Source organism: Hibiscus syriacus, unplaced genomic scaffold (assembly GCF_006381635.1).
Source record: "Hibiscus syriacus cultivar Baekdansim isolate YM2019G1 unplaced genomic scaffold, ASM638163v2 tig00111952_pilon, whole genome shotgun sequence".
NCBI classification, from domain to species: Eukaryota; Viridiplantae; Streptophyta; class Magnoliopsida; order Malvales; family Malvaceae; genus Hibiscus; species Hibiscus syriacus.
In genome coordinates, this window is record NW_024063220.1 from 826,064 (window position 1) to 898,152 (window position 72,089).

The following is a 72,089-nucleotide window of genomic DNA, read 5'->3' on the forward strand; positions in this document are numbered from 1 at the left end:
CGTAGGAAGTATCGATACCTATGACACATATATCGATACATGACAATATAACAAGTTAAAAATTGATAACATCGGTTTCAATATGACAAAACCAATAAATAACTATTGGTTTTTGAAAAAACACACGAAACTTCTCGAAAGTATCGATACCATACATAAAAGTATTGATACTTATGTAAGGGTAATGGTATCAATTAAATATAAATAACATAACATGTTCATCTTTTTAACAAAACCGGTTTTCATAATTGCGCCTATAAAGTATCAATACACGTATGAAAATATTGATTCTTAAAACTTCGAAACTGATTACTTTATACAATGTAAGCTGTAAAAATATACCGATTTAAGGACAAAATACATTTACATAAAGTATCGATACTTTTTGTCCAATATGCTTCCCAAACCAGATGCACGCAGGAAGTATCGATAGCTATGACACATGTATCGATGCATGACAATATAACATGTTAAAATTTGATAAAACCGATTTCAATATGATAAAAATGGTAAATAACTATCAGTTTTGAAAAAATGAAACGTCTTGAAAGTATCGATATCATACATAAATGTATTGATACTTATGTAAGAGTATTCAATATAAATAACATATCCGATTACAAAGAAAACCCTAATCCAAAGAAATAGATAGAAGACGACAGTAGTTTTAGAGATCGAGGGAAGTTAGTTGTTGTGAAAACATAATAGCGCATATTTGGAAGCGTAGTTGTTTGTTTGTTGATGCAATCGAATCGAAAGGTATGTTGTCGAAACCTTAATTTTTTAGTATTACACTATTATGAAATAGGGGTTAGGTTTTTGAGTTTGGTGTTTTTTAATTAAATAAGCATTTCTTCGCGAAAATGATGACCTTAAAATGAACCTATTATAGGTTGAAAGTTCAATCTTTGTTCGTGAAGATGATGACCTTGAAATAGAGCCTGAGAATATGAACATTGAAGAAATCGAAAGCAGCCACTGTGTGGATATATGTACTTCCAGTAAGTATCAATGTATTCGTGTAATTGTTCTGAAAATGGTAATTGAATTAAAGTATTTAAGAACTTTTAATTGATTACAAATTTTAAATCTTTACAGTATGACTGAATGCCAAAGGATGCAGGAAGCTGATAATAATGTTGAATGCATAGCCAATAAAACCTAGAGGCCAGGGTCCAAATGGTAAGCCATGAATTGGTAAGACAAGCTTTCTTTGAGGGTTTGGGGACTCAACCCCTCCGAGGTAAGGACTGCATGATTGAACATTAAATACAATAGTTGTATTCAATTCTTTAATTGTTTTTCATTGTATGTAAGGATATCCCATATGATATTCGTTCACGTTTCGAAACCAACTAGTTAGATGCATGAAGTACCCTATATCCTCTAGGTGTAGGACAAGATAACTGACACTTAAAGATTTACCAAGAGCGGTAGCTTCTGCTCTGCATGAAGATCGAACCTAGATGTCATTATGCCTATACTACTGGTGAGAACCTGCTGAATTATAGGATTTGCACACAATTGGGAGAATTTTATTAGAAACCCTAACTACTCCACTAAAATGCTCGCGGTTCTGTGCATATCTCTTCATTCAACAGGTTCTCTTGAGCATTATAGGCATAATGACGATGTTGATTCTAGGTTCGGTCTTCATGCAGAGTAGAAGCTACCACTCTTGGTAAATCTTTAAGTGCCAAATTTCTTATCCTTTACCTTGAGGATATAGGGTACGACATGCATCTAACTAATTGGTTTCGAAACGTGAACGGATATCATTATAACTATCCTTATATACAATGAAGAACAATTCTTCAAAAACTGAATACAACTATTATATGTAATGGTCAATCATGCACTCCTTATGTGGGAGGGGTTCAGTCCTTAAACCCTCAAAGGAAGCTTGTCTTACCAATTCCTAGCTTACCATTTTGACCCTGTAAGGGGGTTTTATTGGCTATGCAGTCAACATGATTAACCTGGATAATCCCAACTACAAAACTGATTCCAGCCACGATTTACGGGAGACTCTATTCTACAGACTGTTTGGCAAAGTTCAAGTACACGATACAAGGGAACATATGGAAAGGTCCAAGTATCGATACTCCAAGTACCGGTTAAAAGTAAGCAATTAATGCATTGACACCCCATTGAAGATTTCCTTTGCTTTACATCTTCAAGGGCATTGTAGATGTATTTATGTGTAAATCCAACATTCTGATAACCCATATATAAAGAGCTTTGTAGAAGTAATAATTAAATTTACAAGGTACAAGGTAAAATTATACATGTACAATGATAATAGCGTAAACCTTTATATATGTATCAATATTTTATTATATCAGTCTCGATACTTTAATTCCACATGAAGGCTCAAACAATCTTCACGCAAAATATATCGATATATATATATATATATATATATATATATATATTCCATAATTATAATTCTGAAACCTATTACTTTAAAGTAATAGGTTAATTGACAATGAAAACGGTTAAAGTTAATCGGTATCATGAAAATATAAGTAAACAATGTACAGGGTAATATGTTGATAAATCTTGATAACAAATCAAGTAATTAACCGAGTTATGTTATCGTCGGTTCTAAGGCTCCATCAGCTTTAACTTTGGTTAATTCCACTTAAAGGCTCAAACAATCTGCATGTAAAATGTATCAACACATATATATATATATATTCCATACTTATAATTTTGAAACCTATTACTTTAAAGTAATAGATTAATTTCGAATGAAAACAGTTAAAGTCAATCGGTATCATTATAATAAGCATAAACAATGTAATTAACCATATATGTTATCGTCAAATTCCTAAGGCTCCATCAGCTTAAATTTTGTTAGCATTTAGGCGTTACCTAATATGTTGATCATACTAATAACAAATTAAGTAATTAACCTATTTTTTATCATCGGATTTAAAAGGCCCTATCAGCTTTAATAATGTGATACCTATTACGTTATATAAACGCTACCTAATATGTTATTATGCTTAATAATGTTTACAGTAATTAATCGGTTATGTTATCGTCGGATTTCTAAGGCTCTGTCAGCTTAAACTTTGGCAACATTATAGGCATTACCTAATATGTTGATAATACTAATAACAAATTAAGTAATTAACATATTTTGTTATCGTCGGATTTCCAAAGCCCCATCAGCTTAAAAAGACGCTACCTATTATGTTATATAAGAGCTACCTAATATGTTATTATGCTTAATAATGTTTACAGTAAGAAATCAGTTATGTTATCGTCGGATTTCTAGGGCTCTATTAGCTTAAACTTTGGTAACATTTTAGGCGTTATCTAATATGTTGATAATACTAATAACAAATTAAGTAATTAACCTATTTTGTTATCGTTGGATTTTCAAAGCACCATCAGCTTAAAAAGGCACTACCTATTACGTTATCTAATATGTTATTATGCTTGACAATGTTTTCAGTAATTAATCGATTATGTTATCGTCATATTTCCATAGCCCCATTAGATTTAAAAAGGCACTATCTATTATGTTATATAAGCGCTACATAATATGTTATTGTGCTAGATAATGTTTCCAGTAATTAATCGGTTATGTTATCGTCTATATTTTTTGGTGCATTTTACATAGGACGATAACATAACCAATTATTACCGTTTTTCTTACCAACTCAAATAATATTTCCGGTAAAATCATATAACATTTCCAGTATCGATTTTAACCGATCACTTGTTTAACCAGTCACACCGTTTTTTAGCCGTATTTTACCGCCTCACAGCAGAACCTCCCACTGATAGATGTATCTTAAATTACGGCATAAAGGGACGGATGTACATGATGGTAAGAGGGGTTTTTGTTCTTCTCAAAATTTAAGTATAATAGTAATTTAGGTTCTTATAAAATAAAATAAAATTTTTATTCCTTCTAATTTTTTGATTAAATATTTGATAAATGTGGATAATTTATCTCTCTCAATATTTGATCTTAGCTTTATCTTTACCATATGTAAATCTTACTCGAAATTATTTTGATTTTTAATATATTTAATTGATCTGATATTTTTTTCGTCATATAATTAATATGATAGTTAAACTATTGCTTTCCGTGCCGTTCAAGGTAATTAAAGCACATGTACAAAACTCTCATCGCGTGATTATAAGAGGAGGGTGGGGAGTGTTATGATAAAGTATAAAGTAGAAAGTATAAAGCCTAGAGAGAGTGCATGAATCTACATGACACGGAAGAGAGACTAATGATTATAATAAAAAAAAAAAAAATGGAAACGTTGAATTCGTTTATATTTTCATGTGATTAAACAGAGATGGGTAATGTAACCCATGTGTACATACCTGTTTTTATCCGGGTCTATAAAAATATTATTAATTTATTATATATTATATATTATTATTATTATTAATTTACAATTTTTTGCAGGCTCAATCCTTAAAGCCCAAATCAGCACTACCCTAGAAGTCCAACCGAGGCCCAAAGCAACATCAACTGGCCTAGTTCCAGAACGTGATTCCATAAACCAACCTGAACTGGCCCAATTCGACCCGACCCGACTCACCTAGGGTTTCATCATAACCCTAGGTAGCTTTTGTTGCCGCCGTCGCCTGTTGCATCCACCTCCGACCATCTCTGCCGTCACTTTCACCTACAATGACCAAATCAATCAGAGGACAACATTCCTCAGAAAAAAAAAATAAAAACCCATTAAAATATCCAAACAAATCCAGTCCAAAATCCCGAGGGGATTTAGTAGAGATCAATAGGCATCAATATCAATCAACAAAAGAAGATAAAAAGAAAGGAGAGAAGATATAGGGGGGCCATTCGAAGAAAATAGAAAAAAAAACAAGAGAGGAACAAGTTTGAAAAAAGAAAGAAGAAATCTGAGAAAAATACCATATTCGAACCACAACCAATAGAAAAAAAAAGAGAAAAATAAGAGGAGAGGAAAGAGAGAGCATATCTCGGTCGAACTCCGATGAAGGCTGAGGTCGTCAGATATAAAGAAACTAAAAGGTTTCTTATTAGATCTACGACTTTTGGGCCGTTTTCAGGCCAAACGGGGGCCCGATCCATGCTCAGGGCCAAAAAGCGCTCCTAACCGCACCTTTTTCTCTCCCCTCCGGCGTCGACGAGCGACGGTTGGCGCTGATCAGTGGCGGTCGACACGACGGATACTCCACTGGATTCTGGGTTTCTTTGCTCTCTCTTTCTTTCTCTCTCTCCCTCTCCCTCAAAACTGGGAAACGAAACAAAATGGGAAATATGATCCTATTTTGGCTTAAGGGAAATATATATATAGTATAGGCAAAACGACGTCATTCATAGGGGGCTTCTCTGTGTTTTTGCTTTGGGGGATAATAGCACGTTTAGTCCCCCATGCTTTGTAATGTTTTTGTTTAACCATTAAATGAAAGTTTATTTTGTTTTGTTTTGAGCACTTATGTTTCTGTACTTATATTTTAATCCTGTTATTGTATGTTATGTCATTCTTGAAAATATTTGACATTGATCCCAATGTTTATAAATGTTTCATTTTAGTCACTGATGTTATGTGTTCTGTATTTTCTTTGATATTTAATTTTGGTCATTAAATTGTAAATATTTCATTTTAGTCACTGCTAGGCATTTGGTGTAATTATTGTTTAGTCCTCTATGCTTCTGGTTATTTTATTTTAGTCATAAATATTATTTGTGGCTTTTTTACATTTCTGGTGCTTGTATTATTTAACATTTGCGATTTGGGTTCTGGTTTATTTTGTAATTACTGTTTAGCCCTTTTAGTTTATGTAATACTAATTTAGCCCTTTAACTTTTTATTATTGCTATTTTAGTCCTCCGATTTTCAATTTTTGTTATTTCAGTCCTTTAAATTTCTATTTTTCTATTTTAGTCCCTTAAGTTTTTGTTTTTGCTATTTGAATCTTTTTCATTTCTATTTTTGTGTTTTAGTCCTTCAAGTTTTTGTTAATTATATTTTGGTCCTTTATTTTTTTTATTATTCTATTTTAATCCCTTCTGAATGTATATATATTTAACATGTTGTATATTTTTAGGTATAGCATTAAATAAATGTTGTTATTTTATGTTGTAAATATTTTATTTGTCATTTGCAATCCTATTTGTTTATATTTTATTTCCTTATTTATTAATATTATTCGAATGTTTTTCAAGAACATTGATTTGTAGAATGAGCGTGGAAAGCTTCACATTGGTCAAAGTGATGTAATCCGATACGACATTTTAACAAAATGTGAACTTGAAATAAATCAACTTTATTTTGTTAATTAGTTCATCTCTTATTTTAAATCGAACAACGCGATGAATGTTTCTCTAGATAACAATTTATTTTATTTCATGCAAATGTTTATTGTCAATTTATATTTGATTTGCATTTTTTGCATAGTCGAAGGTAGAATATTCTTTTACGAATGATAAATGGTTGAAATAGCTTTCCCAACGGAGGATTGTAAATTTCAAGATTTCTTATTGAGTTAAAGGATTTTCTTTAAATAGTTAATTCGAAATAAATTAATTGAATCTCAATAAACAGATAATAGTTTAACTTTATATTCGATTCATCATTTCCACCATTTACGATGATATGTAAGCGACACAGTACCAATTTTGGGCGCTGTGGGGGTGCTAATCATTTCCCACGCGTAATCGACTTTCGAACCCGTTTTAATCAAATCTTTGTAAATGCATACCAGCTTTTTGTCTTAAAAATGATTTTTCTTAAAATTGTTTTTAAAAGATGTTTTTAGGTATTCAACTTACCTAACTCAAAGGTCAATGGCGACTCCTTTTCAACTTATTCAAATTAACCCAAAACCGATAATTTTTCAAATAAAAGTCATAACTGTTTTGAAAATAATATTTAATTGTTTTATCAAAAAATGGTCATGATAGCTTGGCGACTCCGCTGAGGACTTTTTCTTAGAGAGTCAGGCTGTAGGTCGCTTACACATTGTCGTTGTGGTGGAAATTATGAGTTCGAGTCTATAGTTAGCTTATGATTCATTTATTGAAATTTTTTAATTTATGTGTGTTTATCTTACTAACATTTTAATTCATTTTTTAACTATTGTTAAAGTTATTGTCAAGTTTTTTTCGTTTCCTTTTTGAGTCAAAGGTTTGTAGGCTCCTCTTCACACACATCATATATATTTGCATAACATGAGCTCTAGACACGAGCTTTAATCCAAATAAGTCAGGGTGAATGCTTTACTCTCGTAAGAATTTATTCTTCGTATGAGTTTTAGCAAATAACCCATGAGATACATACCTTATACCTTCGTAGGGATTTATTCATTGTATGAGTATAAGGCAGTGAATCCCCTCTAATTGAACTCGTTTCGTTTGAAACCTGTAATGGGTGAGGATCGAGGGTTTGGCAGCCTAAGGGGGCAACAACATCAAGGATAATTCGAGTCCCCTTTTCCTGTTAGTATTGAAACCACACATATAGTGAACCATAGAATGGTCACCCTAGGTATAGTCATACCGAACCTCCGTCCGTCAGTAGATATCTAAAATAGGCATACACAAAGGAAGAGTGTTTCTGAACCTTTCCTTTTTTGCTTTAATTTCTGTTGAATAAAAACATGAGAACTAGATACCATGCGGTTAGGATTATTTTCTTGAAAATTAATCATTTTAGGTAGAAAGCATGTCCGAGTAGGATTACTATCTAATAAAAGCATGCTTGGGTAGATATTATAAGAGACTCTAGTGCCGTAGAAAGCATGCGGTTATTATGTTTTATGTTGATAATGTACCCATATACATTTCAACTATATCATCATTTCATGCCAATAATGCACCCATATGCATTAGTATTTGCATTTCTTTTAGAGCAATTCATACTCTAAACTCGTACACAATATCATTTCCATGTATTCAATAAAACATTGTAATTTCTGTAAAACATACATTAGCATTTAAATAATTCATATTAAATAATTCATTTTCATCTAGATTGCATACAATAAATGTACTCACCTGGTTTTCCTCGCTAAGCGTCCAAAAGTAAGGATGACTATTTCGGGACTTTGCCCTTTCCCTTAGTTTTGCTTGTCTCGGGAGTTTGGTTCCGATCTAATCAATTATCCATTAAAACATGTGCGTACTCAAAGTTAGTATATTTCCTAACCATTGTAATTAAATCATATTTAAATTATTATTAACTTTCTATATCATTATCAGTCTATTTTTAACATTTCTGGTTTCGAAGTATCGATACTACTACCCCAGTACCGATACTTCTACACTAGGGTACCGATATCTCTACCTGGTATCGATACCAAAATTAGGTTCGATGTTTCATTGTATCGATACCCTTACCATGGTATCGATAATACTTTATTAAGGTATCGATACCTCCTTACGGTATCAATACCAAAATTAGATTCGATGTTTGCTTGGTATCGATACCCTTACCATGGTATCGATACTGCATCAATGGTGTCGATACTGCATCAATGGTATCGATATTGATTGAATCAGTATCGATACTATCCAACAATTTCATCTCTTTTTAGCCTATAGTATCGATACTGTTCTATCAGTACCTATACCCTTGCCCATAATTTCCAGTTTTCAACTCGATTTTCACCCAAATGGGACCAAATTTCTTGATTTTAACACTCAACAATGCTATTTAACTCTTCTCTACTTATCCATACAAATTATTCTCATCTTAATTCATAAAACATATAACATCTACCAAGAACATTAAGTTCTAAGAATCACACCACTTTTTCTAATGTGTATTTACTGTTATCCAATACTTCTAAACTGTTATTTGCCTCTATGACAAGTCAAATCTACCATAAAACATCCATAAACACTCCTATATTAACATATCATTTAAAAACCCATTTTATAAAATCCCCTATATTTCTTCCATTTCTTAGTTTTAATCTCATTTAATCATTCCTTAAGCTTCTAAACCACTTAAGATTGTAAAAGCAACTCAAAATCCCCTATATCCCTTGTGTCCCCATTTGAGCCTGAATTATGTTTTCTTCTAATTCAACCCTAACCAAGGATCACCCTCCACACTGGAGGAAATCTGCTCGCATGAGTGAAGATCATTAATTTATAGGAGATACTGAAAGGTGAACCAAATTTAAAGTGCGAAGATCAAATCAAAGCAAAGAGAAAAACAAAGAGAAAAGAAGTAAAGAAACAAAACAAAGAAAAAAGTGAAGAAAAGAAGACAAGAAACATATGCAAAGAGTCTCTCGATTCAAATGACGCATCGAGCTTCAAACCATGAGATTGGTCAAGCACAATCACTCCAGAATCACTTTACTCGAAGATCATAGAACATCAAGAGAAAGAAACATACGAGTAGATTCAAATTGAGCAAGACAAGATTGAAGGCATCAGAATGAATTGATCATTGGTTCACTAACCCTTAAACACTTGTTTGGGCCTTTTATTCATTTCTTTCATAACCGTGAACCACATCCTACATTACATGCCTAAAAAGTCACTTCTAATCATACAAGAATTTCTAAACATAAGAGACTATCTTTAGATTTCATCCTGCCCATCAGGATTAATCTTTTATTTACAAAAGGTTTTCTAAAATCCTTAATGCATGATAGAGAAAAATAAGCAAAGGGGTTTAAGACGTAAATTCTGAATAACGTCTTGAAACCAAAGGAGGATTCGAATTGAAAACCTAAAAAGACGGCTAGAATATAAAGACTGTACAACTATTGCTTAAGAGGCGGTCGCACAAATCCCTTGATAAGGCATCACACAACCCGAATATGATCAGGAGTGCTGAGAACCGGAGAACACCCCAATAGTTGAGCATAGAAGCTACTCCATTAAATCAGTGAACATCAATGAAATGAGAATGCCAAACCTTTGACCAAATTCAACAACCTGAGACATTTTTTTATCTTTTCCTTACTTAAACATACCTCAAAGATAGCAATAATCTTGAAACTTGTCAAATAGCTATAATTTATTGAAGGATTAATAGTGCAATTTATTCTTTGATATCCAATGAACTCTTGTTTTATGAGTTGTCAATTATGAAACCTCGAAAGGGGCAATATTTTCAAACTTTTGATTAAAAATTTTTCAAAACTCTTTTAATTGATATTTTAAGACTTTTGAAAATAAAAGAAGAAGAAAAACGTTTTTCAAACAAGACAATCTCTCTGTAGTGGATCTTGGTAGTTGACATATGGCTCTCAGACACAAAGCTCATGATTAGAATTAGTGCTAAAACAATAAATGATGAATAATGGGGCATCTTTGGAGATTCAACATCGAATGTTGAGGTATCTTTAGGTATTCAACATTGAATGTTGAGGTATCTTTAGGTATTCAACATCCTGAAGTGAACGATCAAATCTTCTGAAGGTCTTTCCTCCACCAGCAGGAACAAGCATACTATCAGTATCCTTTGATGTTGTTTCTCTCGAAACAACTTTTGTCTCGCTTGAGACAATTTCTTTCAAAAAAAAATCGTCTCGCTTGAGACATTTTTCCTTTGAGATACAAATTTCAAAGTCGTTTTACTTGAAACAAAGTTAATCTCACTTGAGATTTTCAAAACTGATTCGTCTCACTTGAGACAATTTCCCCTTAAAAACAAATTCTGAAATTGTTTCACTGGAAACAAAATTTATAATATTTGAGTCAGTTTCTCTTGAAATACCCATCTGTGAGATTGTTTCTCTTGAAACAAGTTTTGTCTCTCTTGAGACAGTTTCTTTTGAAAAAAATCTTTGAGTCTGTTTCTTTGGAAACAAAGTTTTGTCTCTCTTGAGACAGTTTCTTGTGGAAAAAAACCTTTGCGTTTGTTTCCCTTGAAACAAAACAAACAAAATCATTGAGTCTGTTTCTCTTGAAACAAAAACATCTTTGAGTCTGTTTCTCTTGAAATAAAACCATCTTTGAGTCATTTCCCTTGAAACGAATTTTATCTCTCTTGAGGCAGCTTCTCTTGAAGCAACATCTTTGAGTCAATTCCTATTGAAACCATTATCCCTAAAGATGGTATGTCATCCTCATCGAGTAGGAACTGTGTCATCCTCTGACCATACCTCATCATCACGTAGGAGCCGTGTCAACCTTAGATAACCTGTCGTTCTCATCACGTAGGAATCCTGTAATCATCCTTAAAGATGGCATGCCGTCCTCATCACATAAGAACTGTGTCATCCATCAACTAGACCTCCTCATCACGTAGGAGCTGTGTCAACCTTAGATAACATGTCATCCTCATCACGTAGGAATCGTGTTATCATCCCTAAAGATGGCATGTTGTCCTCATCACGTAGGAACTGTGTCATCCATCGACCAGACCTCCTCATCACGTGGAAGTCGTGTCAACCTTAGATAACCTGTCGTCCTCATCACGTAGGAACCGTGTTATCATCCCTAAAGATGGCCTACCATCCTCATCACGTAGAAACCGTGTCATCCATCGACCAAATCTCCTAATCACGTAGGAGCCGTGTCACCCTTAGACGACTAGACCTCTTCATTACGTATGAGCCGTGTCGTCCCCACCAACAAACATATCCATTTTCTAAACCAAAAAAATGGGAACCGAACAAAAACTTGTTGTCTTTCTCGTTTTTGCCTTATTCTTGTTAACACGAGAATATGCAAAGAGGGGCAGCTGTAGACACCCGTTCTTGTCTAGGTCTACAAAAAAAATATTATTAATTTATTATATATTATTATTATTATTATTATTATTATTATTACTATTACTATTATTATTATTATTATTATTTTTAATTTACAATTTTTTGCAGGCCCAATCCTTAAAGCCCAAATCAACACTATGCCAGAAGCCCAACCGAGGCTCAAAGCAACATCAACCGGCCTAGTTCCAGAACACGGTTCTGGAAACCAACCCGAACCGGCCCAATCCGACTCACCTAGGGTTTCGTCATAACCTTAGGTAGCTTCTGTCGCGTGCTGCTGCCACTTCCGACCATCTCTACCGCCGCTTTCACCTACAGTGACACCCACAGTGACCAAATCAATCAGATGACAACATTCATAAGAAAATAAAATCAAATACCGATTAAAATATCCAAATAAATCCATTCCAAAACCCCGAGGGGATTTAGTAGAGATCAATAGGCATCAATATCAATCAACAAAAGAAGATAAAAAAAAGGATAGAAGATAGAGGGGGCCATTCGAAGAAAAAAATAGAGAAATGAGTTCGAAAAAAAAAGAGAAAATAAATATGAGAAAAATACCATATTCGAACCACAAGCAAAAGAAAAAAATAACAGGAAATGAGAGAGAGCATACCTTGGTCGAACTCCGATAAAGGCTGAGGTCGCCAGAGATGAAGAAACTAAAAGGTTTCTTCTTAGATCTACAACGTTTGGGTCGTTTTTAGGCCAAACGGGCCCCCAATCCATGCTCAGGGTCAAAAGGTACTCCTAACCGTACTTTTTTCTCTCACCTCCAACATAGGTGAGCGGTGGCCGACACGGTAGAGATTCCACCGGATTCTGGGTTTCTTTGCTCTCTCACTCTCTCTTAAAACTGGGAAACGAAACAAAATGGGAAAGATGATCCCAATTTGGCTTAAGGGATATATATATATAGTTTAGACAAAACGACGTCATTCGTAGAGGGCTTCTCCGTGTTTTTGCTTTGGGGGATAATAGCATGTTTAGTTCCCCAAGCTTTGTAATGTTTTTGTTTAACCATTAAATGAAAGTTTATTTTATTTCGTTTTGAGCACTTATATTTTAGTCCTGTTATTGTATGTTATGTCATTCTTGTAAATATTTGACTTTGATCCCAATGTTTATAAATGTTTCATTTTAGTCACTGATATTATGTGTTCTGTATTTTCTTTGATATTTAATTTTGGTCATGAAATTTGTAAATATTTCATTTTAATCACTGCTAGGCATTTGGTGTAATTATTGTTTAGTCCTATATTCTAGTTATTTTATTTTAGTCCTAAATATTATTTATGGGTTTTTTACATTGTTGGTGCCTGTATTATTTAACATTTGCGATTTGGGTTCTGGTTTATTATGTAATTATTGTTTAGCCCTTTTAGTTTATGTAATACTAGTTAAGCCCTTTAACTTCCTATTATTGCTATTTTAGTCCTCCAATTTTTGGTTTTTTCTATTTCAGTCCTTTAAATTTATATTTTTTCTATTTTAGTCCCTTAAGTTTCTATTTTTGATATTTTAATCTTTTTAATTTCTATTTTTTGGTCCTTCAAGTTTTTATTAATTATATTTTGGTCCCTTAATTTTTTATTATTCTATTTTAATCCCTTCTGAATGTATATATATTTAACATGTTGTATATTTTTAGGTATAGCATTAAATAAATGTTGTAAATATTTTATTTGTCATTTGCAATCATATTTGTTTCTATTTTATTTCCTTATTTATTAATATTATTCGAATCTTTTTCAACAACACTGATTTGTAGAATGAGTGTGGAAAGCTTTACTTGGTCGAAGTGATGTGATCCGATACGGCATTTTAACAAAATGTGAACTTGAAATAAATCAACTTTATTTTGTTAATTAATTCATCTCTTATTTTAAATCGAACAACGCGATGCATTTTTCTCTAGATAACAATTTATTTTATTTCACGCAAATGTTTATTGTCAATTTATATTTGATTCACATTTTTTACATAGTCGAAGGTAGAATATTCTTTTACGAATGAGAAATGGTTGAAATAATTTTCCCGACGAATGATTTCAAATTTCAAGATTTCTTATTGAGTTAAAGGATTTTCTTTAAATAGTTAATTCGAAGCAAATTAATTAAATCTCAATAAACGGAAAATAGTTTAACTTTATATTTAATTCATCATTTCCATCATTTACGATGATATGTAAGCGACACAGTACCAATTTTGGGCTCTGTGGGGGTGCTAATCCTTTCCCACGCATAACCGACTTCCAAACCCGTTTTAATCAAATCTTTGTAAACGCAGACCAACTTTTTGTCTTAAAATGATTTTTCTTAAAATTGTTTTTAAAATACGTTTTTAAGTATACGACCTACCTAACTCAAATGTCGATGGAGACTCCCTTTCAAATTATTTCAAATTAACCCAAAATGACCAATTTTTCAAATAAAAGTCATAACTATTTTTAAAATAATACTTAATTGTTTTATAAAAAATGGTTATGACACCATGCATTGGTTGATGTTTTCTTGTTGTCAAAGATTGGATTTTTATCGTGATGTTTAGGGTTACCCTATGCTCAAGGTCATTGCATACGTAAAAATCTTCTCTCTTACTTCCAAATTATGTCCGAACAGAGATGAAACTAATTATGTTCCTATGTCTGAGAGACCATGTTGTTATGATATAAATCAAACAACTTTCAACGATATTAAATGATATATATATATATATATATATATATAAATATAACATCGTCACTCAAGGGTGGCAACACCCCCCTTTCATTGTTTTTACATTTTTCATCACTAAGTCAAGAAAATTATGATTCGATACGAGATAAATTTCATTTTAATCTTAAAATGATATCAAGTAGTTTAAATATCATTGTTAGTAAAAATTTAGGTTTGTTTCTATTTCTTTTAATCAATATGTGTCTTGTATAAGCCTTATGAAAATAATTAAGTTCAAATCATTAGCATTAACCTAGGAATTAACATAAACAAGTCTACTTAATTGGTTAAACTGTAAAATAAAAAGAATTGAACTAATATTAATTAATTAAGGCAAAAGTATAACTTTTGTTCATGCATTAGACTCAATCTCTCATTTTTCTCCCTATAGTATTTTGAATCAATTTAGTCCTCGAAGCTCCTCAATTATATCATTCTATACCCTACCCTTAAATTAAAACCCTAAATCCTATCTTATAGTTTATAATCTAGAGATCTAAGTTAGGGGTAGGTATAGAATGATGAAATTAAACAATTTTAAGGGTTAAATTGATGCAAAAATACGATAAAAATAAAAATGATAAATTGAGTCTAGCACAGAGACAAAACGAACCCTTAATCCATTATTAATTATTTCAGATAAAAAAAAGTATTACATAAAATATAGGCAAACTAAATAATTTACAAAGAGTCAAACTAAAACAAATGGCAATTTGAAGAGAGTAAACAAATACTTATAAGAGTAAAATATATTTGTGATCATTGACCTTTTAAGATGTTTGCAGTCAAAATCGAAAATTTTCAATTAAAATTACTGTCGTTAAAAAAATTGACTCAATAAAAGAAACATCCATTCTTCGAATATTATTTTGTGAAGAATATACGAACTAAAAACTTGATATGTAGACGTTTTAAATTATTATTTTTATTTTCTTATTATTAAGATGAAGATATATGTAGACTTTTTTTATATTAACAGTTGCAAATAATTAAAATAATTTTGAATGATGTTTGAAGAATATACGTCTAAAGATAATTGTTTTAAAGTTTGTTCTCGTGACACTAAAATATAATTATGTAATATCTTCTATGATTATTCAAAACACTGATGAATTCGTCTCATCGTCTCTTACCTTTCTATTTGTTTATAATTTTCTAAAATCACTTTAAAACTCATGAAATTCAACATAAACCTCAAAACTCATAAAATTCTAAACCACTATAATATACAATATCTACCATCCATCTAACGTGGAATCAAAACATACATCTCGTTTTCTCATTCTTTACCTCCCTGTCGTTGAGTTTTAGAAGATGTTTCATCATCGAGAAATAGAAAAGAATACGAACCAAATGGTTTTTCAAAAAAAAAATTAGAATCATTTCATGATTTCTAAAAGAAAAATGTGTAGTCATAACACTATTAAGTATTTAACGATGAGGTAACAAAAATAAGAGTTAATCAAAAGTTTTATGAGTAAATTGAAAATTTTCAAACGTTTGTAATTAGATAACATGTTGAATGACTAAACCATGGATTATTAATTGTCAATCTAATTTTTTGGATAATTTGTATTTCATAGTCTACTGACAGCATCCACAATCTATATTGTTTCTTGCTAGGCAAGATTATTTGGAAGTCTCATGGATTTAGTTGCTTGATTTTGTCTTTCCATAACAGAGGTGATAATGATAAATCGAAAATCTAAAAAAATAATTATTTAAATTTGAAGTCGTAATTATATATCTAAAAGAATTTTATTTATAAATCATTCGAGTATTATTAATTAAATCTTAGTTTCGTCTCTGCTTGGTGATAAGATTTATTTTAAAGAAATAACCTTGGGAAGTACGATACGATGGGCGGCTCCATGTATTGCTTAAGCGCTATACCAAAGCATGTGGAGTATATAATTTCCTTGCTTGCACTTGCATATGAATCTTTTAAAGTTGCCTTCTTTCTAAAGATTTTCAAGGCAAGAAACTCTTTATTTTAAAGCTGAAAGGCTCAAGGGAATGATTGCCTTTTGTGGAACCAATTGTCTGAATTACAAACCTAAGCCTTTTATCCTTTTGATTATCACATGCAAATTTCATTTGGTTTGGTTTGAAAATTTTTATGGTGTGAATAACTGTTGAGTTTGTAATTAGTTTTTTGTTATCAATTAGTTAGAAGCAGTTTTGAGTTAGTTAGGTGGTTAGATTGGAAGTTTGTATATATATGTGAACAGATTGTAAATTTAAGTTAGTGTGGATATGAAAGTTAATTTTTCCATTTTCTCGTATTATATTTTAACATGGTATCAGGCTAGTCCGATTTTACTGGGCCTTTCTTCCTTCTCGGGCCTGTTCTTGTTTCCTTTCTTTCCTCATTCCTGAAGCAGATCTATTTACGCCATCACCGAATCTATCACGATGCCACCAAAGACGGTTCCGATGATCGAATCCACGCTATTCGATTTCAATCACTCACTGTATCTCCATCCTTCGGATACTCTGGGCACGATTTTGATCTTGCATCAGCTGTCTGGGCAAAACAACTACACCATCTGGAGTCAATCGATGCGAATCACACTTTTCTCCAAAAACAAATTAGGGTTCATCGATGGAGGTTGTTACCGCGATGATTTTCAACCCCCTCTTCAAGCTAAATGGGATAGATTCAACGCCCTTGTGTTGTCATGAATTATCAATTCCGTGAACAAAGAATTGTCTATTGGAATTGTTTTTGCCTTAAGCGCAGCATCAATTTAGGCAGATCTCAAGGAACGTTTGTACAAGGTTGACGGTTCTCGATTGTTTTTTCTTCATCGTGAGATTGCGACGATGGTTTAAGGTGAGCTTTCCATTTCTACGTATTTTTCGCGGTTGAAACTCCTGTGGGACGAGTATGATGCGTTGGTACCTTATTCGAGTTGTACTTGCAAAAATGCTCAATCCAATTTGAGGCATGTTTCTCAACAAAGGTTGTTCCAGTTCTTGATGGGGTTGAATGATTCATACACTGCCATTCGAAGTCAGTTATTGTTGATGCAGCCCTTACCTTCAGTCAACAGTGCCTACTCCATGATAAGTCAAGAAGAATCCCATCACCTTCAGTTGTCTGGTGTTGTCCCTCTCATGGATTCTACAGCATTATACTCTAATGCTTCTAGCAATCGTCGAAGGTTTACTAGAACATGTGATCACTGCAAGGTGAAGGGCCACAAGAAGGAGAATTGCTATCACCTCATTGGTTTTCCACCTGATTTCAAGTTCAACAAAAAAAAAAAAGAGCTCCCAAGCTGCCATGGTAGCTCACTCTGATTGTTAGGTGGTTCCTCCAACTCCACCACTCTTCATGTCTAAACAGTATCAATAACTTTTGAGGCTTCTAAATCAGGCTTCAACTCAAACTTCTAGTCCAGATTCCTCTATGAATTTGGCAGGTACGTTCTTCTCTATTGTTCACAATTCAATTGAATGGATTCTGGATTCTGGAGCAACTGACCATAATCTGTCAGACCTTAAATGCATGATTAATCTTGTGCCCTGTACATCTACACCTAGATATGTTCAGTTTCCTAATGGCAAATCATTTGTTGTCACACACATAGGTTCTGTTAAGTTTCCAAATGGTCTCCAGTTGTCTAATGTGCTTCATGTGCCTCATTTTACTCATAATCTTATTTTTGTCTCAAAATTAGCTCATGAGTTAAATTGTGTTGTTTTGTTCTATCCCGATCTTTGCATATTATAGGATCTTTACAATGGCATGATGAGGGTGAATGGTAAAGAGTTTAGAGGTCTTTACATGCTCAGGTTTCCCTTAAATTCTATTTTTTCTATTTCTGCCTTAAAACACTCTGCATGTAAGCCTTTTGTTAGTACTGCCACTTTTCTCAACACTTGTAAATCTGTTTATGCAAATAAAACAAATCTTTGGCATGCTCGTTTAGGACATGTTCCAGCTTCTCAATTAAAAAAATTATCTAGTTTCATAATATGAATTTGCATCATGAAACTGTTCAAAATTGTTATGTCTGCCCTTTAGCTAGATAATCTAGACTTTCTTTTCCAGTCAGCAATTCTAGGACTACTTCTCCTTTCACATTGATTCATATTGATTTGTGGGGGCCTTATCAAATTTCCACTCATGTTGGTCAACGTTTTTTCTTGACCATTGTAGATGATTATACTAGGATGTCTTGGGTGTACTTATTGAAGCTTAAGAGTGATGTTGTTTCCTATCTTTGAACCTTTATCTTAATGGTTCAAAATCAATTTTCTGTCTCAATTAAAGTTGTTTGTAGTGATAATGGTCGTGAATATTTTAACTCTGAATGTTCTCCATTATTTGAATCCTTGGGAATTATTCATCAAAGTTCCTGTGTTCATACTCCTCAACAGAATGGGATTGCAGAATGTAAGCATAGGCATCTTTTAGAAGTTGCACGGGCTTTTCGTTTTTAGTCTCGAGTTCCCTTTAAATTTTGGGGAGAATGTGTCTTAATTGCATGTTACATCATTAATTAGTTGCCCTATTCAGTCTTGTCTTGGAAAACCCCTTTTGAACTGTTATATCATAAACCTCTTTTTTATGACCATTTTAGAGTGTTTGAATGCTTATGTTTTGCAACTAATCTTAATCCTCAAGATAAATTTGATGTTTGTGCCTTTGTTTCTGTTATTTATACTCTCCAACTGAAAAGGGTTACTTGTTGTTCAATCTTGATTCTAAAAAATTATTCATTAGCAGGGATGTTAAGTTTCATGAAAATCAGTTTTCTTTTCATCAATCTTCTTCCCTTCTTAATTCTGATTCTGTTTTTTCCATTTACTACTTTTTGTTTCTGATGATGATTTATTGGTAATAAACACTCCAAGTCCTCAAAATTTTGGTTCCCTTCATAATGATCCTACTGAGTTGGTTACTGCTGATGCTGAACATACTTCTCAAGTTCCAGTTCAATCTTCTGCTTCAATAAGTGCACTTGCCCCTTCTAGGAGGTCTTCTATAGTATCTAAGCCCCCTACTTGGTTAAATAATTTTGTATGTTCTTGTCAATCGTCTTCTTCAAATTTCAGTTCTCTTTCTTATTCTCACTTACCAACTCATACTCAAGTATTCTTATCTTCCATTTCTCAAACTTATAAACCTCAATCTTATTCTGAGGCTGTTCAAAATCCACTTTGGGTTCAACCAATGAAAGAGGAAATTCATGCATTGAAATCTAATAGAACTTGGTCCATTGTTCCATTACCACCAGGAAAAATTCCAATTGGATGTAAGTGGGTTTATAGAGTTAAGTACAAAGCATCAGGTGAGGTTGAGAGATATAAAGCTCGCTTGGTTGCTAAAGGTTATAACCAAAATAAGGGAATTGATTTTGTTGACACATTTTCTCTTGTGGTTAAAATGGTTACCATTCGAACCATTTTAGCACTTGCCTCTATCTTCCATTGGCCATTATTGCAAATGGATGTATTCAATGCCTTTTTGCAAGGAGATCTTTCTGAGGAAGTTTATATGCAGCAGCTACCTGAGGGTTTTTGCAGTCAGGGGGAGAGGATTGTGTGTAGACTGCAAAAATCATTGTATGGCCTTAAACAAGCTTCCAAGCAGTGGAATCTGAAATTAACAGAAGCATTGGTCTCAACTGGCTATGTTCAGAGCAAGTATGACTACTCCTTGTTCATCAAGAGGAAGCAAGGTAACATATCCTTGTTATTAGTCTATGTTGATGATTTGGTAATCACGGGTGATAGTAATGAATTGACTACTGAATTAAAGCAAATGTTAAATAGTCATTTTAAGATGAAGGATTTGGGTGAGCTAAAGTATTTCTTAGGAATTGAGATCAAAAGAAGGCATACTTTTGAATTAAATGAAGTATGCACTTCAGTTAATCAAAGATATTGGTTTGGAGGAAGCCAAGTCTACTGCTACTCCTTTAGAACAAAATCTGAAGTTGACTACTTTGGATTATGATAAGATTGTGGAGCAAGATAATGAAGATGAATATAATCTAGTTGAAAAGTCAGCTTATCAAAGACTTATTGGGAGGCTGATTTATTTGACATATATAAGGCCTGATATTACATATGCAGTGAATTTTCTCAATCAAATCATGCAACAACCTAAGAGATCTCATATAGAGGCAGCCTTAAGAGTAGTTAATTATGTCAAGAAAGAACCAGGACAGGGAATCTTGCTAAAACCTTCTTCAGGTTGTCAAATTTCAGCCTATTGTGATTCAGATTGGGGATCATGTCCAATGAAAAAAAATATGTGAGAGGCTTTTGCATTAAGATTGGTGATTCACTGTTTTCATGGAAATCAAAGAAACAAAATGTTGTAGCAAGATCTTCAGCAGAAGCAGAGTATAGAGCTATAGCAGTGGTCACTTCTGAGCTGGTATGGCTACAAGGCTTACTTGTAGAGCTTAGCATAAAGGGCCTGAAACTTGTAAAACTTTACTGTGCCAACAGAGATACACTTCAAAATAGTTGCTAATCATGTGTATCATGAAAGGACAAAGCACATTGAAATCGACTGTCATTTCGTGAGAGAAAAAATACAGGAAGGGATGATTCAAACATAACATGTTTCAACACACATGAGCAGCTTGCAGACATCATGACCAAGGCTTTGGGAAGTCAGCAACATAGTTATTTGCTATCCAAGTTAGGAGTTGAAAATGTTTTTCAACATCCAACTTAAGGGGGAGTGTTGAGTTTGTAATTAGTTTTCTGTTATCAATTAGTTAGAAGCAGTTTTGAGTTAGTTAGGTGGTTAGATTTGATTGTATATATATGTGAACATATTGTAAATTTAAGTTAGTGTGGATATGAAAGTTAATTTTTCCATTTTCTCGTATTATATTTTAACAATAACTGATGCAGAGGCTCTCCATGTCAAGTTTGTGATTTAATCTGTGAAAATAACTAAGGATCAATAATTGATGCAGGGGTTCTCGGACCGGTTCAACTAGGGTTATTGTATTGGTGCAATTATACATACATGTATGTATATAGGATTTTAGAAGTTTGTGTATTCTCATATATATATTCTTGTGATTTATCAGTCTCCCACCCTCCCTAAATGAATGTATAACGGCCAATCTTATAGACTTTTTGGGCCAATACCCATGTTATAGTTAATATCATCGTCTCTATGATCAGATTTCAGCCCAACATCTAGTTTTCTCATTTAGAATTATCAATTCAAAAGTTTGATTTAATTAGTTTAATTTTATTATAAAAAAAAGTTTACTAATATGATCCGAATTTAAAATGGTCTAAATAAATAATATAAAGTAATCCAAACTTAAAGTGATAAGAACCAAAATAATTCTTATATATATCGTCTTTATCAATCGAATTAGGCCATGAACAAAATGACACTGTTTGACACATGCATGCTACGTTCACACAAGCTGCGCTTTACTAGGGTTCAAAAACAAATATTGATAAACTGAAAATGGATTCGAATCGAAATGTTTAAATAATTTATGATTTATAAATTTGAACTGGATCGACTCTGCTCGGATCAGTATTAGAAGAAACTGATTGTCACAGCAGCAAAAAGGTGAAACTATCATTGAGAATTTGTAGGGTTTATTTTGATCAAGAAGATGAATCTTGTTCAGCGTGGTAAAGCTCCTTCCTTAGTTTCCTCGAGAAAAGGCGGCAAGCGTCCATGCTAATATCGATGGCGGAAGGGCAATAAACAATGCGACATCTGACATGCACGTAACATGTTGTATCCCAAATTGTACCATAGGTTTGCTAACTTTTCCTTCGCTTTCTACCGTCGAACCCATAACGAATCCTTTAACCGGTGACCTTAACGTCGTCATGTCAAAGAATTCAGTTTTGATACTTTCCTATCTATACAAAACAAGCCACCCCTTTTCACATTTATTGTGGCTTCGTCAATAGGGATGCCATTGCTCGGTCCATCCTCGGTGATGAGCTCGAATTTATAACTTAAGCCGTCTGACAGGCCCCCTTTCTCACAATGCCTCGAGACGACCCCACGGTTTCCAACTACTGACGGAGAAGCTGTCAGGGCGGAGTATTAACCACGAGCCGGGATTTGAACTCGAAACACAATCTGTCCCGGGGGAGGGTACGAATGGAGTGATCATCGAGGTAGCCGCAACAGGAGAACCGGACAGATCGTAAATCATTACCATCCATCCTTTCCCTTCCTTGCTTTTCCTTTTCTCCTGCTAATGTCCTCATCATGCATCCTATATTCTTGTTGGAAAAATCTGGTGGGAGATATCTGATTTAACCATTCACAATTAGATAAAGTAATATACATATAGGCTTAACTAGTTATATCCGATGTATTAATAGAACACAACAATATATTAATACATTATAAAAATAAATAGTTAATACTATTACCTTTCGTTTCAAATTGTAGATTTTCTCTTAAAAATACTCGTTTTAACACAAAAATATGTATTAGCATGATGAATTAGAAGGATGTTTTTAAAGAGAAAATTTGAAGTCAACAACATTTTCGAAAAAAATTCGTTGATTATTTGGACTAACAAATTGTCGAGACGGTATTCGCCCGTCGAAAATAAGTGTCGTTGTTTTCTAAATCTCATCTCAAAAAAGTAAGTGTTTTTCTTCTAGCATAAGATAAAACATAATTTTGAAGAGTCTCCACCAATCATTTATTGAGGTGTGATTGGTCACCAAAAATGCTATGTTATTTTAATAAAAATTATAAAAATATTATTAAAATAACACAAAAAGGGTCTGCTTACCAGAAAATAAGTTCGGGAGTTGGTTACGTGTGGGGAATGATTATCACCCCCACAACGCCCAAAATTGATACCTTATTTATTAATTAATGTCTTTGCAATAAATTAACAAATTTGTATTTAATTTCAATTTCTGATCACATAAAAATATTAAGGATATTATTTTATACCAACAAATCATTTAAAATAAATCCCTAATAAGTTAGGGAAATATTTTATAATTTATTGTATAAAATAAAATAACCCAATTACATGTAATAACTATAATGATTAAATTATAAAAAAAAAATTAGGTTACTATTAATAAATACTTAATATGCAAAGTACTATAATAGTAAATAATTCTAAAAATAATATTTAAAATTATTATTTTAAAACTAAAGGATTAAATTAAAAAATAATAAAAATGATAATCCTAATTCGAAATATTATAAAAACTAGTTACTAAAAATGTAATTTATTCTAATTACTTTTTAGATTAAAATATAATTTATCAAAATTATAAGGACTAATATTAATATTTACCTTAAATATATGTAAATATACGGGTAGTGACTAAAATAAAAATAAATAAAATGCGAAAACAGAATTACAATTCACAGAAACCTGATTTCAGTGGCTAAATTAAAAAGCTTACAACATTGCAAGGACCACGAGCATGATTTACCCATCTTCGAATTACCCATATAGTCCCTCCCATAAACGACATAGTTTTGAGGAGGGTATAAATACACCAAAATTGGCCCAAAATGACCAATTCTTCTTATTTTCTCAATTTTGCTTCTATCTCTAAGGAGAGAGAAGCAATCACTTCTCTCTAAACTCCCTTACTAGAGGGAAAGTCGGTCAGTACTATTCATGTCACTATTTCGGTCACTATTCACTATCGGTTACTATTCACGATAGCCCGAAAAAATAAAAATAGCTTAAATTGTGGATCGGCTTTACCTCGTCCCAAATCCAAGCTTCTTTTTCACTAAAAGCTAGTCAATCGGACTAGATCTGAGATTTTACCTTCGGTAAAATCACTTTTCCAATGATGTTTGAGCTTCAAAGGAGGTAAGATCTCTTTTCCTTTCTTTTGCTTCCTTTGTTCGTTTCTCTCTGTCGTCCGTTGCTTCTCTCCGTGTCTTTTCTTTACAGGTTCGTCAATGCTTTTTATAGGCCTCCACTGGTGCTACTTGTTCGATGAGTCACCGGATCTACGATGGTGACTCACCATAGAGCAAAGAGGTGTGCGGCTAGTTTTGCTTCTTCTGGAGTCTTCGGTGCAGCGTGACAGTCACTGGTTGGAACACCTGGAGGCGGCGGCCAGAATAGCTCTAGGGTTGGTGAACCCTAGAGTTTATGCTAGATTGGATCTGGACCGTTGGATCTCTCCGGATCCAATAGTTGATAGCGTTGACGGCTGGTGAAGATGTTGAAAACCCTAATTGGGTTTGGATCTTGCTAGGTCATCTGGGTCGGGTCTGGACTGTGTTGGGCTTCTGGATCTGGGCCTCCGAGTTCTGTTTTTAATTAGTTATTTTAATAAAATTTATTATTTATTAATAATAATATAAAAAGGACGGGACGAAAATGACAGTCAACAGCTGCCCCTCTTTGCTCATTTTTGTGTTAACAAGAATAGAATAAAGACAAATGACAAAGAATTTTCATCCAGTTGACTTCATGTTTTGATAAAAAAAAGCCGCTTCATTTAAGGGAAATCAAACTGGTGTATGACATTGTTCCTTCGTGATGAGGATATTTGGTCATGTTTAGAGATAAATAGTGATAACACGGTTCCTTCTTGATGAGGACGTCTAGTTATCTAAGGATGACACGACTCCTTCGTGATGAGGAGTTTTGATTGGTAGATGACATTGTTCCTTCGTGATGAGGACATCTGGCCATATTTAAGATATTTGAGATAACATAGTTCTTTCGTGATGAGGAGGTGTGGTTATCTAAGGATGACGTGACTCCTTCATGATGAGGAGTTCTGATTGGTTGTTGACATTGTTCCTTCATGATAAGAACATCTGGCCATCTTTAAGATATTTGAGATAACACGGTTCCTTCGTGATGAGGGCGTCTGGTTATCTAAGGATGAAGCAGCTCCTTCGTGATGAGGAGTTCTGATTGGTAGATGACATTGTTCTTTCGTGATGAGGATATCTGGCCATCTTTAAGATATTTGAGATAACACGGTTCCTTTCGTGATGAGGACATCTGGCCATCTTTAAGATATTTGAGATAACACGGGTCCTTCGTGATGAGCACATCTGGTCATCTTTAAGATATTTGAGATAACACGATTCCTTCGTGATGAGGACATCTGGCCATCTTTAGGATATTTGAGATAACACGATCCATTTGTGATGAGGACATCTAGCCATCGTTAGGATATTTGAGATAACACGGTTTCTTCGTGATGAGGACATCTGGTTATCTAAAGATGACGCGACTTATTCGTGATGAGGAGTTATTATTGGTAGATGACATTGTTCCTTCGTGATGAGGACATCTGGCCATCTTTAAGATATTTGAGATAACACGGTTTTTTTTTTATAAGGACGTCTGGTTATCTAAGGATGATGTAACTCTTTCGTGACGAGGATTTCTGACTGGTAGATGGCATTATTCCTTCGTTATGAGGACATCTGGCCATCTTTAAGATATTTGATAACACGGTTCCTTCGTGATGAGGACGCCTGGTTATCTAAGGATGACGCGACTCCTTCGTGATGAGGAGTTTTGATTGGTAGATGACATTGTTCCTTCGTGATGAGGACATCTGGCCATCTTTAAGATATTTGAGATAACCCTTTTCCTTCGTGATGAGGACGTCTGGTTATTTAAGGATGATACAGCTCCTTCGTGATTAGGATTTCTGATTGGTAGATGACATTGTTCCTTCGTGATGAGGACATCTGGCCATCTTTAAGATATTTAAGATAACACGGTTCCTTCGTGATGAGGACGTCGATTATCTAAGGATTTTTGTTTCCTAAAATATCAACAAATGATGCATTTATAAATATCATGATTCTATTTATGCCTAAAATGTATGCAATGATGCAATTTTTATTTGACTTCAAAGTGGCGAAGTTAGTCTTCCGTCACTTAGTCAAGATGTCATTTCAAACTGATATTCTCTTTTTTGGAAGAGAAATCTTTGTGTTTTCTTTGCTTCATTTGCATTAAAGTCTCAGAAAAAAAAGTTTCATTCATTGAACTCTTACTGTAGTCAGAATTATGACCTTGATGCCCCCATTTTAGCTTTGATAACACCGACTTTCTTTGCTTGGGCTTGTGTAGAAATTCAATAAAACTTTCATCTTTGAAAAGAGAATCTATCATCTTTGAAGAATGTATATATATATATATGCCAAACTCATTAGAGATTAATTAGGAGAGCAATTTCTATTCTTATTTGACTCTTGAAACACATCACAAGAAGGATTTATCCTAATTCCTTTCATGTCTCCATATCTAATTGGATCTCGAACAAAGCCATTTAGATCATATCATGTCGAGATGCTTAACAACAACCTATTGTTCAACCTTAGTTGGCTCTACTAGTTTCTTGTTGTTAAAATTTCAGCTCCCTTTCCCATGAAAATAAATCTTCATCATTTCTCACTTCTAACGTTAGGTTTGAAGAAGATAAACTTATTTTAGGTCAATAAATGGAAACATCATATGATCGCAACATTGGTTCAACACCATAATCACTGGTCCGTAAAACAATTGACAACACATTCATCATTTCTTGTAGCTTCTGCCCAGATTTTCGTAAAACATTTGATAACACATTTATTATTTCCTGTGGCTTCTGCCCAGATTTCTTGTGAGTGAAGCTCTTTGCATAGCGTTTAGAGCTTTTGTAGGACATTTTTTAAGAACAAAGCTCAGTGAGACTACAAGTGGAATATTTTAACTGCCAGTATCAAATCACCAGAATAATGCAACTACCGATGAACAAAAAAATTATGTATAGTCAGCTCCACTGTCACTGTTTCGCCATTTTTATTCTTCATACCTTTTTGTCTCATTGGAAATATTTGCTCAATTCAATGATCTTGACACAAGATGATATGGGCCTTTAGCATGCTCCAACATTTGCTAATACGAACATTCAAAATGGGTCAACATTCCTATTTCTGATTGAAATGGGCTTTCAGTATGCCCCAATATTTTCTTCTTGTTGTTATGAGCTTTCAAAATGCCCCACATGGATCATTTCTGTCTAAAATGTGCCTTCAAAATGTCCCAACATTATATTTCTAGTTGAAATTGACTTTCAAAATATCCCAACCTTTTCATGAGGATGTGAGTCTTCAAGATACCCCAATCATAGATAATATGGGCCTTCAAAATGCCCCTCATTATTTCTGGTTGAAATGAACCTTCAAAATATCCCAACATTCTAAGTTGTAAGGTTCACTCTCAATGTTCATTGGATTTAAATCTCATGATCTTCACAAGGTCCAATTTTGATAATGCCTCATTGTGGGTACTCGTGGCTCTCTTAGTGCCGAATCTCTTAATCTTGAATGTTCTCATTCAGGTGTTACTAAACAACATTGTTGTCAAGTAACTCGAGGGATTATCTTCATGTTGTCAAAAACTTAAAAAGTGTTCAATCCTTCTGACAGAAATATCTGAGATATATGCCTCTTCTGAATAAGGTGATCATCTTCTTCTTGACTTTTTGCCCCAAAGGGAATGGTTTTGTTTCTTCAAATTTTTGATTTCTCAGGCCACTTGCTTTCAGAAATATGAAAAGTTTCATTATTCTGGCCTTGCTCATTCTCCTTCTCAACAAGAGTATAATAGGCATAAACTTGCTTCAAGATTTTTTTTTATTTGAGACCATCCTGTTTGAAAATGTTTTTCCTCCTTTCTTATCAAAGAATGAAAGAATTTTGTAAAATATTAACCCTTACAAATTCACAATAGAATTAAATCATAAGCATGAATTCAAAGAATATCGAAAGAATGATCAACTTTTACCATTTCAGAGTTATAGTTGTTTGACAAGTATCAAGATTGAGATGTTAGTTTTAGGTTGGCTTCCCTATTTTCTATGGTTACATCTTAGTGAAGATGTCACTTTTCTCTCACTCTTTTGTGAACATTGTCACATACATCACTTTCTTAACTTGGTATCTTTAACCGGATGCGTTCAAAATGACACAATCTAGGATAACAATTACTAGACCTTCTAAAATACTTCCATTTCAATTCTCTGAAATCTTTGATTTTATTCAAAGCAGTGTGAAAACATCAATCTAGTAACGAGATTTTTGTGTGCATATGTGTGAAATAGACTATAACAGTTATTATTTCACTTTCTTTATAACAACTTCTTTTGGCTAGCTGAATTCAGCTTTATTGACATTAGCCTACATTGGGATAGCTGAATGGTTCATCTTATCACAAAGTCTTCAACTTGACAATCACAATGGAGCAAACACCAAACTGCCAGGTACCCGAACAATGCCATATTTTGAACATAATCTATTCATAAAGTCGGGGCTTTTGAGTTTCCTCTAGAACCAATTGCCTTAGTGGAATAGCTCAGCTTTTATTGAATATATGACTCTTAGTTTTACAGAGAACATGTTATAGTCTACGTGTTAGGTGAAAGTCAGAAAATCTCATTACCAAATTTCAATTCACCGGCAACTAACTTTAGACTAGATTTGTCAAAGTTTCATCGTCGAACCTCATCAATAGAAAAGTAATATAGCTAGCTTTGCAATGTCACAAAAGATGCCCCACGTTGTATGCTTATAAATATCAATACCAAACCTTTTGTTTAATTCCTTACATTGGAGAAAGCTCTCTCATATTTGTGGAAATGTAATATTTGGGGGGATGCATTTCTTCTGAGCTAAGGTCAGGGTCTTTTTTTCTTGGTATTCAATTTTGATACTTTTACCAAAGAATTATAACTCCAATCGTAAATAGCTTTTAATCTAATGATACTCAAAGAATTTCAAGATTTCAAAATTGATTCAATGCTCATAACCTTAAAAGTAGCACATTTTTTATTACAAAAGAGGCAAAGAAAGGAACAAAAAACATGTCCAAACAAGATGCTACAAAATAAGATAAAGCTCCATGATTAACGAAATGATCTATTCTTTTATCAAGATGTCGTATTATTCATCCAATGTGATGACAATTGACTTAATCATGCTTTGATGACCCGCTTAAGTTTGTCATCCATTGTTCCACCAATTCTTGTGTTAATGTCCCATTGTCAATAAGCATTTTTATCTCCTTTAACAGTGGTCTACAATTCCCTGTAGAATGCCCAGATACCCCCAAATAGAAATCATAAACACTATCCTTATTATAGCTATGAGCAGAAGATTTTGGTGACACTTTCGTTGGCCTCGCTGTGATGTATTGACCTTTAATCAAATAAGGGTATAGATCTGAGATAGAAGTTTGGAATACCTTCAAAGTATGTCTTGATCGTGGAATTTTCTTTGGTTAGTTCGAACCACTAATTGCTTTTTCTCTTTTATGGTTGCGGGGACTCTGGATGTGACATTCATTCACATCATCAGCTTTTGCCTTTTGATCAGGTGGGCTTTTGGATATGACTTGTAAGTTTCCTTCTCTGATTTCATTTTTAATTAATTCTCCACTTATCACAAGATACTTGAATCCATCCTTTGAACTTGTGAGCATTAACTCATAGAAATGAGCTGAAAGGGAATCATGAAACATATATGATATCTCTTCTTCTATCATGGGAGGTTGAACTTGTGCTGCCACTTCTCTCCATCTTAAGGCATATTCTTTAAATCCTTCTTTGGCTTTAATCCTTATTTCTTGAAGATCCTTACGTTTGGGAGCTATGCTTTTAACTTATCGATATTGTCCCAAAAATGCATCGGCAAGATCGACCCATCTCTTGATCTGGTCTCGATCCAAATAATTGTACCATACTACTGCTGGTCCAACAAGACTATCATGGAATGAGTGAATTAATAAATCATTAAAATTTAGGCATCCTTCCATTTTTCTGCAAAACATTCTCAGGTGGATTAACGGACAACTGGTGCCATCATATTTTTCAAAATCAGGCATCTTGAATTTATGTGGAATAACCAAGTCTGGAACCAAACTGAGTTCTCTTGCTTCTAATTCCATACATGCTAGGGCCCTCTTTTATAACCCTTATTTCTTCTGTTATTTGTTTCCATTGTTTGTTTGACTTTTTTTTTGCCTTCTTGATCAAAATTCGGAACATCTTCATCTTGTTGTTGGTTTATAGAGGCAATAGGTAAGTTGTTGACATTTCCTGAAGCTCTCTTGCGTTTCAAGCTGAGCTCTTTTGATTTGGGCAATTTTATCATCCATTACCTTTTTTCTAGTACTGTATGGATGCTTAAAGGTGTCCAGTATTCTTCGGAAAAACAAAAAAAACCCTTTTAATAAATATGGATGTTTTATTAATGAATATGATAAATATGACTAAAATGCAATGTAAAAAATCATATGCATATGTAAGATGCAAAATGCAAAATGCCAGTTGTTGACATTGGAATGATTCCTTAGAATAATTTTTATACTAAAACAGAGTTTTAAACATATTACAGATACATCTGTATTGTTTTCTACTTCATGTAGAACTCTTCGTTCTATATTTCTAGCCTTCTATATGAACATCAATCATGAATCAACACCATGGTATGAAAAATGTAATGCATAATGAAAATGATAGAAAAACAAACAAAGAAAAATTATGTAGTAATATCATAAAAATCCTAACCTGATGCAATCTAGTTCCATGCTTTGTGTGGAGAAATAAAGTAAATATTACGTAAATTAAAAGACTCAACAAACTTTTCCTTGTGTGCTAACCTTACGAGACTCTTTTTGGGTTAGACTCTGCCTAGACTCCAATTCTAGGTTTATTATATGATGGGTTTGGATTTAAGGTAAAAGGGTCATCAAATTATCCTTTGTTGGTGCCCCCTTGGGCTACCAAACCCTCAATCCTGGTCCATTACAAACTTTTATATTGAGTTCAATTCGAAGGAACACACTTCCTTATGTCCATACGGAGGTGAAAACCACATGAGGAACATAAAGTGTGAGCTCAAGGAATGGTCCCCTATCCCATACGGAGGTGAAAACCACATGAGGGAGTAGTTTCTCATTCATACTAAATAGGATAAGAGCGGGGTTTTAGCTCATGTCATGATAATGCAATGCTCAGTGGGTGAGGAAAAACATAAAAATAAATAAATAATGTACAATACACAAATTTATTATTTAAATTTAAAGACACAATTAAATTTGAAAATATTAACAAACAAGTTAGTACAACTATTTATACCAAAATGGTCATTAAAATAATCAAAGGATAAAAAACGAAATTAAAACAAATTTAATTTTATTACAAAGACAATTAATTAATAAACTAGTGGCTTGACTCTCTATAAAAAATTTGTCCCCAGTGGAGTCGCCAAGCTGTCGAGACGGTATTCGCCCGGCGAAAACAAGTGTCATTTTCTAAATCTCGTCTCGAAAAAGTAAGTGTTTTTCTTCTTGCATAAGATAAAACACAATTTTGAAGAATCACCACCAATCATTTATTGAGGTGTGATTGGTCACAAAAAAATGCTATGTTATTTTAATAAATATTTTAAAAATATTATTAAAATAACACAAAAAGGGTTTGCTTACCAAAAAATGAGTTCGGGAGTCGGTTACGTGTGGGGAAGGATTATCACCCCCACAACACCAAAATTGGTACCTTGTTTATTAATTAATGTCTTTGCAATAAATTAACAAATTGGTATTTAATTTCAATTTATGATCCCATAAAAATATTAAGGATATTATTTTATACCAACAAATCATTTAAAATAAATTCCTAATAAGTTAGGGAAATATTTTATAATTTATTGTATAAAATAAAATAACCCAAATACATGTAATAACTATAATGATTAAATTATAAAAAAAATTAAATTTTAGGTTACTATTAATAAATACTTAATATGCAAAGTACTATAATAGTAAATAATTCTAAAAATAATATTTAAAATTATTATTTTAAAACTAAAGGATTAAATTAAAAAATAATAAAAATGATAATCCTAATTCGAAATATTATAAAAACTAGTTACTAAAAATGTAATTTATTTTAATTACTTTTTTAGATTAAAATATAATTTATCAAAATTATAAGGACTAATATTAATATTTACCTTAAATATATGTAAATATACGGGTAATGACTAAAATAAAAATAAATAAAATGCGAAAACAGAATTAAAAATTCACATAAACCTGATTTCAGTGGCTAAATTACAAAGCTTACAACATTGAAAGAACCACGAGCATGATTTACCCATCTTCGAATTACCCAGATAGTCCCTACCCAAAACGACGTAGTTTTGAGAAGGGTATAAATACCCCAAATTTGGCCCAAAATTGTCAATTCTTCTCATTTTCTCAATTTTGCTAGAGAGAGAAGCTCTCACTTCTCTCTAAACTCCCTCACCGGAGGGAGAGCCGATCACCGGTCGACCACCGACTGGCACTATTCACTTCACTCTTTCGGTCACTATTTCACTCACTATTCATCGCCGATCACTATTCACGGTAGTCCGAAAAAATAAAAATAGCTCAAATCGTGGATCGACTTTTCCTCGTCCCAAATCCAAGCTTCTTTTTCGCTAAAAGCTAGTCAATCGGACTAGATCTGAGATTTTACCCTTTTCCGATGATGTTTGAGATTCAACGGATGTAAGATCTCTTCTCATTTCTTTTCCTTCCTTTGTTCGTTTCTCTCTGTCGTCTGTTGCTTCTCTCCGTGTCTTTTCTTTGCAGGTTCGTCAAGGCTTTTTATAGGCCTCCAGTGGTACTGCTTGTTTGGTGAGTCACCGGATCTACGATGGTGACTCACCATAATGCAAAGAGGTATGCGGCTAGTTTTGCTTCTTCTGGAGTCTTCGGTGCGGCGTGGCAGTCATTGGTTAGAACACCTGGAGGCGGCGGCCGGAATAGCTCTAGGGTTGGTGAACCCTAGAGTTTATGCTAGATTGGATATGGATCGTTGGATCTCTCCGGATCCAACGGTTGATAACATTGACGGCTGGAGAAGATGTTGAAAACCCTAATCGGGTTTAGATCCTGTTGAGTCATCTGGGTCGAGTCTGAACTGTGTTGAACTTATGGATCTGGGCTTCCGGGTTCTGTTTGTAATTAGTTATTATAATAAAATTTATTATTTATTAATAATAATTATAATAATAATATAAATAATAATATAAAAATGATGGGACGAAAATGACTGTTGACACAAATGATACTATAAAAAATAAAGTATCTAATTATGCCATTTAAAGTATATCGATAACATTCTAAATTTTCACAGTAGAAGGACTAACATTAAAATTTTACAATATGAAAGCATGAGCATTTTAGCATAGGCTCCATGAGATCTCACTAAAATACACCATGCTGATATTGCAGAAGGAAACAGAAGAACTTAATAACTTGCCGAGATCTTGATCGGTCGACGCTAAACTTGCAACTGAAAACCGGTTGTCTAATATTGCCTTGGATTTGAAACACGACCGAGCTACATTCTGGTTCTCCACCGAACTGGAAAACAAACCGGGGGATCGGGTTCGGCTCTGACCGTTAAATGAAGCTTAGCGGTGCGTTTTTCGGGGCGGTTGTCGAGTTTCATCCACCCATCTCGGAGGTGGCTTGCGACACCCCCAACTCGATACTAACCTGAACTTAACCCACCAGCTTCCCACTGCTGACGCCGCAGGTTCGACCGATGCGTCCAGTGTAGACTTCAACACATAGCTTGACGGGCTCACCGGAGAGACGACGGAGCCTTAGCGCGTCGAGGTGGAAACCTACGACACAGGTGGATGATTCAGGCGGGGAATCATCGGCGCCTTCATCATTTAAATATTACATCACTTCAATCCCTTTAATTAACTCATTTTAATCATCATCCTCTTCATTATTGTAATTCATCACTCAACTTTCAACAACCATTATTACTATCATTTAAATAAATCACCACATTAATTTAATATCGAAGTTTATTGATAAAAAATAATATTGATGTAATTTGAGTATTTCATAGATTAATTTGATATACTTAAAAATAAAGGACAACATTAATAATTTAGATTATTACAAGAACAAAAGTATCCCTTAAATCGTTAATATTTAAAATTTTATTTATAAATTAATTAATTTAATAATTATATATTAAAATTTAATTGATAACATATCTTCAAACTAATAATATTATCATATGAATTTTAATTTTTAAATTAAACAAATAGACAACTAGTAAGAAAAAGACTTGAGAGGGTATGAGGACCTCAAATTTTGATTTGAGAGTAAAATTATTACCTTGTATGGAACCTAGTTCTCAAGAACGAATCAAAGAGTCCACTCTCCAACCCCTCATCCGAAAGGTCGCTGGGTCGCGTACTAGGCCTTTCAGGGGTAGAACATTTTTCTACCCAGGGCTCACTGGCTTTGAAATAATCCAATAACTGAAGATAGTACAACCTAGTCTCAAAAAACATTAAAAATAAAGCAATGCAAATAATACCGGAAATTTACCGTATGTAATTTGCTGTTGTCTGTAACTATACATCATCAAAATTATAACCTATTTAAAAACAAAATTCTTCATTTTCTGAAGGGTAAGATGAACTACATGTTAGAATTCAGTGGTCAAAACAACCGGTGAAAAGTCACCTAATAGACATTCAATTCAAGCAATGAGAGCTGAAGCACCAAAGGTAGATAGAGGTAAATGAACGTGTCACTGGTCAACTAGAAGAAAAAAAAAGCTCAAAATGAATCCAACCTGTGAATTTTTTTATACGAAGAACATACCACCATCAAAATCACAACCAGCAATTTCATACGCCAGAGACTGCGGGCCTTTACAAGGAAAGAAAATAGCATACTTGGCATGCCCTACGTATTCATCTAACTTTTTCACATATCTAGCATTCAGCACATGTACATCTCCAAAATGTACACCAGGTTGTCTGTACACAAGCACTTTCCCAGAGATCTGTCCACTATCCCTACACATATCATCAGAGAGGACCCAAAATATTCAACAATAATAGTAAAAGTATCGCTCTGAAGGTATACAACCTCTAATTATCATTTACAGCAAAACTTTATGAGATTTTGCATTAAATCAGACAAACTCATTCCTTTAATTTTAGAGTTGCTCTAAGGGACTAATCTTTTCGATTTCTATTGAAGAAAACATATTCCATGATGATATCTTTAAGCCATGCAGTTAGAAATTGTTATTATATTTTTTATGTTGCCATCACAAACAAAATTACAAGAATTAAAGAAAAGACCTTACAAGATAATGCTGACTTCATCACTTTCTAAGACTCCAGATGGATCAACAGTTCCCATTAAATAATAAGAGTCGGTTATAGGGAGCTTTCCTACTAGGAGACCCTTTCTTTCTTCATTCAACATTATGGACTTCTGATTTTGGAAATACGACTCATCAAGGGGAATCCCTGATAAAATCATTTTTGCCACAAGTTCCTCCGTGCCACCTCGGTTAAGAGCAACTGCATGTGATAGTTATGAAGATTGATTCAAAAGCTTATTATACCAGTGAGAGGTAGCAGATAAGAAAAGGAGCGTCAAAGAGACAAAACTATTGCTGAAGTGTAGAGCAATTCTGGAAGATTGTCAAAGCCAACAAAGAATAGAACAACTGAAACATTTCCATAGAATGGTCTTTAATTCTATTATTTGGTCTACATACCAGAACTGATAACATTCGAGATTATAAAGGATTATACACAAAAGATCCTTTTTTGGATCTCTTAAGATCTCTCTCTTATCTCTAGGAGGACATCCTCCACTAGCAGGTTTATTCGGTAAATTCCATTTATTATGGTGTGAATGGCAAGCAGGCCTATATTTCTTTGTTCTGATAGGACTCCTTATGAGTGTTGTTTCTATCTACTATTATCTAAAAATAATTATGTTATTAATGACAGGACAAAACCATCTTATGTATAATATCTTATCTGTCAAAAATTACATACAAGTTCATATAACATAAAAAAGCAGGATGTACTAGACGTGTGCATGTAGGATGAACCAATCCTCAGAGAATTTTTTTTTTCCATTAAAAGGGGCTCATACATGATTTGCAGTACTCCTGTAAATACTCCGCCGGTATGAAACGTTCTCAATGTCGGTTGAGTTCTTAACATATGCACATTAAGCTAGTATAGCCTTCAAAACAAAAAATTAGAGGACAAATTTGAAAATGCTGAAGTTATGGGACAAAGAAGTTAAGAAAACTACCTTTAAGAGCTGCTTTTTTGTTGGAAAAAGCACCCTGTGAACCTTCTAAAGCATTCTTCAATATGTCCATAAAAAACCATCTGGGACACCTCCATAGCCAAGGAGAAAAATCAAATTCCTTGAAAAAGAAGTTCTCTTTGGTTGATTGCTGTATGTGATTACAAAAAATATATCGCTCACAAGTGCAGCAAAGAAAAACAATAACTGCTCCAAGGCATATATTTCTTCGGGTGGGTAAATCATCTCTTCAAAACAATGCCAGACATAAAAGAAATGTTATATCTATAATTGCGAATTGGCTTATAACAGTGTGGGTAATTTTCACTACAGCTGGAAGACTGATTTGAGCAACAATAACAGGCTGATACCTCTTCAGTCATGCCCTAAACTTCTAAACCACAATCTAATGATATCCTGGTAAGTTTTAGGGATGTTAAAGAACTTAAAAAGTTGTGAATTCATAGGCATAAGAGTAGGGGATATATGCCCACAAATCAGGTTGGACACACAAGCACTGAAATGATCCAACAACAGGGAATGGGCATGCCTTCCTGATTTTGGGATCGAGCACAGACACATAGCTCCATTTTTTTGCACACTTCCGGACATGTTTTTAAATCTTAATTGCAATTACTAAAGAAGCAAGAGTTGGCAACCTTCATATTCTGCAGCTATGGTTCACACTTCAATGAAGCATTCCCCTTAAAAAAATACCACACACACACATATTTACATTTCCAATAATGCTCCAAAGATCAGGCTCAAAGTGGTGACAGAGTAAAAGAAGAAACTAATGTTGCTAGATGTCTCACCTCTCTTTTCAGCCGACATCGGCAAGAATTACCTCGAATGGTTGTAGGCACAGCATGATGGGCCATTTAACTCAAGAAGTAAGAAAAGGTTTACCTATGGATCTTTGGTACACCCACCTGTTGTTGCTTGACTTCAGTTAAATGGCCCAACTTTCCGTGCCCATAAATTGCTAACTTCACGGATTGACCATTCGAGGTAATTCTGGCCACTCAGCTTGTGAGATGTCAGCTGAAAAGAGAGGTGAGAAGCTTCTGTCCCTCGAGTCATTGCACTCTCGGTAGTCGTTCCAACGGCAGAGCTTTCTACTTCAGTTTGGTTGTTGGTTTTCTTATCTCCAGCAAAGGTTGTTTTAACCATGGTGTTAATGGATATTTAACCAAGCTCAGATACCATGAAACATTCAAGAGACTATATTTAATAAAATTTTCTGTTCATTCATTAGGTAAAGAACTGAGTTTAAATAGAAAAAAACTCATGACATAATTGGGAAAATAGCTCCCTTAGCCTAGTAAACTACTAAGAGATGAAAAGTCTTCCTAAAATATCTCTATTGATTATTCTAATATTATCTATCTAAAAACTTGTTACTTATTACTCAAGGATTTACAGAAAAAACAGATGATATACAAATATATTAAACATAAATTATGAATGGAACAATGGCAAGTACCTGGTTGCAACTACTTCCAGCGAATTCTTGTGCAGATATTTGATAGATTCGAATCTGGCCTAACTTTAATCATGGAATCCCGAACTTTATTGTTTGGGGTGGAAGCTAAAATATTTTGGAATAAATGTTACTACATGCATGCAGCTTTCAAAAAGCACACAGAAATAACCAACTATTGCTTCTCATTTCAAGAAGGAACTTTCCAGATGACTAATTCTAGTTTGAGTGTTATCGATTTTCAAATGGACTTTCCAAACGGGGTACGGTTCTCGTTTTAAGTGTCCTCAATTTTGTTTTCAAACAGTATTCGATTGGAAACACAAAACTAGATTATCCGATGTGATATCAGTTACAACCAATTGAAACAGGCTAAAACGTCCAATGTTTTTCCTCAGCTCCACTCCCCTTACAATTTTTAAACATTCTGTTCTGCAATAAATTAACCAGTATTTTCTACTTCAAGATATACTCCAGCAAATAACTAACCATTGCTTCTCATGTCAGGAAGAGACTTCTGAAATGGAGCATGGCTCTAATTATAACGAAAAATTCAAGTTTTTTTTTTTTTTTTATAATTCCTCAAACTGAGGATTTTACCTTTTTTATTAGAGAAAATAACTTCAGTGACCAAAAATGCCTTATAATATACCATTTTAACCAACTTTTTTTGGATTTGCCAAAATGATCAACTAAATCGCAATGCGATCGATAATTCGCAACGCGTTCTCCAGTATCGCAAATCAGTTTCTAGATTCACAACGCGATTCTGACTATCGCATTGCGATTTTCCAAATTCGCGTTGCGATTTTCCGACTATCGCAATGCGAATATGTAAATCGCAATGCAAATATGTAAATCGCAATGCGAATATGTAAATCGCAATGCGAATATGTAAATCACAATGCGATTCTGACTATCGCAATGCGATTCTGACTATCGCAACGCGATTTTGACTGTCGCAACACTGAATTTCAAATTTGCAACAGGTTTTAGTTTCGCAACACAAATGTTTTGGGTATATAACTACGCAGCAGAAGTAACTCATAACCTAAATCCCTAAATCGCAACTCATTCTATCTCCATCTATCACTCTCTCCGGCGACATCCGTTCTTATATCCAACGACATCCTTCCCCATCCGGCAACAGGTTTTAGTTTCGCAGCTCGTTTGTTTAGTAAATTAATTTAAAATAATAAAATCATCTAATGTTGATCATGTTTGGATAGATTTGTGTGTTTGGAGGGTCATGAGAGAATGTTCATGGTGTTTTACAATATATGCATTTACCCATGAATCTTCAACTAAAATTGTCATTAAAAAAGTTAACTTATGAAACTCTAATGTTACGTGTTGCAAATAAATTGAATTTAGAGCCCTTAAGTGGATTTAGGCTATCTTATCAGAGAAAAGGTAAAGTTTACCCAGTTAGACGATGATGGGCCAATAAAAAAATTGTGAGTACTAGTTGGTATTCGAAATTTGATCTTGGTCAATACCCGGACTTTGATCTTGGTCAATACTTGGATTTTGATGATGTTTCAGAATAAGAAACATACCCTGCGTGTAATGATTTTGATATTGATCAATACCCGAATTTTGATGATGAAACAGCCGCTGCCGAGGAAGATGTTGTTGATGATAATGAGGAGGAAGTTACGACTGTGAATGAACATGTTGAACATCCATTCTGTAATTCATATAACCCTAAAGAAGAAAAAGAAGAAGAAGAAATCCCTGAAGAAAAGTCCCCGAAGAAAATGCCACGGGAGTATAACTAGAATATGCCAGAATTACATCAGATACCGGAAGAAGAGTTGGTAAAAATAGCAGTTGATTGTTACACAAAAATTATTCGTATAAAAAAATATGATTGTTTTGATACAAAGGAAGACTTGAAGATAGCTTTGTATACGAAATGTGTGGAAGATGGCTATCAGCTAAAAGTTAACAAATCAAGCAAAGATCGTTTCGAAACAAGGTGTATGATTGACAAAAACTGTATGTGGCGTATGATTGCAAAGAGGATAAAAGATTACGAAATGTTTCAAGTTAGGAATTTTATTGATAAACATACATGTTCAAGAACCCAAGTTTTTCCTCACCATAGACAGGCAAACAAAAAGGTGTTGGGTGGTTTTCTGGCTGAGTTAATGTTTTTGAATGGCAGGGTATATCGGGGACATGAAATTATGACTGACATGAATGCTCGGTTCAAGATTAGTATCTCATATTCTCAAGCTTGGAGAGCCAAATGTTATGCCTTGGAATTGTTGAGGGGGTCGCCAGAAGCATCGTTTGCCCAACTGCCGGCTTATTGTCATAATTTAAAGCTGAAAAATCTTGGGTCGGTAACTCATATCAAAACAGATAGAGATGGACGCTTTGAGTTGCTGTTTATCGCCATTGGTGCTGCGGTTAGTAAATCAATATAATTTTGTTGACTCATTTTTGTTAGTTACATGCATTTCACATTTAAATGATTATATTTCTTGTGTATATGATTTTGTAGATTCGTTCGTTTATTACTTGCATGCGCCCAGTTATTATAGTTGACGGAGCACATTTAAAAGGTCGATACCTTAGAGTAAACTTATTAGCAGTAGCTATGGATGCTAACAATGGGATACTGCCAATAGCTTACGGGGTTGGCAAATCTGAAACCTCTGATTCATGGATATGATTTATGGGGCATCTTAGGGATTGCATAGGTCCTATTAGCAATCTGACAATCATATCCGATAGGGCAAACTCAATTGACAACGCTGTTAGAAGGTGTTTCCCATATGCTTTTCATGGACTTTGTGGTGTTCATTTATATAGAAATCTAAAATCAATGTCTGCTGGTATAAAAAATCACAAATGGACATAATGGAAGACTGTAAAAGCTTATCGGGAAGTTGATTTTAATAAGCATATAAATTGTTTAAGACGTGCTTTGCCTCAGTGTGCTCAAACACTAGAAGATGTCGAGTTTGAAAGATGGTCAAGAGTACATCAACTTGAAGCAAGATATGGTTTCATGACGTCTAATAGTGCAGAATCAATCAACGCTCTAAGTCGTCATTCCCGGAAATTACCCATTACTATGTTAATGGAGTTTTTTTGAGCCTCTATTCAACAGTGGTACTACAAGAAAAGAAACCATGCAGGTATTATTTTTTTAAATTCGTAACTTATCATATATTTTACTAAGTATTATTTATTTAAATTTACAGGAACATTGGAACATTGTGTTACACCATGGACTGAAAAAAGATAACGAAACGTGTTGTGAAGTCACGTCATGGAGAGTTGAACCATGTTCAAACACTTTGTTTGAAGTACTGGATAATAACTTAAATGGGCTTGTCGATCTAAATGCAAAGACGTGTAGTTGTATGAAATGACAAACATCTGGTTATCCGTGTGGGAATGTTATAAAAGTTGCTCTTCATCTAAACCAAGATGATTCAAGCGCATACGCTATGGATTGCTACACTATAGAAGTATATCAACAAACTTATGCCGAGATTATCTACCCTATTCCACATCCTTCTGAGTGTGACATACCAGATGACTTACAAACAGTTTTGCCACCAGCCATGGACAGAAGGCTACCTGGCCGACCAAAATGTCACAATCGTATACCGTCTAAGGGTGAAGAGAAGAAGAGATCGATATGTAGTCGGTGCAAGAAAAGTGGTCATACAAGGTTGACATGTGGATCACCAGTGCCATCACAATCATCTTTTCCTCTACCAAAATATGGATCCTCATCAAAATCCAAAGCTCATATGGTGTCAAGAAAAAGGCAATCAAAATCGCAATCAAAATCAAAATCTCAATCACAACCGGCTTCACCTTTTGGGACTATTAACTTAGGTGATTTTTAAATGCAAACGTTGTATTATGTGTAAACTTTTAACATTTTCAGTTAGGCATGTATTAGTAACTTGAGTTTGAACATTGTTATGATCTGTTCAGTTGTTATCACTTATTACACATTCATTTGAATATCGCTACGTGAATTTGACTATTATATGTATTTTATGTGTAAACTTTTAACATTTTCAGTTAGGCATGTATTAGTAACTTGAGTTTGAACATTGCTATGATATGTTCAGTTATTATCACTTATTACACATTCATTTGAATATCGCAACGCGAATTTGATTATCGCAACTCAAAAATCGCAACGCGAATTTGACTATCGCAACACGAATATGACTATCGCAACGTAAAAATCGCAACGCGAATTTGTCTATCGCAACGCGAATTTGGCTATCGCAACGGCTATTTGACTATCGCAACGATAAAATCACAACGCGAATTTGACTATCGCAACGCGAATTTGACTATCGCAACGCGAATTTGATTATCGCAACGGGTATTTGACTATCGCAACGAGAAAATCGTAAAGCGTATTAGACTATCGCAACGCGAATTGACTTTCGCGTTGTGATTTTGTCTTTCGCATTGCGATTTTGAGTTTAGTGTTGCGAAAGTGTACCTCCAACAGGTCTTTTGCCTTCAATATGATGCAGATTGAAATCAACAAATCAACTTTTATATTTCAATCAATTAAACAAGCACAAATAAGAATTATTTACACATCAATATTAAACAAATCAACTTTTACAAATCAGTTTTTATAAATCAATTAAACAAGCAAAAAATGATAATAATTCTTATTTTCCTCATCAATTAAACAAATCAGACTTTTAAGAATCAATTAAACAATCAAAAAAAGTGAACAAACAACAAATTATTATTGAATTCTAGATACTTAACAACACTTGCATTTGACTTACAAATTGTTTATGGACACTTTCATAACGCGGATTCAGGTAGGCAGCGTCTCGAATATATCGCTCTAGCCATAAAATGCCGAAACCACAAGCCTACTGCACCTCTATCTCTATCGGTGGGAGGTAGAAAATGTGTACTTCCTGTCGTCAAACGCTCCAAGCACATGCATACGAGAGGACCACAATCCCCTCTGGCTTCCGGCGTTTGTTGTGGCGCGATCTCGTCTCTGATAACTGTAACATTGAACTTCTTTGGCTTCTTGTTTCCAGAATAAGTCAAATAATTAATCCCATCCAAGAATTTAGCCAAATGAGAGCTCCATCCCTTAATAATATCTCTCAAATCAAACAATGATATGTAATTTATCATGTTGTTATATACTATTGTCTTCAGGGATGAGAGCTGAATCTCGACGAGAAGCCAATGAGTACGTTCCAAAACAGAGATAAACACCTACAATCATAAGTAATAATTCAAATTGCGCACTTATTTATAAACACCTTTAAAATATTTAAAAAAATAAATACTAACCTTATCGACCTCCCACCATACAGGATAAAGTTTAGCTTGTCCATTAACCAACACATATGATTCCTGTCGTTGATTCTTCAAGTGAACTACGTGAAAAGACATCGGCATAATTGTATATCGCGTATTTTTTTTATTTTTATTTTTCTTCAATTTCCTTACTATTAGAAGACGTGACACCCATATGTTGTTTTACAAAAAAAGACATAAATTATTGAATTACATAAATTTTAAAAAAAAATTAATCAAAATGAAATATAAAAAGAAATATAAGACTTACCCCCCATCGAAATAGCCATTGTCTTCAACCCCTAATAACACACCCCACGTGAATCAGGTTCTAGAATGTTGGGAGGGACCTATTCAACGATGACAGTGGCCTCTTGAACGGTGGGAAGGGACTCTTGAGGGATGATAGGGGCCTCTTGAACGATAGGGGAGGCCTCTTGAACTCCGTCTTGCAAGAAAAATCCGACGTAGAGCATCCACCTTAGCGGGCCGCTAAAAATAAATTAATACATAAATCAGTAATAAACAGACATGATATTAAACATGAAACAAAGACAATATATTTCAAACTTGCACGGTATTCACCCAAGTCATTATTCTATCATTGTTCACAAAATGCATCAGATAAACATTCCAGAGTAATCACTTATATAAATATTTAAAAGGACAACATATAAGTTTAGTGCAAGTTCAATGACAACATAAAGAGTAGTAGTTTATCATTGAAACTTAAATTTTCAACACTGGGAAGTTAGTATTTGTCTTTGTCTTTTGGTTGAAGTAATGCAATTCATTCAAGTTTCAATTTGTAGAAGAAGAATAGAATCTAAAACTTAAAATCGCAACACGAATGACTATCGCAACGCGAAAATGACTATCGCAACGCGAATTTGACTATCGCAACGAGAGAATCGCATTGCGATTCTTTTGTTGCGATAGTCATTTTCGCGTTGCGATAGTCATTTTCTCGTTGCGATAATCATTTTCTCGTTGCGATAGTCATTTTCTCGTTGCGATAGTCATTTTCGCGTTGCGAAAGTAAACTATTCTTCTTCTACAAATTGAAACTTGAATGGATTGCATTACTTCAACCAAAAGACAACCAAAAACAAATACTAACTCCACAGGGTTAAAGAATAAACAGTTTAGTAGTATTGGCAGCAACCGAATAAATTTACTAAGTAATCTAAGTGAAATGGTTAATATAAGTGAAATTACGAGTAAATTTATCATTAAGTTAAATATGAAAAATATTAAACTTACCTCGTTGTGTAGAGTATGAACCTCATTCTGCAACTATGCTACTATCTCACGTAGAGCGGTTATCTCACCACGTAAAGTAGACATCTCAACACGCCATGCACCATTGTCATCGCGTAAAGTATCGACCTCCTCACGCAAGGCATTGATCTCATCACGTAACTCCCCTAACTCATCCCGTGGAGGTGTAGGTGGAGAACAGAGAGATAAACATCGTGGCATCTTTGCCGGTCACCTATCATGAGGTGATGGTGGAGAAGAGGCTCGAAGATGTGACAGAATATGTGATGGCTCTCGTTGTGGAGGTGTATAGTCGAGTCGATCAGGTGATGGCTCTGAGTGAGGTGATGGCTTTCGAAGTGGAGGCTGCTCATCATCCGTGCCATCAAAAAAACGCTTACTAGCTTGCCACCAATCAATGACAAGCTCAGCTTACGTGGGTGTCAGCCTCTGTAATGGGGTGTTGGACTCCTAATAATATAAAAGCTCAAACAAAGTTAAACGTGTACTAGTAATAACTTGTTTATAAACATATGGTAGTATTTGTGTTAACTTACATTATTTATTGTCGTATACGGTAGTAAATCTTCTCATTGCTGGAAGGTCCATTTCCTTTTCCAGGAAATAGCCCTAGGAATATCATTAGAAGTTTTTAATGCATATGTCTGCATGACGGGAAATGCCTCAAATATCCAAATCTACAAACAATATAATAACAAACATTAGTAATTGTTAAATAATAATTATAATTTTAAAAACATTATATAAAATTCTTACCTTAAGGCCCAAATAAGCCTGACAAAGTGTATTTGGAACCATCGCCGCCAAACTTTTTCGAACATCAAAGGCAGACGACAACTTATTCCATGTAGCTTTTCATAGATACGAACCCCACGGAAACAGGTTCCATGTATTTAGGTCATCTACCAATTTAATTAGATCATTAGGAATAGGTTGTCTGGCATCTCTGCCTAAAAAGTCGGCATGCAAAAGTATTAGAAGGCATACCCGGACAACATCGACGTCATCAATCCGAGTAAAACCATATTTCTTATTCAATAATCTCGTTAAGTCTTCCACGTGTAAATTCGGCTTCTCCATTGACAACTCAGGAAAAACCCGGGATAACAATGATAGGTGGGTAATATGTCTAGTGTACCGACCTACATCATCGTGTCCGAAGCGTAGACCGGTGATTAAGCAAAACTCTTCCGCCCAAAACACGTATACGCCGGTAGAAAATCAAACCATATCTCTTCATCACGACGTTGTATAGTCTCTAGTCATGGTTTGAAGAAACAGATGGGTCAATATAGCATCTCCACCCGGATGTTGTACTTTCAGCCATGGCCCGAAGCAAGTATCCTCAAATATTTTTCTTTGTGCAGGTGAAAACTTCGACGCAATTGTTTTCGCCAGGCTTAATTTATTTCTTAAGGTCAATTGAGGCGAATAAAAGTTCTACAAAAACAATAAACATACCAAGTTAGATATACCAAAAACTACACTGTGAAGATATACTAAGAACAATAAACATAAAGAGTAGTAGTTTATTCTTTAAACTTAAATTTGCAACACTGTAAATTTAGTAATTATCTTTGTTTTTTTGTTGAAGTAATGTAATTCATTCAAGTTTCAATTTACAGAAGAAGAATAGTTTTTGAAACTTAAAATCACAACACGAAAATGAAAATCGTAACACGAAAATGACTATCGCAACGCGAATTTTACTATCGTAACGCGAAATGAAAATCGCAACGCGAAACTAAAATCGCAATGCGAAACTAAAATCGCATTGCGATTCTGTCGTTGCGATTTTCATTTCGCGTTGCGATTCTCGATTTCAAATACTAAAATTGAAACTTGAATGGATTGCATTACTTCAACCAAAAGACAAAACAAAGACAAATACTAAATTCACAGGTTTAAAGACTAAACATTTAGCGGTATTGGCAGCAATCGAATGAATTTAATAAACAATCTAAATGAAATGGTTAATCTATTATTGAAATTACCAGTAAACTTATCACCAATTTCAATATGAAAAACCTAATAATAATGCAAAAATTTCAAAATAAAAATAATTAAAAAAACTAACTCTCGGTGGTTGATTTTCCATTTCTAACCGTGAATGATTGTGAGGGTGGCTCTTAGAGATAGAGATAGACGGATTTCACCGAAGATGGGGACTGATTTTGTTGGAGATGAGGACGGATGTTGCCTTAGAGAGTGAGAGATGGAGATAAGACTGAGTTGTGATTTAGGGTTTTAGGTTATAAGTTGCGATTACGGGATACACTGTGGACGGTTCAGTGTTCCGATATATTAATATTCGTGTTTGGAATTTGAAAAAAAATACGCGTTGCGATAATAATGGCGCTTTGAAAATCGCATTGCGATAGTCAGCATCGCGTTGCGACAGTCATACTCGCATTGCGATTTACATATTCGCATTGCGATAGTCGAAAAATCGCAACGCGAATTTGAAAAATCACAATAAGATAGTCAGAATCGCATTATGAATCTGGAAACTAATTTGCGATACCGAAGATCGCGTTGCGAATTATCGATCGCATTGCGATTTAGTTGGTCATTTTGACAAATTAAAAAAAAAGTTGATTAATATTATAAAGCATTTTTTGTCACTGAAGTTATTTTCTCTTTTTATTAACTAGTATAGTTCCCTTGACAGCATAACCATTGTAAAAGAACTGGATCTAGAGCAGCAAAGGCTAGAAAGAAAACAAAGAATGTAATCGTAATCGATTTATAAAACTAAAAAAGAAAGCACCAGTTGTTACATATACATACCGGTACCCTATGGAACGTCGATTCATGTCTGGAGCCTTCCCCTAAAGTTAATTGAGAAGAAGCTAACAACCTTAGAAATTGTTTAACTGAAAAACATATAATAAGTTTTAGTGCAAAACTTTTTGAGATTTGTGTATATAACACTGATTTTGTCCATCACAGCAGAAATGAATTATTAGAGCAACCGCAATGCATGCTTTCACAGGTTAACACACCGTCAATGCAAAAATTGGTCCGATCTCAACATTGACACCACCGGCAATGCTTCCTTTGTAGACATTTCTCGGGCATTTCAGAGCCAAATCCTCAGATAGATACCCAGTCCCATCAGTGTGAATACGATGTTTTCCATCTTTATCGAGTACATAACTTCCATCTTTATACTACAATTATTGTGCAAAAATATCAATTAACTTAGAAGAAATATACCAGAAAAATCTCAAAAAGTAAAAAGAATAGATCATTGAAAATTCAAATCCATATAACATACCTTGCAACATATATCTCTATCTCCATAAAATTTACATTGGCTAGATCAACTTCCAATTTCATGGACTTCGAGAGTATTTGTGAAAATCTACAGCCCGGAATAAGACACTCTTAAAAAGATAGAGAAAAATATCAATTTAAACTTAGAAGAAATACCAGAAAAATCTCAAAAAGTAAAAAAGATAGATCATGAAAATTCAAATCCATATAACATACCTTGCAACATATATCTTCTCTCCATAAAATTTACATTGGCTGATCAACTTCCAATTTCATGGACTTCGAGAGTATTTGTGAAAATCTACAGCCCATGGAATATAAGACCTCTAAAAAGATAGAGAGAGAGAGAAGAATTTGAACATGGATACTTGTATCTCACTGACCTGGCCATATACTTGGCCATGCTTGGTAGGGTATGGGACATGCATAAACATGCTTCTGGCTTCTTTAACTGTTTTCCCAGATAAAACATATGCTTTACCTTCATCAATGGAAGCATGAGACTCGAATCGAACAAACAAGCACTTAACGGAAGTAGTCCGATCTTTCTTTATGCTTCTTTGCCTCCATCCTAAACACTGAAATTTTACATAGTAAGTATTCAATGCATGCCAAAATCCTAATAAATAGGGTATTCAATAAAAATTTCCACATTATGTTTTCTCATAAAAAGAGCAGAGGATCCTTAATAACTGATATTTGGCAGATAAAGGTAACAAACATGCATGTGCCAGTAAAGATATCCCCCAAAACTGCAAACTGGAAAAATAAAAGCAATTCTTCCAATCATGCACATATATAATCCCAAACACTCGACACAACAGTATCCCTATGTTTGTATGGGGACTGAAATCCATGATAAGTCATATTAGTCATCACAAAGACAGAAACTGGGAGTGACATTGGAAAAACAACCGACACATTTCACAAACATTTTCTTTTTTGCAACTTACATTTAGCCAACATTAAAACGGCGAAGAAAACAACCTAAATCAATGTTCAATAAAGCAACTAAAATGGAATGGACGATGTAAACATTTCTCATTAATAGACAAGAATAAGAAGTAATGCACCCACCCCTTCAAAAAACGGATCAGGGGGACTTAAGCCTATTGATAAAAACTAATCACAAGCATTTTATGAGATCAGCTGCTGTCTGGAAAAGAAATCAAGAATCAAATCTGAACATGCATGAGGTAAAAAAGAGAAATCATATTGAACTGGTCAGAAACCCCACAAAGCTGTCCACACCACACCATCTAAAACGTGTTTCTACAAGCTTTACCGAATTTCAGCTCCCCTAAAGCTACCAATGAGGGCTCCACTCTCAACCAGCATTTGCTGAGAAACTTCGAGTAGGAGTAACCGGTGCCGAAGTAGAAGCAATGCTAACAATGTCTCCCCCTGAATTATTTATAAAACCAAAAAGCTTCAAAAGAACTACTAAAACAAAAACAAACCCACAGTGTGAGAGATGAAGAGATGCTAACCAGGAGAGTTCATCATAAGACGGCAAACTTTCGTGGGAGAGTTCGCCGGAGAAGTGTTTGATCGTTTTTTAGGAGAATCGTTTGATTCTTTACGGATCAAAAACATTAAGAACCGATCAAAGGTAGTATTAATCCCCGACACTTGAATTTTTCGGAGGATCTTCATGGTTGATTCTTAGCCTATCTGGGCCAACGCCTGTTTAGTTGAGCGGGATAGTGGCAGTTGGCTTTGCTCGCTGCATATTCTTGATATTAATGTTTCGACAGTTGGAGGTAAAGAAACATTGTTCTCCATTATTATCAATCCAAGTAACTCAAATGCTTCAATGAGAGATTTACTTCTGGGTGAGGGATGATTTTCATAGTAAGAGAAGCTGCCTCCAAGCATCAAAATTTTAAATTTTTAAATTGGGTTTTCAAAATTTGATTCTTTCCTCTGTAAAAGCGATTACTTTTTAATTTGCTATTCACTAGACTCAAACTTATTGATGGACAAGACATCCATATAATTTATTTAAACTATACGGATGTTATTGACGTTTCTACCGAAAATATCTTTAAACTCAATAATTATATTATCTTCTTAATATTTTTTATTTAATATTTTTTCTGACACGGTAGTAATAAAATGTGAATCATCAGTAATGTCTTCGTAGAGTTCTGTCCAAGTTGGCGTCCTTAAGGTCATCCACGTTTTCACTGAACGTTTGACACGTACATAAGGCGTGGATCGTGATCCACGCCTTCCATTCTACACGTTGAATTATTGGATACTCCATTATTATCCGAGCCTGAAAACTCGATTTTTTAACGACCCCTCCTTATAAATAACTCCTATGAATGCAAACGTCACCACACCAAAATTATTTATTTATTCTCACTTCTATTAATTATTTCTATCAAACTAAATAGATTTTGTTATTATTTTTATAAGGTAGAACTATTTTTTATTATATTATATTTATTTTATATTTAATTATTTGAACAAATTCTATTGTACTAATTATTTTTTATTATTTTATGCGGTTGTAAAATTCGAAGGCGGGATTATACCTCAAGACATTTTGTCAATACGATAACAATATGAAATTGTGTTATTTAAATTATTGTGAAAATTTTAATTTTTTTTGGATTATTTTAAATTTTAATTCATATATTATTTATTTAATTAGACGTATTTCAGTTTTTTTTTTCCAGATATAAGACTCTCAATCTTTTAAACTCTCAAAATGACGCGTATTTTAGCTATTGTTTACTGTGATTGAGAAATTCAGGAAGATGAAATCGACGTTGCCTTCACATCAAATCATTTTGTCTGAATATCCTTCAAGAGAAACACTACTCTTGAGGAGCTGATCACTAAAATTTCAAGGAATGTTTATGTTGGAAGTACTAGAATATTGTCCTCACTTCAGTATAGATTTCTAATCGTAGTATTTTTGTTAACTTATACAATGTTCGAATTCTCCAATGATGACGATGTTGCTATGATGGTTGATTCTCAGAATCAATATTTATACGCCGATACACAGATGTTTGCGGCATTTGTTGAAGTGTCTAAAGTTCGTGGTATGTATTGAAAACATTTTGATATTTCGATATAACAAATAAAGTGTTAAGTAATTTTAAGATTTCATATTTGAATTAAAATATTATATTCAATTCAACTATTCGAATATTTCAAATATTACTCCAAATTTTTAAATATCAATTTTTACTCCTTACTAAATGAAAATTTGAGATTTATACTTTAAATATTTTTAAAACAATTTTTACAAAGTATTTCGAACCACAATCGAGTCAAAATTGAGATTTCATAAGAGTGCTATCGATACTACCTCAACAGTATCGATACCCCCAAACATCGAATGCAGAAGAGGTACCGATACCTTACAGGGTACCGATACCCTTATATATAGTAGTACCGATACCATACCCCTTTTGTTTTACTCCGAGAAATAACAAAATGCAAATAGGGTACCGATACCATGACCGATATCGATACTAATTTATATAGTAGTATCGATACCGTTGGTTTTACAACAGTCGAAATATTTGAATTTTATACAGGTAGTATCGATACCCCTTAGTGGAGTATTGATACCCATACGCTCCCAACAACTTTTTGAAGTGGAAAACATACAACAACGAATCCATTGACTCCACTATGATTCTCAACGTTTAGAATTCATTTGAGGTGTATATAAACAAGTTCTGAAGCCATTGGTGAATAAAATTTGAGAAGAGAAACAAGAGAGAAAGCCTTAAACATCAAATTTGAGCAATCCAAGCCAAAATCTATTCAATATTCATTTTGCTTTCAAGAACGTGCTCAATTGTATTCATCTTTGAGTGTTCTTTCTTTGTTATAAAATTGTGCAAACATCTTACCTTGTGAGGTTTTTCTGTAAGTTTGTAAAGTTTATAATTTTCTCTTTGAGAAGAGAGTGTCTCAAGAATTTGTGGTATAATTCTTGAGGGAATTGTAAGGTTACTCTTTGTCCTCAAAAGAAAGACAAATTACTGAACTTGTGGAAAATCCTTAGTGTGGATAGCTAAGGTAGTGGACATAGACTTTGGTTGAGAAAGTCAAACCACTCTAAATTGTTGTGCAAATATTTTCAATTTTCTGTCAAAGCTTCCACCAAAATTTTAATCGTCAATTCACCCCCTTTTGGTTATTTCATTCAATCGATTAACTCAACAATTGGTATCAGGGCTACACTCATTTGAAGGTTTTACCACCTCTTGAGAAGATCCGGGAAGAGTTCAATCGATATTCAAGTCATTAATGGCCTCTACATCAAACTTCGACTTCGTTCTTGATTCTCATCCCGTCAACAAGCCTCATTTCTTCAATGGATCTAATTATGCCTATTGGAAGAATATGATGAAGTTCTTCATTCAAGCAAGTGACATGGGAGAATGGAAAATCATGATGAGAGGATACTCCGAACCATCCACAGAACCAGAAATGTGGAGTGAAGAAGAGATGAAATTATTCCAGCTCAACTCAAAAGCAATCCATATTTTATTTTGTGCACTTGGACTATATGAATACGGGAGAATATCATCTTGTTCAACCGCCAAGGAGATATGAGACAAACTTCAAGTCACACATGAAGAAACTGACGAGGTAAAAGAAACCAAAATTAGTCTTCTTAACCATAGCTATGAAAATTTCAAGATGAAACCAGATGAAGATATCAAAGCTATGATGGATAGATTTTTCGTAATTGTCAACAGTCTCAAGGGATTCGGAGAAATAATCCCTAACGAGAAACTTGTGAGAAAGATAATTTATTCTCTTCGAAAAGCTTGACAATCGAAGAATACTGCAATTATCGAAGCTAAAGATCTAAAGTATTTAACTCTCGATGAACTAATTGGTTCTCTCCTCACTCACGAAATGATGCTTCAAGATGAGGTAGATCACGAGAAGAAGGGCGATACAAAGAAGGATATGGAGAAAAAGAATAACGTTGGTGTTGTTCTCAAATCCACCAAAGATGAGAGTGACTATGATGATGACGAGGATGAAGAAATGGCGTTACTTCCCAAACGACTCAGAAAATTAATGAAGCCAAATAGAGGAAGAAAATTCCAACGAAATGAAGGCTTCAAGAATGAGTCAAAGGAGAATGACACAATCATATGCTATGAATGCAAAAAGCATGGGCATATGAAATATGATTGCCCATAATTGAAGAAGAATGGTCTTTCAAAGAAAAAGCATAAAGCACACGTGGCTACTTGGAGCGGTGATGAATCACCCGATGAAGAGGCAAAAGAAGTAGTAAACTTGTGCTTAATGGCCTTCGGGGAGGATTCTTAGGTAACCTCTAACTCATTCGATTTAGAAGATTATTCTTTTGATAAGTTATTAGAGGAATATTATGGGTTGTCTTCAGATTATAAGAAATTATTTTCAAAATACAAGAAAGATATTTCAAAATTGAAAAATGAAAAAGATCTCATATCCAAGACCAACAGTGATCTTGAAAGTATAAATAAAGAATTGCAAATCAAAATAGAAGATTTTTAAAAGAAAAATTCGGATTTGCAAAACTTACTTTCAAGAGTCGATGATGATCATCAAAAGAAAATTGATGATCTTAAAGCTTCTTTCGATGGAGTTGGATCAAAACATTTAGAAAATGAGAAAATTCAAAATCCAACTATATTAGAAAGAACTTTAAAACTTACAATCATAGATTTCCCCAAAGAACCTCAAATGGTAAAATCATTAGGAGTATATGGGTTCCTAAAGGACTCAATACTACTAAAGATAAGGATATCCTAAACAAATGGATACCCAAGGGGACAAGGCTTTTAAGAACTAATGAATATGGACTCAAATCCAAAAATCAAAGTTTAATATATGTTTGTAGGAAAAGGAGAATTGCTTCAAGGCACGAAATACAAGATCAAATTCATGGTACCTTGATAGTGGATGCTCAAGACATATGACCAGAAATAAGAGTCGGTTTACAGAGCATAACGATAAAAATGGAGGAGTAGTAACCTTTGGTGATAACTCAAAAGGTTACATTGAAGGTATATATACTATAGGTAATACATCTTCCATACAAATACAAAATATGTTATATGTGAATGGGTTAAAGCATGATCTATTAAGTATTAGTCAATTGTGTGATAAAGGATACAATGTCTTGTTTAAAACAAATGGTTGTAAAGTTGTTGACATTACATCTAATAGGATTATACTTATTGGTCATAGAATATAAAACATATACATGGTGCATTTAGATTCTATTAATATGACTAACTTATGTCTAGTTGCCAATAATGAACATGATAGTTGGTTATGGTATAGGAGACTAAGACATACAAGCATGAGTGTTTTGCAAAGACTAAATCAAGGCAATTTAGTAAGAGGCTTGCCAAAACTGAAATTTAATCTTGATAAAATCTGTGATGCATGTACAAAAGGAAAACATAACAAAACTTCCTTTAAATCCATTAATGATGTATCAACTAGTAGAGTATTACAATTGATCCACATAGATCTTTTTGTGCCAATTAGAACAATTAGTTTGGGTGGAAAACAATATGCTTTTGTATTGGTTGATGACTATTCTAGATTTACTTGGGTTCTATTCTTAAGTACTAAAGATGAAGCATTAGAAAATTTTATCACTTTTTCAAAAGTAATCCAAAATGAAAAAGGTTACTCAATTTCAAGTGTTAGGAGTGATCATGGTACTGAATTTGAAAATCTTGGATTTATTGAGTTTTGTAATTCAAATGGAATTAGCCAAAATTTTTCAGCACCTAGAACCCCTCAACAAAATGGAGTTGTTGAAAGGAAATTGCTAGAACCATGCTTTGTGAAAATAATTTACCAAAATATTTTTGGGCGGAAGCCACAAATACCGCTTGTTATGTTATTAACCGAGTAATGATTAAGCATATTTTAATAAAACTCCATATGAAATTTTCAAAAATAAAAAGCCTAACATTAGCTATTTTTATCCTTTTGGATGTAAATATTTTGTTTTAAACAACAGTAAAGACAATCTTGACAATTTGATGCTAAAAGTGATGAAGGAATTTTTCTGGGTTATTCATTAAATTATAAAGTTATCGTGTATTTAATAAAAGAACTTTAGTAGTAGAAGAATCTATCCATGTTGTTTTCGATGATAATCCCCTTCCGAGGAAGGATTCTTGTGTTGATGATGACGTAGGTATAAAAAATGTGAATGACGTGGGAGAATCATTATCAAAGGAAGAAGTGATGATGAGGAAACTCAAGATGCCTTCAAGAATCTAACCATTGAAGAAAGGGAAGTCACATATCCAAGGGAGTACAACTATGTCAAGGATGGTGAGATTTTAGGTGATCCATCTAAAGGGGTAACTATTCGATCTTCTCTTAGGAATATTTGTAATTATGTTGCATTTAGCTCATGCATATAGCCTAAAAATGTTCAAGAAGCATTAACTGATGAAAATTGGATTATGGTTATGCAAGAAGAGTTAAATCAATTTGAGAGAAGTAAAGTATGAACATTAGTTGAAAGGTCAAGTAATAAATCTACTATAGGTACTAAATGAGTGTTTAGGAATAAGCTAGATTAAAGTGATAATATAGTGAGAAACAAGGCTAGACTTGTTGCTCAAGGGTACACTCAAGAAGAAGAAATAGATTTTGATGAAACATATGCTCCTGTAGTTAGAACGGAAGCAATTAGAATGTTATTATCATTTGCATGTTTCAATAAATTTAAATTATACCAAATGGATGTTAAAAGTGCATTTTTAAATGGTTTTATAAAATAAGAAGTGTACGTGGAACAACATCTTGGTTTTGAAGATTCAAAATTTCCAAATCATGTTTTTAAATTGAAAAAAGCATTATATGGTTTAAAACAAGCTCCTAGAGCTTGGTATGAAAGATTATCAATTTTTTTAATTGAAAAGGGTTTTTCAAAAGGGAAGGTTGACACTACATTATTTTTAAAGCAAAAAGGTAAAGATTTATTGGTAGTTCAAATTTATGTTGATGATATAATATTTAGTTCTACTAGTGATGCTCTTTGCCAAGAATTTTCTAAGCTAATGCAAGGTGAATTTAAGATGAGCATGATGGGGGAACTTTCATTTTTCTTAGGACTCCAAATCAAGCAAAGAAAAGATGACATCTTCACCAATCAAGCAAAGTACGTTCAAGATATGCTCAAAAAGTTTGGATTGGAGAATGTAAAACCCCAAGCCACTCCTATGAGCTCATCTACAAAGCTTGACAAAGATGAAAGAGGTAAATGTGTTGATGTTAAACTTTATAGGTCTATGATTGGCTTTTTGCTTTATCTAACCGCAAGTAGACCAGACATTATGTTTAGTGTTTGTTTATGTGCTAGATTTCAATCATGCACTAAGGAATCACATCTACAAGTCATTAACAGAATCTTTAGATACTTTAAGGACACTCCTAGTATAGGACTTTGGTATCCTAGAGACTCTAGCTTTAGCTTGCATGCCTTCTCGGATGTGGATTATTGAGGATGCAAAATAGATAGGAAGAGCACCTACGGTACTTGTCAATCCTTATGAAATATGCTAATTTCTTGGTTTTCAAAGAAGCAAAATAGTGTTGCATTATCTGCCACTGAAGTGGAATACATTTCAGCAGGTAGTTGTTGCGCACAAGTTTTATAGATGAAACAACAATTTTTGGACTATGGAATTGAAGTAGGTACCGTTCCTATCAAGTGTGACAATACTAGTGCTATTTGTCTCACTAAAAATCTCATCCAACACTCTAGAACTAAGCACATTGAAATTAGATATCATTTCATTAGAGATCATGTCACAAAGGGAGACGTAGTTCTAGAATTTGTAGATATTTTGCATCAATTAGTCGATATTTTTACAAAACCCTTGGATAAAGATAGATTTTGGAAATTTAGGAGAGAATTAGGTCTGACAAACCTACCTTGATTTTGTGTTTAAAATAATCTTAGCACTTTTAATGATTAAGGAAAAATACATGTAAAAATAACATTTTTGAATGCCTTCTATGCAAATAGTTAGGGGGAGTTTATGATCTTTAGTGAAAATTAATAATATGTTCAAATAAAACTTAAGTGTAGATTTAAATGATTGAACATGGTTAATTTTCGAAATATGAGTTGCCTATACCACTAAAGCTGATTAATTTAGCATGCAAAGTATTTAAATGCTGATTTTTGACCATTTTGTGCAATTGGTATCAATACTGGTCACCCAGTACCGATACTTCTCTTGCTAGGTATCGATACATCTTTAATAGGTATCGATAATGTTCTTAACAGTACTGCTACTATCGATACCCCTCGAGGGGTACTGATATCACCTGTCGGGTTTAGGCTTTAAAATCCCTAAAACTCAATATTTTGCCAAAAACCCTTTACTTCAAAACACCCCACTGTTTCCTCTTAAAACTACTCAAATCTCCATATTACCTCATTATATTGGTTTTAAGTCGGAAATCTTTCGTTCTTCAACTCCTAATCCTGCCAAGATCATTAAATTTGTGCAAACAACAATACATTCCACTCAATCTCAAATTATTCAAGGTAATTTTTCTAAAACACTATTTTATTGATTTTTGAACATAAGACTAGTTTTAGTTAGTTCTAGTTCAAATTAGTGATCGAGCATTACATATATTATACTTTTACACTAGATTCTACAACTAATTTTATCAAAACACTATTTTTCAGATTTTTTTTAAATTTTGAAATAATATTTTTTTGATTTTATTACATTGTTTTAATGAAAACTATATATATTATAATGTTTCAAACTTATTTTTCAATATAGTTTTCAAATTTGCCCATTAGACACTAGTGCTAGAGAACCTTGAATATTGAGGACTCATATTGAGTTTTGGGATTATTTGTGTTGCATACATATTTTGTTTAATTGCAGGTATTCCATCCCATTCCGATTTCTTGAACCATGTCTAATCATAAATGTCCTAGGTCATCATCTAGTCGTTCCTCCCAACTACAAAATGCACCTCCTATTCCACCTCCAAATCCCAATCCTAATGAACCCGATATCACCATTCTAAATTCTTGTTTCAATGAACCTAATCGTAGAGGTCTCTACTCTAGGTACGTTAACCATTTCGAGTCATACAATATTAGGGAATAACGTATCTTGTCTATTCAAGCCATGGTAGATATGAACTTCAAATATCTCCCTACCCTCAAATCTTGGAAATTTGATAACCTTTTTAAGGTAAAACCATTTGTTTATCAGCAACTTGTTCGTATTTTCTATTCCAATGTTGTGTGTGTACAAAATGAGTCTCAAACCGCGACTGAAAGTATTCGCTCCTATCTCTTGGGGCAATACATTAATATAGACTCGGACTATATAGCTATTGCATTTGGACTAGATAATTGAGGGTTAGATAATGAGAGAGATTTAGTATCGTCTCCTTATGAAGTTAAGTCTAGCGCGAGTGTTTTAGAGTACCAATAATGTTTTCTTCATCTTATTATCTCTTGGTGGTTTAGACCATCCAGAGGAAAATACTCCACACTTAGAGCTCTTGACTTATGGTGGATACATTGTATCTAACATAATAAGAAAATAAATCTACCTCAAATTATCTTTGGGGAACTTGTAGAAACCGTAAACAACATTCCTTCAAAATGAGTTGAAACCTTAGTTTATGGTTGTCTATAGTTTATGGTTGTCTATTAAGCAATATATTCATCAAATAAGGTCTTAAGGTAGACCTTGATGTAGCCATCCCTCTAACCACCAAAATTAACTTCACATCTCTTCGAAAATCAGGATGGACGGGTGACAAAGACCTATGGGTTCGCTCAACAAAGAAAACCCCTGGTGCTAGCTCCTCATGAGCTGCTCCGGCTCCTTCTCAAGAGCTTAAAGACCTCTTACGGGATGTCGACAATCCCGTAAACCAGCACAACGATGAGCCAGCCAGGCAAGAGAGTCAAATGCCTTCATATTTTCGATCATTCATGAAGACATTCGACTTTAGGTTTATATCCCTAAAGTCCCAAATCACTGCTCAACATTTAGAGCAACAGCGGGAACATCAAGTACTCAATGCTAGGATCGATGATCTTGCATGAGATGTGGCTGTGATATGAGCACATTTATCTCCTCCCGATCATCCGATGGATGACTGACCTTGTCTTGCTAGTTTTCTTTGGTTAAACTATGTCTTAGAACTATACATTGTTTAAACATTTTGATGGATTTGGTTACTTGGATATTTGGTTGTCTTTGGATTTCTTTTTGTGTTTTGATTAATTATGAATGGTTATTGGTATTTGAACTAAATTATTATGAATGATTATTAGTTCATGCATCTTTTACATCTTAGTTCTATTATAATCAATCCTAATTACATATTGTTTATGAATATTGATTATATAGACTAATGGCTAATATTTCTTTTGGCTTGATCTTAGCAGCTATATATATACATTGGCTATCTTGTTTAAAAATTATAGAGTCTTTTTGATTTAACAAAAAGGGGGAAAATATAGTAAGGGAGAGTAATTTTTCAAAATTGATTTTTCAAAAGAAAATGTTAAAATTTCTAAAATGTTTTGTTATATCAAAAATGGGAGATTGTTGAAAACATTTTGATATTTCGAAATAACAAATAAAGTGTTAAGTAATTTTAAGATTTTATATTTGATTTAAAATATTATATTCAATTCAACTATTTGAATATTTCAAATATTACTCCAAATTTTCAAATATCAATTTTTACTCCTTACTAAATGAAAATTTGAGATTTATACTTTAAATATTGTTGAAACAATTTTTACAAAGTATTTCGAACCACATTCAAGTCAAAATTGAGACTTCATAAGGGTAGTATCGATACTGCCTCAACAGTATCGATACCCTTAAACATCGAATGCAAAAAGGTATTGATACCTTACAGGGTACCGATACCTTTATATATAGTAGTATTGATACCATAGTCAATGGTACTGATACTACCCCTTTGTTTTTTACTCCAAGAAATAACAAAATGCAAATAGGGTATTGATACCATGACCGGTATCGATACTAATTTACATAGTAGTATCGATACCCCCTGGCCATTATCGATACTTTTGGTTTTGCAACGGTCGAAATATTTGAATTTTATACAGGTAGTATCGATACCCCTTAGTGGAGTATCGATACCCATATTCTACTAACAACTTTTTGAAGTGGAAAACATACAACAACGGCTCTATTGACTCCACTATGATTCCTAACGTTCAGAATTCATTTGAGGTGTATATAAACAAGTTCTGAAGCCATTAGTGAATAAGATTTGAGAAGAGAAACAAGAGAGAAAGCCTTAAACATCAAATTTGAGCAATTCAAGCCAAAATCCATTCAATATTCATTTTGCTTTCAAGAACATAATTTGTGCTCAATTGTATTCATTATTGAGTGTTATTTTCTTTGTTCTAGAATTGTGCAAACATCTTACCTTGTGAGGTTTTTCTGTAAGTTTGCAAAGTTTGTAATTTTCTCTTTGAGAAGAGAGTGTCTGAAGAATTTGTGGTATAATTCTTGAGGGAATTGTAAGGTTACTCTTTGTCCTCAAAAGAAAGACAAATTAGTGAATTTATGGAAAATCCTTAGTGTGGATAGCTGAGGTAGTGGACGTAGACTTTGGTTGAGAATGTCGAACCACTCTAAATCGTTGTGCAAATATTTTCAATTTTCTGTCAAAGCTTCCACCAAAATTTTAATTGCCAATTCACCCCCTCTTGGCTATTTCATTCTATCGATTAATTCAACAGTATGTCATTATGTTCCTACTATGGGTTGGCTGAACAAGTTAATCAAGTTGACATCCCAACTCAAGTAATGTGTAATGATTTTAACTCGTTAATGGGAAATACACATCATTGTGTCATCCCATCAAGTTTAATGGGGAGACATTCATCAGCAACTTGTTACGATCTATACCAAGGTGACTCCATAAATAATCTATATGGCAACATCGCTTTCAGTTCAATGGGAAGGCATTCATCTGCCAATTTCTTTGACCTGAATATGAAGATGCCCTCGACAAGACAATCTGTGCAGTACCCATTTGACACGATGCCTTCAGATTTCAGGGAGAGGAAATCAACTGCGAGCTTCTTCGACCTCAATGTCGAGATGCCTTCAAGTTTAAGGGGAAGACATTCAACTACCAGATTGTTCGACCAAAATGTCGACATCGTAGAGGAACCCTCATCTCTATCATAAGAACCTCTTCGTGAGCCAGGTGCGGATGGTGGTGAGATTGGACTATTTATTCAGCTAGAATCACCGCAGTTCAATATGGACTCTAATGATGTAGATGAAGTTCCCACAAATACGGTACACACTGAACCTCTAGCACACATGTATAAAGCTGACAATGATGTAATGTATAGGCCATAATTTTGTGGATATGCATGCCTAATATTGGTGACTACGAATTTAACTCATCAGTAAATGATGGTGAGTTATATAAAGGAATGGAGTTTCCATCTAAAAAAGAGGCGATGATGGCAATTAAGAATTACAACGTTCGTAATTCTGTTTAGTCTAGAGTCGATCATTCCACCACCGAAAAGTATGTTTGTCACTGTGTCCAATGTTATAATGGATTCAAGTAGATGATTTGTATAACGAAGAGGAAAAGGAAAACAATATATGTGAACTAACAGTATACAATGGTTCTCACACATGCTTTGCTGGAGGGATCAACTAGGATCATCCCAACTTGGACCCCGACATTATATGCCAAGCCATCATGTCCATGGTCAAGGCAAGCTCACGTATAACTTTTGTGGTGTTGATTTCAACTATGTAGATGCAATATGGGTACACCATCTCATACAGGAAAACATGATAGGCAAAATAGAATGCCATTAAAAAACTTTACGTCAAGTGGGATGTATCTTACAACGAACTACCAAGTTGGTTTAGGCTATTGTGCAAATTGTGTAATACCCCAAATAGTAGGTTAGTGACTATTTTGAAAGGAATTAAAATTTGGAAGACTAAATTGAATAAATGGTAAAGTATAAGAAATGATTTAAGTAACACCAATTAGTAATAAATTGAATAATGAAAGGTTATTTTGGTATTTTAGAGTGAAATGAATTTAAAACCCATTTAAATTTAGGGATTTAAGAAAAATGGGAAAGTTAAAAACTATATTAAGTTATTTTACTCTTCTTTTTCTTCTCCCCGTGGTTGAGTGTTATCCTCCATAGCTTAAGGTAACCTTCATCTAACTAGTGTTTCCTTTCGATTCTGGTTGATTCTTGCAACCTTGAGTGATATGCAAGCTTAAGGAAAGGTTATATAAGATTAAAACTATAAGATGAATGAAATATTGGAGATTTAAGAAAATGGATTTTGAAATGATATGTTAAGATATGAGTGTTTATTGACGTTTACTAGTATATTTGACTTGTCAAAGAGGTAAATGAGAGATTAGAAGCATTGTATGGGTTTAAAAACAAGTTAGAAAAAGTGGTGTGATTCTTAGATTTAAATGTTCTTGGGAGATGTTAGATGTTTTAAGAAGCTAAATGAAGGAAAGTTAGTAGGGATAAGTAAAGAAGAGTTTAATAGCATTGTTGGGTGTAAACATAAGGAAATTTGACCAAATTTGGGTGAAAATTGGGTAGAAAAAGGAAAATCTGGGTTATAGTATCGGTACTGATAGAATAGTATCGATACTATAGGCTTAAAATTGGAAGAATCAGTCGTGTAGTATTGATACTGATACAATTTAGCCGGGTTGTTGCTGCAGCTGAACTCGTACTCTCGTGGCGAAATGAAGGAGAGAGCGTCGCCGGAGAACCGACAGCTCAAGGAAGACAAATGGTCGTGAGCTTTGCGGTTGAAGATGAGGTTGCTTATGGCTTTGCCGGCATTGTATTTGCCTTTCTTGAGACCGATCATCATCTTGCTGTTTGATATCCCTGTCTTTAACATGAAGAACACTAACCGTACAATGTTCCATAGCTTCTTTGCTACAGCTGTGGGCTTGTCTCCATTTCCATCTTTTTGTTTGTAAGAATCTTTGGGTAAATTCAAGCAAAAACGGTATCTTTGGTTTGGATTGGACGCAATGGACGAAGAGTGGTATATAAAGGGCTCAAACTCGTTATCCACAAATCAAGATTAATACTTAAGTCGTTAAGTAAACTAAATAGTGATTAAATTATGATAAAATAATTTTTTAATCGATCATTGAAACTCCAGAATTTATAAAATAATTATTAAATTTATAAAAATATTATAAAATAGTGATAAATTTTGAAAATCATTTTATAATAATTTTAATGAATTTTTACCCATAATTTAAACAAATAGTTATCCGAAAAGAAAATTCAAACAGGCAAACAATCTTGACGTAGCACGTTCTTTAATATAAAGCGAAAGGCTTTTAGAAATGCTTAAATGGGTTAAGTTTGATTTTGGTCTCCTTACTATACTCATAATAGATATCTAGTCCTTGTATCATTACAAATTTCGGGATTGGGGTTATCATCTTTATATAATAAAGATTCCTAAGCAAAGGCAACAACATCCACATGAGACAAAAAATACAACCACCCTAGAATTATCAAGCCACATCCTTTGAAAAAGAGGTACAATCAAAATTCGTAAAGAGAGCCAAAAAAAATAAAAAAATAAAAAGCATAAACCTTTATTTCATTCGTCCCCTATGATGAATCATATAAGTATTTAAATGAAGTATAAAACGTTGTTGACTATTGATTAACTAATGAATTATAAAGGTAAACTATAAATAATGTCATAGTAAAAGGCTTAAAACCATAATTTGACCTCTTATATATAAAGTCTCCACGAGCTTGTTATGATTTCCATGCAATAGTAGTGGTGGGAATTTGTTTTTATTTCATTTTCCTTTTACAAATTTAGCTTTTTTTTTTAATTCTTTTTCTTGACTAGAAAGGTTGCATGAAATTACTGTAAGCGCCCTTCGGTGCAGTCGAATTACTGGAGTATATCCTAGGGTTCAACGATTTAAAGATATTTAGTGTTGACGACGTCGCAAAAGGGCTTTTTCCAGTTGACATTGGGGAGACGACTTGATTATCATACAAAGTCTAGACCACATAACTCAAAGATACTTTGTTCCTTTTCAAGACACTACATTTATTCCATCGTCCTCAACGGTTGCCCGAACGGAAGAGACATTTTTCGGCTGATTTCCGGTTGAAAATATTGATCCTTCACTTGATGATTCCGCTCTTTCATGGATAGTTCTACCGGTGAAGTCCTCCACGTAGTATCTCCTAATACAGTTTCTGTTGATGTCTCCGAAAGACCTTTCTCCTCCACTCTAACTAAATACGTTGTATCACCAACTTCCAATAATATTATCTCATCAACACGCTTCATTTGAGGTATAGATATCAACAAGCAAGCCTTATCACAACTTGCAGGGTCTGTTAAATTGAGTGTAATTTAAGGTCTTCAAATTTAATTATTAGGAAGGAGTGAGAATTAATATAATTAGGTGTCTGATTATACTTTTCAAATTTATGATTAATATTATTTCAAAATGTAAACTAATGTAATCGTGTAGTTATAATTTGTATTACATAGAGAAATAGATTGAAAATTGAATCTAAGTTAACTATATATAAAAAGAATATCATTAATTATATAAAAATTTGTAAGTGTAAATAAAAATTTTAGAAATACAAAATGAGATTGGTCAGGCTATTGGTGGAATCCCTTTTCCTAATTAAAGTTTTAGTCGGAATGGGGATAAAATAAAGCAAATCAATGTGGAGCACTTCATTTTTACTTCTTTTAATAAAATGATCACCAAGAGATGGCTCGATCACTTTGTTGTACGTTTGCTTTATATAGTATAGCACAAAACTTGATGTTTTATTAATTTGTTCATAACCATACACTGATTATTTGATGTAACATTTTCGATTTGATTTACCGTTATATTGTATTAGATTTACCAGTTGACGTCTATTCAATTAGTGGTTAGCTTACTGTTAGTGCAGTTGAGTGATTATAAAGTGAGACAGTTGGGGTTTAGATGCTAGTAGTTGTGCTATATAAACAATTATACTTCAGTTTGATGATATGCAACTATTATTCTTCAGTTAATACTTTAGTATTCTCTTTGTTTCCATATAGAAAGGATACTCAAGATGGTATCAATCCTAGAAGGTCCTGAGGAGCACTTTTCTTTATTTAATTATTATGATCGAAGACGACTTGTGATAAGTTAACCTCATTTTATTTTCAAGTATGATTTATAACTTTTAATTATGGATGATTTCTATAATATTGTCAATAAGTTTTATGAGTGATTTAGGGTATAAACTGATCAAGTACGATTTTTATGATGATGAATTTTTAAGGATTATGATTTTCAAACATTGATTAATTAATGATTCTATTATGATATATAAGCACATTGCATTTTGCATTGAGAGTAATAAGTACATTAGGCATGCCATTAAGTTGAGTACTTTCCAGTTAAATTATGGTACATTTGTATATATTATGATATGCACCTGTTGGTGCTCATGTTATGATTGCACTTGGAGTGCATTATATGTTTTAGTTAAGATGGACATCGTGATGTGCTCTGTGCACACCTTATGTTATACTCACGTACCTTGTGTTCATGTTATGATTGCACTTGGAATGCATTATATGTTTTAGTTAAGATGGACATCGTGATGTGCTCTGTGCACACCTTATGTTATACTCACGTACCTTGTGTTCTCATAAATATGTATTGGACTATGAAAGTAAATATGAAAAGTGAATATGAAAGTTAAGCAAAGTATCTGAAAGGAAAGAATATGAAAGTTTTGAATTATATACGAATGAAAAAGAAATATGAATATTTGATGTTGATTTACATGATTTTGATAAAGTCATGAGATTGTGATTTTTAGGTTTTTCTGAAGAGGAAATCGGCTTAAATAGCTCAGTTTGAAAGTTTGAATGCTTTTTTCATTAAATTACATTTCTTTTTATGTCTTAAAATATTTTATTGCATTTTATTTTTTAACTCACTTTATCTGTATAACTGCCTCACTAAGTTTTACTTGGCGTGTGATGATTTTCATGCGTATGTTCGAATAAAGAAAAGGATATGAAGTGATGAGCTTTCCGTGCATCTTTTGGAAATCAAACCTACTAACAGTATCAGTAAGACATCCTATCTTTGACCTATTAGTGGCATGCACATTATATCTATTGGGTTGCTTTATCGAATTTATATTAAAAGGGTTTGTAATAGTAATTTAGGACTATTTTAATTTTGGCTATTTTAGTTATAATCATATTTATGAATAAATAGTATAAATATTAGGTTTTACATGTTTTTAAATCAACCATTATTTAGGAAGTTTTATATAGTTATGAAACAATACTGAACTGCCTAATTGCTACGTAAATTCATATTTGTTTTGAATGATAAATTATTATTTGATTTCGAACTAAGTCGTATCATCCATTATTTTAAAGAAATATTAATGTATACTTAAGCATATCATGGTTATTTGATTTCGAACTAAGTCGTATCATCCATAAGGATTAGATAAGTCCTTATTATTGAAATCAAACTTCTTTCATACTATTATCATAAACATCCTTAGTATGTCCAACATACCTTTCTTTCTTGTACATTTTTTTCATTTTTCTTTAGTAATTATTCATTAATTTCATTTATGGCATCCTTTCATGCCTTAATGCATCCTTTCATGCATTTCATTTATGGCATCCTTTCATGCATTTTATTTATGGCATCCTTTCATGCATTTCACTTATGGCATCCTTTCATGCCTTCATGCATCCTTTCATGCATTTCATTTATAACATCCTTTCATGCCTTAATGCATCCTTTCATGCATTTCATTTATGACATACTTTCATGCCTTAATGCATCCTTTCATGCATTTCATTTATGGCATCCTTTCATGCCTTAATGCATCCTTTCATGCATTTCATTTATGGCATACTTTCATTCCTTAATGCATCCTTTCATGTATTTCATTTATGGCATCCTTTCATGCCTTAATGCATTCTTTCATGCATTTTATTTATGGCATCCTTTCATGCCTTAATACATCCTTTCATGCATTTCATTTACGGAATCCTTTCATGCCTTAATGCATCCTTTTATGCATTTCATTTATTAATTTGTTTTAGAGTAGTTCATACTCTAAAACTCATTCATAATATCATTTCCATACATATTATAATAACATATTCAATACTATAAAACATACTGTTGAGTTAATCGATCGGATGAATCGGCCAAGATGAGGGTGAATTGGCAATTAAAATTTCGGTGGAAGCTTTTGCAAAAAATTGAAAATATTTGCACAACGATTTAGAGTGGTTTGATTTTCTCAACCAAAGTCTACGTCCACTACCTTAGCTATCCACACTAAGGATTTTACACAAATTTACTAATTTGTTTTTCTTTTGAGGAAAAAGAGTAACCTTACAATTCCCTCAAGAATTATACCCCAAATTCTCGAGAACATTCTCTCCCAAAGAGAAAATTACAAATTTGTAAACTTTACAGAGAAACCTAACAAGGTAGATTGTTTGTGAAATTCTAGAACAAGGAAAGAACACTCAAAGATAAATACACTTGAGAACAAAATGTTTTCTTGAAAGCAAAATGAAAATTGAATGAAAATTGGCTTGAATTTCTCAAACTTGAGATTTGATGCTTTCTCTCTTGATTCTTTTTCAATTCTTGTGTATCATAGGCTTCAGAACTTGTTTAAATACACCTTGGATGAGTTTTGAACGTTGTGGATCATTGGTGAAGTTAATAGAGCCGTTGTGGTGTGAATTATACTTCAAAAAGTTGTTGGGACCGTAGGGGGTATCGGTACACCTTCAAGGGGTATCGATACATCCTGTGTAAAATTCAAATATTTCGACCGTTATTAGACTAAGGGTATCGGTACCTCAAAGGGGTATCGGTACCCATTGGGCAATCTGTTTTTCTCGGAACCAAAATCAACATAAGGGGTATCGGTACCTTTGGGCTAGGTATCGGTACCTTTGGGCTAGGTATCAGTACCTCTATGCGTAGGGGTATCGGTACCCTATGGGGTGTTCGTACCCTTTTTTTATTCAAAGTATGAGGGGTATCGGTACCTCTTAAGAGGGTATCGGTACCTCCCTATTTAAAACTGATTTTTGGCTCGATTTTGGTTCAAAATACTTAGTAAAAATTATTTCAAAAATGTTTTAAGATTGAAACACAATTTTTCACTTAAGTAAGGAGTAAAATTGACATTTGAAAACTTGGAGTAATATATGTGATATTCGATTAATTGGATCGAATATTATTTTTGAAATTGAATATAAAATCTTAAAATTCATTAATACTTTATTTGTTATATCGAAACATCAAAATGTTTTCAGCAATTTCCCCTTTTTTGATATAACAAAACATTTTAGAAATTTTAAGATTTTCTTTTGAAAAAATCATTTTTGAAAAATTTACTCCCACTCCCCTGACTATATTCTCCCCCTTTTTGTTAAATCAAAAAGACTCTATTAAAACATTTAAACAAGTTTTTAAAGAAAATAACCAATTGATTTATATAGATATAACTGCTAAGATCAAAGTCAAGAGAAATATTAGTCATAAGTCCATAAACAATAGTCATAAACAATGTGTAATGGTAATTGGTCATAAATGATCTAAAATTTAGATGATGCATAAGTTAACAAAAAAAATTAATTTAAGATCAAATAACTAAATATCATTCATAATCAACCAAACAAACCAAAATACATCCAAATAAATATTCAGACAACCATTCAAATCATTCAAAATGTTTTAACAATTTTTAAGATCAAAGTTCAACCTAAGAAAACTATCAAGAGAAGTTAAATCATCCATTGGAGGATCGGGAGGAGATAGATGTGCTCGAATCGCAACTACATCTCTTGCAAGATCATAGATCTTAGCATTTAGTGCTTGATTTTCCCGTTGTTGCTCTAGATGTTGTGCAGTGATCTGGGACTCAAGGGATGCAAACCTCATGTCAAATGTCTCCATGAATGGTCGAAAGTATGGAGGCATCTGACTTTCTTGCTAAGCTGGCTCATCCTCGGCTATGTTGACGGGATCTTCAAGGTCTGGATCATCAGTCGGAGCCGGAGCAGCTTGTGAAGAGCTAGCACCCTGAGTTTTCTGGGTTGAACGAACCCATTGATCCTTGTTACCACTCCATTCTGATTTACACAATGTTTTGAGATTTATTTGGGTGGTAAGAGGGATGACTACATCAAAATATACCTTAAGCTTGGATTTAATAAACATATTACTTAGAAAATAACCGTAAACTAAAGTTTCTACACGTTTAGAGAGATCGTTGTTTACAGTTTCAACTAGCTCGGCAAAGATAATTTGTGGTAGATTTATTTTCCTATTTTTCTAGATACAACATATCCACCAAAGGTTTAAAGCTCTAAGAGTGAGTATTTGTCTACGGATGGTCTAAACCACCAAGATATGATTAGACGAAGAAAACGTTTGTGGTGATCTAACACACTCGCACTCAACTTGGCTTTATAAGGAGTACATACTATTTCTCACTCATTATCTAAGCCATTATTATCTAGACCAAATGTGTTAGCTATGTAGTTTGAGTTAATATAAATGTGTTGGCCTATAAGATAAGACCTAATACCTACTGTGGCGGTTTAGGACTCGTTTTGAATGCATACCGCATTGGAATAGAAAATACGAACAAGTTGTTGGTAAACAACTGTTTCAAGTTGAAATAGTTTATCAAATTTCCATTCTTGGAGGGTAGGAAGATATTTAAATTTCATATCTATCATAGCTTGAAGAGAAGGGATACGTTCTTCTCGAATTTTATAAGACTGAAATAGGTGAACAAACCTAGTGTGAAGATTTTCCCGACAAACAGGTTCGTTAAAACAAGAGTTTCTAATTGCCATCTCGGGTTCATTTGGATTAGGATTAGGAGGTGGATTTTGAGGTGAGTTTGGGGGTCGGTTTGATCAACTAGACGATGTCCTAGGGCGTTTAGAGAGAGACATGGTTACGAAATCGAAATATATAGAGTACCTGCAATTTTAAAACACATGTATGCAACACAATCAATCTCAAAACTCAATATGAGTTCTCAATATTCAAGGTTCTCTAAATAATATCCTAATGGGAAAAATTTGAAAACTATTTGAAAACGATGTTTGAAAAATCATACTATGTATAGTTTTCATGAAAAAAACATAATTAAATCAAAAACAACAATTTAAAAACAAAACATTTTTTTATTTCAAAAATTTTTAAAAATTGAAAAATTTTGTGTTGTAGATTCTAGTGTACAATCATAATATAAGCAATGCCCGATATCTCTTTTGAACAAGAACTAACTAAAACTAGTCATATGTTCAAAAATCAATAAAATAGTAGTTTTAGAAAAATTACCTTGAAATTTGAAGATTGAGTGAGAAGTGATGTAGTTTGCACTAAGTTAATGATGCTAGCAGGATTAGGCGTTGAAAAATGAGTGAAATCCGACTTGACTTCGTTGATTTTGGGTAATAAGAAGATTTGAGTGAAGAGAGAATGAGAACGGCATGTGAGTGTTTTTAAGGGATTTGGGCGAAAATGTTGATTTATAGGGATTTAAAGCCTAAATCCGAGAGGGAGTATCGGTACCCATCAAGGGGTATCGATATACGTTCAAAGAGGGTATACACGTTGAAGTAGTATCGATACCTAGCAAGGGGGTTATCGATACCTGTTTATGGGGTATCGATACCTTGAGCACAAAAATGTCAAAATATGCTTTTAAACACTTAGAATGCTAAACTAATGAGCTCTAGTGGTATTGACAACTCCTATTTTGAAAATTAACTATGTTCAATCAATCACATCTACCCTTAAATTTTATTTGAACATATTATTAATTTTCACTGAATATCATAAACTCCCCCTAACTATTAGCATAGAATGCATTCAAAAATGTTATTTTTATAAGCATTTTTCATTTGCTAATTAAAAGTGCTAAAATCATTTTAAACACGAAGTCAAGGTAGATCAGTTAAACCTAATTCTCTCCTAAGTGTCCAAAATCTTTCTTTGTCTAAAGGTTTTGTAAAAATATCAGCTATTTGATGCAAAGTATCAACAAATTCTAGAACTGCATCTCCTTTTGTGACATGATCTCTAATGAAATGATGTCTAATTTCAATGTGCTTAGTTCTAGAGTGTTGGATGGGATTTTTAGTGAGACAAATAGCACTAGTATTGTCACGCTTGATAGGTATGGTACAAACTTCAATTTCATAGTCTAAAAGTTATTGTTTTATCCATAAAACTTGTGCGCAACAACTACCCACTGAAATGTATTCCACTTCAGTGGTAGATAATGCAACATTATTTTGTTTCTTTGAAAACCAAGAAATCAACATATCTCCTAGGAATTGACAAGTACCGAAGGTGTTTTTCCTATCTATTTTGCATCCTCCATAATCTGCATCAAAAAAGGCATGTAAGCTAAAGCTAGAGTCTCTAGGATACCAAAGTCCTATACTAAGAGTGTCTTTAAGGTATCTAAAGGTTCTCTTAATGGCTTGTAGATGTGATTCCTTAGGGCATGATTGAAATCTAGCACATAAGAAAACACTAAACATAATGTCTGGTCTACTTGCGGTTAGATAAAGCAAAGAGCCAATCATAGACCTATAAAGTTTAACATCTACACATTTACCTTCTTCATCTTTGTCAAGATTTGTAGATGAGCTCATTGGAGTGTCTTGGGGTTTGACATTTTCCAATCCAAACTTCTTGAGCATATCCTTGACGTACTTTGCTTGATTTATGAATATGTCATTTTGTCTTTGCTTGATTTGGAGCCCCAAGAAAAATGAAAGCTCCCCCATCATGGTCATCTCAAATTCACTCTGTATTAGCTTTGAAATTTCTTGGAAAAGAGCATCATTAGTAGAACCAAATATTATATCATCAACATAAATTTGAACTACTAATAAATCTTTACCTTTTCGCTTTAAAAACAATGTAGTGTCAACCTTCCCTTTTGAAAAACCTTTTTTAATTAAAAAGTTTGACAATCTTTCATCTAAGAGCTTGTTTTAA

The 72,089-nt window shown here is 33.6% G+C and overlaps 1 pseudogene; it reads right to left on the reverse strand.

The window, feature by feature from the left end:
* Positions 1-22,472: 22,472 nt before the first annotated feature.
* On the reverse strand, positions 22,473-45,440 carry LOC120173462 (annotated as a pseudogene).
* Positions 45,441-72,089: the final 26,649 nt, after the last annotated feature.